Source organism: Euwallacea similis, chromosome 9 (assembly GCF_039881205.1).
Source record: "Euwallacea similis isolate ESF13 chromosome 9, ESF131.1, whole genome shotgun sequence".
NCBI lineage: Eukaryota > Metazoa > Arthropoda > Insecta > Coleoptera > Curculionidae > Euwallacea > Euwallacea similis.
Window position 1 is genome coordinate 5,799,472 of NC_089617.1, and position 72,089 is coordinate 5,871,560.

Below are 72,089 nucleotides of genomic sequence, written 5' to 3' on the forward strand. Positions count from 1 at the left end.
TTTTACAGGGCTTCGGCCAAAAAATCTGGAATGTATTACCGGAAGCCGTTCCGGAAAAATGTTTTCCCGCCGGCTGTTTGAAATCTCTAGGGAACCGAGAGGTCGCTCTGGTTCGCAGAGCACTGTCACTGATAGACGGATGACAATGTACCACGTTGTTGGCTTCGGCACAGTCTTCAATTGTCTTGTTTTCTGAATTTCTCCTTTTCAAGACTCTAAAATGTATTCATTACCGTTTAAAACCATACCATTCAATATCGGTAACGAACAGCAGCAAGAAATGCATCAACACCTACTGCTACAACAGCCGTTGCAGCAGGCCCCAGAAATATATCAGCTAAGGGCTTGTGGGATGCTACAAGGCAATCTAGTGGCATTTTCAACATCTACTTTAGTTGAAAAGTGATATGTATGATTTTGGGTGAAACTATCAGCCAAAATTTTAGAGTTGAAGTCTCAGTAAGTTTTTACTTTTTTTATGAGATCCAACAAATACTTATAAATATTATGCAGAAAACCATTTAATGTTCAACAACATGATGCATTATTAAGAAAATTTTTGTGCCTAAAGAGAAAATAATTATTTTCCTTTTTTAAAATACAGAACAGTTCGCTAACTTGTTTTTCTTAAGTTGAAAGCAGTAATCACTACTTAAATTTATTAGTAATCACAATAAGAAACCACCCAATGAACTTGAATGAAATTAACTTGGTCTTATACCCATTTTTGGTTGGTGTCAACTTTCAAGTGATTTATACCCAAGCAAATACATTAAATTTTATTGCATGCTGCTCCAAATATATTGTCCTTACAATACCCACTTTTCTGTCATTTCTTCTAATTTATTAATGTTGACAGTATCTTTAACTCTGTAGACCTTTGCTTTATATTTATTATTACGAAGGGCTATCTGTTACGTTGTCAGTTAAACCAAAATTTCTTACACACTAGTTTTGTATATTAGAGCTTTAGCTCTTCTTATCTATTATTAGCCTGGTATCAAAGCATAAGCCAATCTTATCCATCATTAGCATGAGGATAAAATAGTTACTTTGAAATCCTCTTGATAATGGATCCTATAAAATAAAAATATATTTTAACAAGGGCCATACTTCTTTTTTATCAGCTAAATATAAAGAACCTTTATTTTCCTAGTTTTTTTGAGACGACAATGATGTTTTTTTTCAGATTTAAGAGTAAGACATATCTCCGAGTTGCAAAAAATTATACAAGTACCATGTAACTTGCAAAAATGAATCACAGCCAGAATACTATCCATTGATGTTTGAAGGAGATGTGACAAATGGAAATGTTAAGACAGGTATTAAATAAGGGGAATGCTAATTTGAAGGGTGTGACAAATAGACATATTGTCAAGTGCTTGATCTCAGAATCTCAATTGTTTGTTTTCATTTTAAAAAATTAAAAAATGTTTTTAAAATTGGTAAGTTTTTTAATAATTTACAAAATTTAACAAAACTTTAAAAAATTAGTAAATTTTGAGAATTAAAAAAAAATTACAAAATTTAAAAAATCAAGTAAGTTTTCAAAAGTAAACTAAATTTTAAAAAATCAAACTTCAAAAATTGATAAAATATAAAAAATTAACTCAATACATATTTAAAAACTAACAACCTTTTCAGAAATTTACATAATTTTAAAAATTATTGGTATGTGTTGGGTTATATGAATGAAAAATGAAACACGCACTTCTTGTTTTATACTGTTATATATTGTATAACCGTCTATTTTCTTTTAGCAGTCCAAAAAATTAATAGGTTTTGTTAGTTTTGAACCTTGATTAATAATTCTTACTGGTCCAGACGAACATATACCTGACCCTCTGTTTATAATATTTTAAAGGGAGCAAACCAATATTATTGTTTATTGATTTATCAACCTTTGGAAAGTGAGAACTATAAATTTTGACTTATTAAGAAATGATTTATCAAACAGTATGTTAGCTGCAATTCCAAGACCAAAGGAGGAAGAATAAGCATTGCCCCAAATTTATCAGTAACCTATGAAAAAACCAGTAGCATCCTATCTGTTAATCAAAGTGAATTGAATGTTATTGTGTACAGGGTGTCCATTTAATAGCCCATTAGATCTTTATTAATTTATTATGATTTCTTAAAAAAATCAATTATGGGGATGTATACGAGACTAATGAAGATCAATTTTAAAATTAATGACAATCCTACAGGGTGTCTTAAAAAAGCGGGGCGTTGTAAAGTGTAATTTATTTTAAATGAGACCACCTCCATTTTTTTCATGTGATAGAATATTTTCTTGATTCTGTGTTCCTAGTTTTTATATACCTGGGGATGCAATGACTTCAAGCTATAACATTTTAAAAGAAATTTTAGGCATTCGCAGTGCTTCATAAAAAAGTTAATATCACAGTTAGTTTTAGTGAGATTTTGATAATATTAAGATGGATTCTCATATAAGATTCCCCTACCAGGAACAAATACTCATTTAGTCAAAAATACACACAGTGTGTTCACAATAACAACTTTAATTTTCACTTTTTCAACTTCAATTTTCTTAATTTTTTTTAAACAGGATGATGTGCTTTTTATGACGTAGAAGGAGAAAAAATTTTATTTTATTTATTTTGGTATAAAATAATGTCTTATTTATCTTAAATATTAATGGAATTATTCATTATTTTAGGAAAATCTGCATTCATGGCTAAGTGATTAGCATATGATGCCATGGTTTTCAATGTTGTTTGTTTCTATATTTTTAAAATGATGTCGATTTTCCAGATTTTGTCAAGTTCTAAAAAGCTTTGTTAATTTTGTTAAAATGTCAATTATGTGAATTTTTCAGATTTTGGAAATTTTTGAAAATTTCATTAATTTTGAAAATATTGACAAATTTGAAAATGTAAAATTAAAAAATGTTGTGTATTTTTGAAACTTGGGAATATGTATTTGAAAATTACAGAATTTTCAAAAATATAATTATTAAACATTTCGTTGATTTATGAAATTTTCAATAAAAGTTGACCGTAAAACTTTTCTTTAAAATGGTTAGCTTGATAGAGACATGAAACATTTATACTATTTTTGGTATACATATACAGTGAAACCTCTCTTTGCGGACATTCCTCACAAGCGGACACCTCCTATAACCAGACAATTTTCTTGAAACTGTAAGGTTAAAACCTTTTTTCTATGTAAAAGAATCTCCCATGAGTGGACGCTTCCATCGGACGCGTGCAATGACAAAAAACCTCCCACAACTGGACGTGAAACTCCGAAGACCGGCCAAAAATATATATTATTTTAGTTACGTTATTTGCGTAAAAATGAATGTCGGGGCTTTCCCTTTATTTGGTTCTTGGTAAACACGACTTTAGTTTTTATTGCGTAGTGTCGTAAGAAACGAAACACAACATGGCGCCTCTTAAAAAAAGATTTATAACTTTAAAAGAAAAAATAGAGCTTATAAATATTGCTGAAAAGGATAATTTATCTGTACGAAAGTTAGCAGAGAAGTAAGTTAGTAACAAAAACTTAGTTGAAATATTTTTTTGTCTATTTTTTTAAGGTTTAAAATAAGAAAATCCCAGGCAGCAGAAATTTTACAAAAAAAAGAGAAATTTCATAAAATGCGGCAATCTGGCGATAGTTTAGGGCAAAAACTTAATAGATTAAAAAATGTTCCACAGAAAATTGATAAAGAATGTCTGGATTGGTTCTCTCGAATAAGAAGCCAGAACGTTCTAATATCAGGACCACTGTTAAAAGCTAAAGCTAAAGAAATAGCCTGCAAGTTGAAATACGAACAATTCAGTGCTTCTAATGGTTGGCTAGAAAAATGGAGAAAAGGGCACAATATAAGTTTTAAATCTATATCTGGCGAATCGGCAGATGTTAACCCCCAAGATGTCAGTGAATTTTTACAAAAGTTGCCATCTTTTCTTCCGGGATACAGATCACAAAACATTTACAACGCAGATGAAAGTGGTTTATATTTCCGAGCATTACCAGACAGAACATTGGCACTTAAATCTGAAAAATGTGTCGATAACAAGATGTCAAAAGACAGGCTCACTATTTTATTCTGTGTTAGTATGGCTTGAGAAAAAGAAGTTATTGGTTATTAGAAAAGCTGCCCGTCCACGTGCACTTAAAAATATTCCTATCAAAGATTTGCCAGCTACATGGAAGTCAAATTCCGAAACATGGATGACCCGTGATATAATGAATGAATGGCTTTTAGATATGAACAGAAAAATGAGGATCCAGAATAGAAAAATACTTCTATTTTTGGATAATGCCGGTTCATATCCTCGGGACTTAATTTAGAAAACATAAAAATATGTTTTTTACCCCCCAATTGTACATCGATGTGTCAGCCTTTAGACCAAGGCATAATTAAAAATGTTAAATTCTTTTATCGAGACTTAATTTTAAAATATATTTTAACTAAAGTAGATGCTGCTTTATCTACTTCAGAATTGGCTAAATCTATAAATATTCTGGAAGCTTTGTATTTTGTACATAGGGCTTGGAATAATGTGTCCCAAGTCACCATCAAAAACTGTTTTGCTAAAGCTGGATTTAAGAAAAATGAAAGTTCTTTGCCTGCCTATGAAGAAGAACATGAACAAGAAGACTTCCTGCCTTTGTCACTTTTGGCGAGTCTCATAAGAAACTGCAAAGAAGTCTGTAGCACTGTGGGACCGTCAGAATACGTAAACATAGACGAAGCAATTTCTACAGAAGAACATTGCAACATTGATTACGAACTTTCAGAAGAGCGTGAGCAAGATATGCAAGAAAATGATGAGGAAGAAGTTATAATCACTGAAATTTCTTCGATAAAATCTTATAGTGAAGCCCTGAAAGTGATTGAAGACTTAAAAATATTTGCACAGGACGATTTTGTGGTATTTCAAAAACTTAAAAGTGTAGAATCCCATTTTCAAAGTTGTTTACTCAAGGAAAAACAAAAAACAATGAAACAATCAAAGATTTTAGATTTTTTTAACTCTTAAGTAACCTGGTATACTAAATTCGAATTTATTTTAATTTAGTTTTTTAAAACCATAAAAAACATGCAGTATTATTTTTGATTTTCATTTCCACCCTTCCCACAAGCGGACACCTCCCATTAGCGGTCTAAAAAGCTGGAACCAACGGTGTCCGCTTATGAGAGGTTTCACTGTAGTACATATTTACTGAGTCATAAAATATGACCATTGGCCGTTTATTTGTTGTTCTTGCTACATTATACAGGGTTTCATAAATATACCGACAGACTTTCAGGGGTTGTAGAGCTCATAAAAACAAATATTTAGAACAAATGAAGTTAGATCCGAAATCACTTCGTCTCCAAGATACAGGGTGTTTAATTCCTTTTTTTTTAATATTTCAAAAACAGTTTGAGATGCGGACATGAAATTCGGGACATGCTATGGCGGGATAAATGTGTATGTTTTGGAGTATGCAGACCATTTCCACCTACACCAGTGGCGTCCGTGTGGCCATTCAAAGGAATGTTTTTAATTAAAAAATGGCACGACACTGACTTTTTTTAATATAAATATTTTTTTCTTAATATTTCATCAATTCTTAACAAAAAAGGCCTCTTAGTATTTTGTTGTCCAAGTGGCCGTTTTCGAGATAAAAATAATTTCTCATTTATGTGCCTAGCAAAAAACCGGTGAAGGTTTCCAAGTGTGATTTTTTTTAAGGAGAAATTCATGTAATTTTTTTTTAATAGAGGTTGTAGACACGAAGACAAACATTTGTGAATCATGCCTTCCGGTGTACTACCTCTATTAAAAGAAAATTAAAATCTTAAAAAATCACACTTTGAAGAATATATCTATAATACATTTTAACATCTACTTATTCTAAATAATGTGTCAAATCAACAATTGAACAACTTGTACTGATTAAATAACTACGTGAACAAATTGATTACGCAAATGAACATCAAAATTTAAATGATACATACAGATTTTAAGAGTTTATTTCAAAAAACACGAAATGTATAAATAGTAATTTTGATTAATTGACGGTGTTTTTTTTTATTGAAATTTAAACATTTAGTTGATTTAGCAGTTGTTATGAACTAATAAATGTGAAGTTAAGTTATGAAGGTATATGAAATTATCAATTAATTATAAATATTAAGTAATTATTGTTCTTTACATTTTTTAATTAAGTTATACTGCAATAACTATTTTAAATTATTTATCTTAAATGAATAAAGTTAATATTTTGTTACGAAATTATTTGGTTCAATGTGAACGATTCATTCGTCAGCGATGATTGTAATAGAAACGGCGAAGCCAATAACAAAAATTGCTGCGATTGCCGAAGGTAAGATTTCCAAAAATCTAACATTTGAGAATTAGATTGCTAAGATATTCGTGTGACTAAAGACATAGTAGTTTTTATCATGTGTAACACAGTTGTATTTATGATGGATAGACACACAACTTTAAAAGACGCGAGTTATTCATCTCCCATCATAAGTATGGAGAATCTATTAAGGCTAGCGCCTAAATCATTGAAAAAAGTGCAACGATAGTTGAACATGTTATAGGGATATACAAGAAGGATGGTAGAATCGCAAGCAAAGAAAAAAGGCCAAGAATTATATTCACTAATGCTGATGAAAGGTAAATCGTGTGGAAAGTAAAATAAAATCCCAGATTAAGTTCTCCTAAAACTCGCTCTTAAAGTTGAGAAATATTTAAATAAGAAAGTGAATCCAGAAATGACAAGAATAGTTTTGCGAAAACACAATCTTTATGGTCGAATTATCAGGAAAAATCATTAATTAGTGGGAAGAATAAAAAATTAGAGTGGTGTTTGCAAAGGAACATTTGAACAAAGATGTGAAATTTTGGAATATTGTTTTATTTACTGATGAAAATAAATTTAATTTATTTGAGTCGGATGGGCGTGAATATACAGTGTGTTCACGATGAAAGGAACAAATTCATTAAAAATTCAGGAGTTTGTTTTTTGGAAAAATGCTCGGACACGTCGATTTTTACTTTTGACTGCGGTTTTTTTGATGGTAAATTCATGTATACAGGGTGACTCAAAAATAAGTTACGACCATCAGCTTCATTTTTTAAATGGAAATACAGTAGCCACTCGATTATATGAACTAATAAAAACCAGAGGTGTTCATTAAACCAAATTGTTCACATAATCAAATTTTTTATTTTAAGCTGTTACATTTTAACAAAATAATGCGTAATACATTTTTGAATTTTTTTTGCCGCTAAACTCTTATGTAGGGCTTTATCTCTACATTTTTAACACTAATAAATCATTTTTCGAAAATATTTTATTCGCTCCATGCAATTACTTTATTAAACGCATCTACAGCCTCTGAAGCACTAATTTGAATTTTTTTTTCGCGCACCATCATCCTCGCCTTCATTTATCAGCGAAATCGCATCATCACCTGTGTCACTTGTATCTTGCTCATTAATATCATTTTTATTCCAATTTTGAATATCATCCGTTGAAAGAGAAACCTGAAATATAAACTAAATATGCAACTAGGCTGCAAGAAAAAATGATCATATAAGATCTATTTTTTTAGTTTACCTGACTATTAATTTCAGTAAGCAAATTTTTAACTTCTTCAATTGTTTCCTCTGATTTGTTTTTATATCTTTCCTTGAGAAGACTAAGAGGAACATCATTTTCCGAATCCGAATCATCGTCATGTTCACGAAAATTTAAAATGTTTCACCAACATTTTCTTATTGTCTCAGCCTCAACTCTATTCCAAGCTATAGAAAGACTTATTATAGCATCTTTGATTGTTAACTCTTTCAAAACTTTTGATATGTCTTCACATTTAGAAGATACTATAGTTGACAGTAAGCTTGATCTATAGTACAGTTTTGTAAGGCGGATGACATTCTGATCCATTGGTTGAATCAAGGGGGTTACATTTGGTGGCGTATATTTTACAAAAATATTTCCATCTTTAGAACATAATTTTTCAGCAATCGGATGACTAGGAGCATTGTCTAACAAAAGCATGGCTCGTAAAGGTAATTTCTTTTCATCTAAATATTTTTCAACCTAAAAAATCGTGCATGCAAAGATGTAAGATAAAATACATATTCTATATACACTGCGTGACATAGAAAAGAGAACACCCCGTAAAAATGGTTTAATTTAAATAATTTTTGGTATGCATGTTTGTTTATATGTATAGCAGAAACGATCAAAATTTCACTCATATTTATCTACGTATTTACGAGTTATTCGGAATTTTAGGTTTTTTTTAAATATAAAAATTGCAATAAAATATGAACAATACAACTGGAAAATAACATTTATTGGAGTGTAGTGTGCTTAGAAACTGCGGAGAGATATGCCTAGAACCAGAATAGAGCGAAATTGTCATCAATTGAGCGAGTTTGAGAGGGGTCGAATAGTGGGTCTACGAGAGGCTGGTCTGTCATTTAGGGAAATCGCCACTAGATTGAACCGTAGTGTAAACACTATAGTGAGATGCTGTCAGGGATGGTTCGAAGAAAGGCAAACAGGCAGAAGAACAGGTACTGGACGACCTCGAAGAACTACAGAACGCCAAGATCGCCGACTCCGAATTATGGCCCTAAGAGATAGGTTCGTCTCGTCGAGGACGCTGGCGGATCAGTGGTTCGCTGAGTATGGAAGGCCCATTGGGATACGAACCATTTATCGCCGCATAAGAAGTTTTGGATTGATTTCCTACCGCCCCTATCTCGTGTTGCCCCTCACCTTAAATCATCGTCAAAATCGACTACAGTGGTGCCAAGAACGGATACATTGGACTCTGGAATGGGATAATATCGTGTTTAGTGACGAATCCAGATTCTGTTTCGGTATGCATGATGGTCGGGCAAGAATACGAAGGAGACGGGGTGAAAGATGGGATCCTCAGTTTGCAATACAGAGGCATGTCCATCAGACTGTTGGGGTAATGGTTTGGGATGCCATTGCATATGGTAGCAGGTCACCTTTAGTTTTCGTCAGAAGCAGTATGACAGCCCAGCGATACATCCAAGAAGTCCTGGAACCTCATCTTGTGCCTTATCTGGAAACTCTTGTTGATCCAGTTTTCCAACAAGACAATGCACGACCACATGTGGCTAGAGTGACTATGGACTTCTTCCAACAAAATGCAGTCAATTTGCTACCTTGGCCACCTCGATCTCCAGACCTCTCACCGATCGAACATGTATGGGATATTATAGGTAGAAGGTTGCATAATTTACCCCATCCCCCGCAAACCTTAGCGATGCTGTATCATGCTGTCCAGTTAGCCTGGAATGAGATCCCCCAAGAGGACATCAATCACCTCATTAGATCCATGCCTAGACGTGTACAGGAATGTATAAGACACCGCGGAGGACCGACAAATTATTAAATTTTTTCTAGTTTTTAACAATTAAATTTGTTCAACTTTTTAATGAAGTATTTGTTTTGGCGTAAACAACATGCATACCAAAAATTATTTAAATCAAATCATTTTTACGGGGTGTTCTCTTTTCTATGTCACGCAGTGTACATATCGTCTATATAGAATTATACTGTCGTAAGTGTCAAAATTTTGAAAACTGATATTTCTTTTTTTCTTGAAGAGTCTAACACTAAAGCTTCATAAAAAATATCGTATGTAATAAGTTTTTTCTTTGTTAATGTAAAAAATTTGGAATTACGTAGTCGTAAGTGTTAAAGAACGAGTCAGTTTAGAATAATATTGTCGTATGTATGTAAAAAATCTTGGTAAGTGAGCAAATCAAGTAAAAGCATCGAAGTTACATATGAGTAAGCAATTGTTTTCGTTGTCATGCATACCTCTAAACAGTGTAAATTATATGCAATCAAAATGGCTAATTGTATTAACAATAAGTTCATGGAAATGTCTTTTCTCGAACCTAATATGAAGAAACTTGTACCATACTCGAACTCCGAGCCAGAATTTGACAGTGAAGATGAAATTCCTATTTCTATTTTATTCAAATTGCCACGGTAAATACAAAAGACAAACATCCTATTATGTATGTTTGTTTTATATTTAAATTACAGGGACAAAACTAGTAACAAGTCGCAAGTGCCTGGAACGCGTAAGAGAAAAAAAGATCCGGAAAATTGGAAGTCAGCAATTAGAAAGCGCACACATGATGCCGGTCTTGAGTATTTATCGGTAAAAAACAAAGTAGTGCCTGCTAAAAGCGTCAAGACACTAAGAGATTGTAGTAAATGCAGATTTAAGTGTCAAAAGTTTATTTCTGAAGATGAAAGAAAAACAATTTTTCAACATTATTACACACTATCCGGATTGCTTCGGGCGCTTCGGTGCGGGCAGGACGTGCGTATCTAGCCGTAGCGGTATAAACAATCGTTTTTTCTCCAATTTATCGCTTTTTGCCGGAATATATTCAAATATCTGTTTCTACAACACATACGGTCAGCTCGTACCATACGGGGGCTGCCCCAAAAGTGGTATGTTCCTGGGGAGCTCGCAGGAGTCTGAGTCGGACCGGGCGTCCCAGGAGGATGAGTTCAAGAAACCCAAGTCCAAGAAGAGAGGCAGGAAACCCAAGGCCACCCCATCCACACCCACAACCCCTACTCCAAACTCCAAGAGACCCGCATTCGATACCAGCGCAACAGCTTCCTCAGCCAGACAGGACGAAGGAATAACATCAACAACAACGAACACACCTCCAAGACAACCAACATTCTCCTATACGTTTATGGTTCTGGCAGCTCCCTCAACGACCAGGGTCCAACTAGCACTAGAATGGGAAAAGGTAAATAACAAAAACAAAGACATCATCATTAAGCAAGACACAAGCTTCCTGGTCAAAACCAACGACGAGAGGAAAGCACATGAAGGACTCCAAACTCTAGTGCTACAGAAAGCTATAACCTCCTTTAAACTATTGAACACGCCCACCGCAACATCAAAACTAACAAGCACCACCCGTCACATTACACCTTCCTACTCAGTGGTTGCCACGGGGGTAGAGCTCGACATTACGGACGAGATGTTCTTGCGAAACCTCGAAAGGTTACAACTGAAAATACGGTTCTGCAAACGTATCATCTCCAGGCAGAGAGGAGTACCGACACTTATGATGCGGTTAATCACGGGCGACCTTAAGACGTACGAGCAACTGATTACGGATAGGATGGTTCACTTCCTCGGCCGTATCTACAGGATAGTGGAAAGCAAGCCCCCTGCGCCAATCCCCTCACCATGCGGCAAATGTAGTTCGTTTGAGCACCGCACTGAGGACTGCAAAAGGCCAATAAGCTGCAGCAAGTGCCAGGGTAATCATCCAACAACGGCATGCACATCACCGCTTCCCATCAGGTGTGCCACGTGCAACCCCGCGATCAACTTAAACAAACAATCACAAATACGGAACATTCAATCTAAAGCTAATATACGCCAACATTAATGGACTGTACCACAAAAAACACACTATATACAACTACATTGAACGGAACAAGACGGACTGTTGCATGTTCGTCGAAACCAAGACTAAACTTGGACAAACGCCAACTTACAGAGACTGGCAGTACATATGCAGACACGGTAACGCGAATTACAATGCTAGGGGCGGAGCAGCTGTACTACTCAAGCCCAACATAAAATTGGGGAAGGCAAACCCTCCTGCTTTGAACAATCTCTTAAATGATTGCCTTCACTTTACAATTCCCTACCTGAACGACCTTATCCATATATTCCTAGTATACATACATCCTCATTCCAGCATTGAACAAAACGTACTGACCAAAGCGTGCCTGTACAAGTACGCAATTATTATCGGTGATTTTAACCCTAACCGTAGCAAGACGGCACAGCTAAACAAATTTCTGGAAAATTCAGACTTTGTTAAACAACAGACGCCACCTACATTTTTGATGCCTGGAAACCCAGACTCAACGCCGGACTTATTACTGCACACAGCCAACCTCACTAATATCATAAATGACATCGACTTAACAAACGTATTGGGATCGGACCATTTGGCCATTACGTTTAACATAGACCTTGGACAGGCCCAACCTACGGCTATGTCGAAAGACACCCGGAAACTGGATCTACACAGAACCGACGTAGAAAAGGTAAAACAACACATACATGGCTACATTCAAGCACAGACAGGGACGTGTACTATAGGAAACTTTCAACAACAATTAACATCAGCTATAGAGAAATTTTCACCTTACGTAAAAAATACTTTCTTCCAACATACGCTGCCCAAATTCATACTGAGACTGATCAAAAGGAAAAGAGAACTGTACAGACTATATACACAAACACAAGATCCTGATGTTAAAAGAAAGCTAAATGAACTCAACAGGAACGTCAAGACACTGATATACCAGTACAAACAAGACAAATGGCTGGAAGCTTGCCAAGAAATCGAACGGGACAATGGGAAAACATACTGGCGGAAAGTCAAAAAACTTACACGATACAAGAAAAACAGTACGATCGGAACAATACATGAGGACGGAGCTGAACTGCACACTGACAAAGACGTTGCAGACGCATTTGCTAGACACTTCCAAAGAGCATTTTCCACATCGACAAATCCCAATTTTGAAGAACAAAATTGGACCTCCATAAATGACTGGTATGACAGATACTTTTCAAACAACAAAAACCACCCATACCAACTAATCACAGACGTTGAATACGAGGAAGCACTGACACGCAGCAAAAACACAGCTCCTGGAAAGGACAACATTAAAAGCAACATACTGAAAAACCTAACTAAACAGACGCACAAGCTCATACTGGAACTGCTCAATGACTGCATTAGAACGAACACGATACCGGAAAATTGGAAAACGGGAATAATAATACCTATTCCAAAAACAGTACTGGAAAACACACAAGCACAAGACTACAGACTTATAACACTGCTCCCAACGTTAAGCAAAATATTCGAAAGCATCATAAAAACGAGATTGCAAAATTTGATTGGACAACATATACCAACATATCAATTCGGCTTTAAAACCATGCACTCGACGATACACCCACTTTTTGTACTGACCAACAACGTACAAACTACACATCTGGACAACAACAAAACTGCCTGTCTCTTTATGGACATAAATAAAGCCTTTGACAGTGTCTAGCACAAAGGACTATTATACAAACTACACAAACTTAACACACCTAAATACTTAATACACACTATAAGAAATCTAATAGAAAACCGACAACTGCAGGTACGCATTAACAACATCCTCTCCTTCACCTTCTTCCCAGAACAAGGACTCCCACAGGGATCTCCGCTCGCGCCGTTTCTCTACAACATCTACTGCCACGACATCTACAACCACAACATACAGGACAAAAATCATTTTAACAAAACAGCATACATACTACAATACGCCGACGATACTGCACTAATTGCACATGACAGAACTACAACTAAGGCTGTTGCAAGACTGCAGACACTAACAAACAATACAATGACGTGGTTTTACAAATGGAGACTAACACCAAACGTCGCGAAAAATCAACTACTACTAACACATCATCGAATTAAAGATAACTCCCCGACAATAATAACAGACGGACAAAGAACAACACCAAAACAAGAAGTAAAATACCTCGGTATAATACTTGACCAAAAACTGAAATTTACAAAACACGTACAAAACGTAAGATCGGAGGTTATTAAAAGATCAAAGCACTTCAGAGGACTTACGTATAAGGACAAAGGAGTCAGTACTAAAACCGCAACCAACATATACAAAGCGATCTGCAGACCGTTACTAGACTACGGACACATATTGAGAACGAATGCTTCAGTCAAGACAAAAAAACACATACAGGTAACAGAACAAATTGCACTAAGACTAATAACAAAAATTAGACACCCTTAAAACCCCTTGCACAACCCTTTCAACGAACTCCTGTATGAACGCACACAACTGACTAAAATAACGGAAAGACTAACGCATCTAGAAGCGAAATGGAGGGACAACCATCACTATTGGACTTTACTGAACCTCTTTTGCCTAACAAGACAGACGAGACAACACCGATTCCTGTTCCCCTCTAAAACCCTGCTGGACTACTTCATGGAGTGAGTTTTTCATTTTTCCGGCTGTCTAATTGTTTGTTTTCTTCCCTTCTATTAGTTTTAATACCTTTAAGTTGTATTTCACGGGCAGAAAGACCACATTGGTCGATAGCCCATTTCTTAATTGAGAAATAAAGATTATATATATATATATATACACACTATCCGAACAAGGAAAAAATATGTATATAATTTCATCGACCGAGAAAATACAAGTTCAAAGACGAACGACACAGACACCAAATTATCGGCGACATTTTACCTATAATTATTACATGATATTAGGTAATTGTAAGATACAGGTTTGCAAGCAATGGTATTTGGGAACTTTATCTATTAGCGAGAGAAGAGTATTAACGGCACATCACAAAAAACAAACAGCTCTAATATTCCCTCTGTTTCTTTGCAAGGCAAACACCGAAAAAAAACTATTCCTGAAAGCGACATTGAATTTGTGAAGTCACATATTAGTTCATTTCCCTGTATAGCGTCACATTACTGTCGTACAACAACGATCAAGAAGTTTTTAGATTCTTCGTTGAATATTAAAAAAATGTATAGACTATACAGAGAGATGTGCCAAAAAGAAGATCGACCTTCTGTTAAAGAAACATTCTACAGACACATCTTTTGCACCCACTTTAATTTATCGTTTCATTCTTGGAGAAAAGATAAATGCGATTTATGCGAAGAAATTGAAGTTTTAAAAAGGAACAACGAAAAAAATGAAAAAGTTGAAGAGAAATATCGCGTTCACGGTGAAGAAAAGATCTATGCAAGAGAAGAACGGAATCGTGATAGAGCCGATAAATCTCTTTTTGTGTTGTGCTTTGATTTGGAAAACGTTCTAAGCTGTCCACGAGCCGAAATTAGCAATTTTTATTATAAATCAAAATACAGTGTTTATAATATGACAGCTCATTTATCAACCACAAAACAAGTGTACTGCGCAATTTGGGGTGAACACCTTATGGGAAGGAGTGGCAATGATATTGCCAGTGCTTTATTTAAGATTTTGGAAAATGTCATTGAAGATCATCCAGATTTGAGAAACCTAATATTATGGAGCGATAGTTGCGTTCCGCAGAACAAGAATTCCCTAATGTCCTATGCTATTATATACTTCCTATATAAATACCCGCAAGTCCAGTCAATAACAATGAAATTTTCAACAGCAGGTCATTCTTGTATTCAGGAAATTGACAATGTACACAGTTGCATTGAAAAATTATTATCGAAGGTAGAGTATTACTCGCCATTATCTCTAATGCATCTATTAAAAAAGGTTTCCATTAGGAAACCTTTTAAAATACTGAATATGACTGCGAAAAACTTTTTTAATTTAAAATCCTGTTGTGTTGTTTACAATTACAAAAGTATTCCATTTTCAAAAGTTAGCCAGTTAAATTTTTCATCTGCAAATATTTTTGACTTACGATATAAAAAATCACACAATCAAAACTGCCCGTGGGAGAGGGTTCAAATTAGAAATTATAATTCTACGAGACAACCTTTTAAAATAAAGATAAAAATTCCTAAAATGGCAGTAAAATCCAACCCATTAAATAAAAACAAAATAGCAGCCATTAAATCCATGCTCAAATGGATGCCCAAGTTATTCATTGATTTTATTTAACCTTTTTTTTGTAACAAAAATAAGTTTTGTAGTAAATAAATACAGTTAAATATTTGGACCTCATTGTTTCTGATACAGGTTAAATGTACATACGACAGTATAATTCTATATAGACGATATGTTATCTTTTTAGCTTACTTGAGGAACAAAACATTTATGAAACCGGTTCTCAAATATTGTATAAGTTATCCAGCCTTTTTTAGAGTAATCATAATCTACTGGCAACGAAAAATTTGTAAAACATCGTGGACGTTTTGCTTTCCCTATTACAAGGGGTTTAATTTTTTGATCTCCTGTAGCGTTTGTACAGGCAAGAAAAGTAAGTCTAACTTTTTCACTTTTTCTCCCAGGAGCAGTTTTTTCATCTCTCCTTACTAACGTTTTTTCGGGAAGCAACTTTCAAAAGAGACCAGCCTCATCTGCATTATAGATTTGTGCATCTGTAAGATTAAGTCTGGCTATAAGTGAGCGAAGATTTTCTTGAAATGGAGGTACAAGTTCAGGATTCGTTGATAGTTTTTCACCGGATATTTTCAAAAATCTAATGCCAAATCTACGTTTAAACTTTTGCAACCAGGCATCACTTGCATTAAAGTGTTCTTTTTTTTTTAAATCCCATGTAATGATTTTGCCTTGATCTTTAATAGCTCACTTGTTACCGGAAGGTTTCTGGATCTCTGTTTACAAAACCATTCATATAATTTTTTTTTTCCATTCTAGGCATTTCTCCAGTTTTTAAAGTTTTTATTTTACTCAAACCATAGCACTCGGATGAAGTATTCAAAATATTAATTCGATTCTTTTTTATAAGACAAACAGTGGATTTTGCAATACCATACTTTTTTGCGAGATTTGTGACACTTTCACCGCTTTCCAACTTCTTTATAATATCACTTTTGTTTCATAATGTCAATACTTTGCGCTTCATATTTTGACGACAGAATGCAACTCGGCGGATCAAATAAGCCTGTTATATTCTATAGCTTGCTGCGGAAACTATTATTAGTACATATTTTATACCATTATAATACATTATTAAACCTTTTCGGGGTTCCCGAAACCTCTGCGGTGAACTACCAGAAGTTCATATAATCGAGGTTGCCGTTGTTCATTCTATAGAACCTACTATATTAAAATTTTATTGTTCGTTATATTGGATAGTTCATATAATCGAGTATTCAGATAAACGTGCGCCTACTGTACCTATTTTTTTATTTCATTTTTGCATTCGGCGTCGAATTCTAAGTTTCTAAGTATTTTAAGTACGTTCATGATGAAAGGAATAAATTTGTTTAACAATTAATAATAACAATTTTATAATAAATGTTCAATGTTTTCTCCGTTTACTTCAATACATTTTTGTAGTCAAAGGAGTGTTTCCTATTGAACGTTTTCAATTACTTTTGGTGAAATAAGTCTTATTTTCTAGTGTATTCTCTACTTCAGACCATTAAGATTAGTTGTCTATTCACATAACTTCAGATTTCAAATAACCCCATAAGAAAAAATCTAATGAGTTTAAATCCGGTAACCTTGGTGGCCACTCAATAGGACTTCTGTGTCCAATCCATTTATTAGAGAAAGCTAAGTCAAGAAATTGTCGAACTGCAATTGCAAAGTGAGAAGGTGCCCCATCATGTTGGAACCATATTTCATCATGAGGAATATCTGGATTTTGTGGATTAGGAAACACAACAACTAAAGCGGGGATGAGCTCAAACTAAAGAAAGTCTAAGTAGCGTTTCCCATTTATATTTTCTTTAAAAAAATAAGGTCCAAGAATTCGATTTTCGACAATACCTGGCCAAATATTTATTTTTTGTCTATGCTGTATGTGACAGACTTGTGTCCAACGAGGATTTTCAGTTGTCCAATACCTGCAGTTTTATCTGTTCACGTGTCTATTTAAAACAAAAGCAGCATTATCAGAAAAAATAATCTTTTGGGTAAAATCTAAATTTTGATTATTAATTTCAATCAACTGCTCACAAAACTGCGTTCTTCTGTCAAAATCATCTTCTATTAGTTCATGTATCAATTGAACCTTATAAGGATGATTTTTTTTTTTCGGAGTATTTATGACAGATCCCTATGACAAATTACAATTCCTGGAGATTGTCCTAATTGCTACATGAGGAGTATTTACAGTTTCTAGTAAAACGTCTAGTTTAGATTCTTCTGATATTTTTGTTGTTATTCCTTTAAGTAAACCTCTAACGTGACCGTGCTCAGTAAATTTCAATTCAATTTTTCTGACATTAGATATAATAATTAAAACTTGATCAAGATGAATTGCATTAAATAAATTACATACTTCTTGTTGAGTACTCTGCCTTCAAAACCAATCATCATAAGTACTTTAATATGTTCTTTCTTAGATAAATGTATTTTTAAAATGAAACTTAAAACTAACAAAATGACACTGAAAAATTAAAAAGGAGAAAGTTTGATTTTTATTTCCACAAAATATCACATCAAAATGATCTATGGGTCAAGGAACTAAAATCGATGAATTCGAAGTGTTTTGTTGAAGATTAAATTTGCCATGCTAGGTAAACAATAAACACACAATTGAATGTTTTGCTTGATTTACAAAAAATCCTTAGAAATACGGTCTTAGTTATTAATATGTTCAATTTTAAATTTCTCGATAACTGTTGAGTTTAGGTATAGGATATGGTACATGAACGCACTTAGAATACTTATTGTAGAATACTTAGAACCTTAGAATTCAAAAATAAAATAAAAAAATAAGTACATATTTCCATTTGAAAAAATTAAATGGATGCTCGCAACTTATTTTTGGGACATCCTGTATGTATGAATTTACTATTAAAAAACCGCAGCCAAAAATAAAAATCGGCGTGTCCGAGCATTTTTCGAAAAAACAAACTCTTGAATTTTATGTCAATTTGTGCCTTTCATTGTGAACGCACTGTATGTGGAGAAAATCAGGTGAAGAACTTAAAGAACAAATTCTAAAGGCTGTTGTGAAACACAGCGGAGGGAGCGAGTTATAAACTTTATTGAATAAGTAAAGTTTTAAAAAAATTTAATAATTAAAATTTCTTAATCAACTACTTTAATGCAGAACAATCTAGGTTCAAGAATGGCGTCGAAAATCTATTCTACCAGTTTATATTCTCCTATAAATGCAATATAAGCATTAACAATTTATAAGGCGTAATTGGGTCCTATATCCTACTAGAACAAATTTCTTTTAGTTTACTGTTATCATATTTCTTAATATACGTAATATTTTATCATCTAACTAGCGTAATGGTAAGGAGGCGTATGTCTAGTGCTGGCACAGTAAAGCTCCACTTTATTGACGGAATAATGGACAAATACAAGTACAGTGAAAGCTCTCATAAGCGGGCAGTCACGGTTCCAACTTTTATGCCCGCTTAAGGGAAAACTTTATTAAATAGGAATTAGTTTTTTTATTGATAAATGCACATAGTATGATATGTACAATACATACATAATATGTGATATATAGCATATATGTATAATAAATAGTATGTAATATGGACATGCAAACACAAAAAAATGTAAAATTGTAAAAAAAAAAATTGAAAAAAAAAACAAGTTATTTAGGAGCAGCTTGAAAAATTTTTAAAATACTCGGCTGCTTAAACTTTCTTCGCTGTTCTTCTATACGGCACTTCTGATAATGACATTCCAAATTCTTGATCTGTTCAAAAGCCACATAGTCGCCCTTAGAAAAGTTTTTCAGTTCTCTAATGTAATTTAAAGCTTCATCGTAGCACTTTATTTTATTTTCTTCTTCTTCAACGTCCTCTATTTCGTCATATGTCTCGATGTTTTCATTATGTTGACTGAATGCTGTAACCTGATTTTCGAAATCATCATCTTCAGTCGGTGTGTTTTGATCGATGTTTATAAACTTTTCTAGATTCTTGTCATTGGTAAAATTCAACTCTTTAGTAGCTTTCATCATTATCACAAGTACAGATAACGGTAAGTCGTCTTCGGGGTCAAAATGGGGAAGTGTCGTATCCGATTTTCTGAATCCAGCTTTTATGTAACAGTTTTCTATTGTTGCTGGATCAACCTTTTGCCATGTCGTTTTTATGAAGTATACAGCCTCCAAAACATTAATTTTTTTTGAAAGTTCAGATAATGAATTTGCACAATCCATGTTTGATAAAATATGATTTAAAATCTGGTTTCGGTAATAAAACTTGAAGTTTTGAATGACACCTTGATCCAGTGGCTGACAAACACAGGTTGTATTGGGAGGCAAAAAAATAATTTTTACATTTCTTAGAGGTAATTCTCGAGGATGTGACGCAGCGTTGTCTAAAAACAACAAAATTTTCCTATTTTCAATGCCCATTTTTCGATCTAGCTCGATTAACCATTCACTCATTATGTCCCGAGTCATCCAAGCTTTTTTGTTTGACTTCCACATAACGGACAAATCTTTAATGTTTATGTTTTTCAATGCTCTAGGATGAGCCGATTTTTCAATCACCAATAGTTTTTCTTTCTGCCCAGTCATGCTTGCACAAAATAACACAGTTAGTCTTTCTTTAGTCAATTTTCCTCCTGAACACTTCAGATTTTAAGGCCAACGTTTTATCGGGGAACGCACGAAAAAAAAGGCTGCTTTCATCGGCGTTGTAAATATCTTCGCATTGATATCCGCGTAAAAAAGAAGGAAGTTTCTCCAAAAGTTCATCAACTGTCTCTTGATTTACATCAGCTGCTTCACCAGAAATGCATTTAAAACTAATGTTGTGTGTTTTTCCCGTATGGTTGTAAACGAGATGATATTAATTGTTCAATTAATTCACAATGTTTGTTAACACTATTTATTAATTAATAACAATAAATCTAAAATACGATATGTTCGAATAACTATAATGTAATATATCTAGAGTATTAGTGAGTGTAAATTAAGATGTTGTGAGTGACCGATCGCGATGTGTACCGTCCGAATGTTCGTGGAGAAGAGACCGAGAGTTGTCTCATCTTTTTTAACCCCGTCGATGAGAAGTTCGGAAGGGAGGTTTATTGGACTCGACATTGGAAATTTCGGTTGTAAATCAAATAAGGCGAACATCTTGTAATTAGACGCACATCTGTCCTCAGTCCATCTTCGCAACAATCGCGTGAATAAGACAACAATAGGTGCCTTCAAAAACTGTATGACGGCATGAAACTGGACGTGCTATTCATGGTCTTGAACATTCTACGATATCGTGGGAATCTCAATCGCTATCAATAAAACCTTGCCGAAACAGAGCTCACTGGATCGTAAACTAATTTAAAGCATATAACATTGTGTCTTTTGCGCCACTTTTGAAGCCATCCATCAGATGCACTAAAATTTTTGTAGCCAAATTTTTTCGCAATTTCTTTAGCTTTTTCTTTTACAAGCCCACCTAATATAGGAATCCTTCGATTTCTAGCATTTTTAAACCACTCGAAACATGCCTTATCAATGTTCCAGCCTTCAGTTTTGAAAAACCTATTTTTTTGGTGTTCATTTGCACCAGACTGCCACAAACGTCGAATATCCTCTTTATTTTTTGCTATCATTGTAGCTAGCGTCTTTCCTATGCGAAATCGTGATGCTATAGTCCGAGTTGATAGTTTTTCTTTGTCAATTACATTTACTATTTCCATCTTTTCTTTTAGTGTTAACATTCTTTTTTTCGGTGACATTATTATGTAATAAACGCAACGTTCGATTCTTTAGAACACAAAGGATAAAGAAGAACTCGTTTTAAAGTTAAACGGTAAATCCTCAAAAATTCAAGGGAAATCACTGATCACTGAACTTAAAAAATGTACGCGTCGATTCGTCTCGGACACAAGTTTAATTTTCCAGAAATCGTAATTGAATGTCCTACAAAATTTAGGTTGCAGGAATCACGCTGCCCGCAACCTTTGCTATCGGTTTCTCTGTTTTCATTATAATCATGAATCATTCACACTAGACCAAATATAATTCCGTATTAGAAATACCGGCGAACCACAAGACTACGAAGAACAACAAACAAGAATTATTTGCTAGACATAATACCTATTAATCAATTATAACATGAATGACAACTGCATTCGATGTAAACATTATAAATAAAATATGTCAAATAAAGAAATGGCCACAACAGGCAACAGCCAAGAGCATCCCCATAACGCATGTAACGTAATGGTACGTTAAAATCTAATTCGCCCGGCTATTGGAGCTTCGTGGCCGTTTATGGGAGATATTTTCTTAGTTTTGGGTATGAAGCATGTTGCCCGCGAGCGTTTATAGGAGTGCCCGTTTATGGGAATGTGCCTTATGTGTTAAAATATAGAACTAAAATCGGTTCCAAAAAATTTGGTTGTTTAAGGGAGATGGTCGCTTATTAGAGCTGCCCGTTACGGGAGCTTTCACTGTATTTATATTTTCAAAATCGTCATAAAATTCCCTTTTCAGCCATGTATTATATTTAATATTTTTCTCAGAAATTCTATGAGTTATAGCCATTAAAGTATTTTTTGATAAGTCGGCCATGATTTTGACTTATAGTAATGGTACACATTAAAGAAATGAATGCTGTGGAAACGTCAAAATTATTTAAAAGTTGCAAAACCTTAAATTTGTTTGACGTGTGCATAATAATAGCTCAAAATTGCTTTTCTAATGAAGAGAAATTTGACATGTTGTCGTGCTACATATTATGTCATAGAAATTGTGTAGATGCTGAACATATGTATTTTAATCAGTTCCCGGAAAGAAAGCAACCCGGAAAATCCATATTTAGAAGACTGATGTCTAATTTGAAAGAATATGGTTCGTTTAAACAACCTGTAAATGCTCGCAAAAAGAAGTTGACCGAAGATATACAATATGCTGTTTTACAATCTGTTATAGAAACTCCCGAAACATCATGTAGGTATATTGAGATACGTACTGGTGTTGCTAAGTCAACGGCCCATCGTGTTTTAAGAAAAAACAGATTTCGTCCTTATAAATTTAAAGTTTACCATGCTCTTGTACAAGGTGATGAAGTGAGGCGTACAAGTTTTTGCGAGTGGTATACAAGAAAATGTGAAGATAATATAAATTTTCCTTCTAAAATAATTTGGACAGATGAAAGCATGGTAACCAACAATGGAATTATTAACCGACACAATACTCATTATTGGTCACAACAGAATCCACGATTAAAAAAATCATCAAGACACCAACATCGCTTTGGGTTTAATATGTGGTGTGGATTCGACTGTGAAAAGAGCATACCTATGCCTGGAAAATAATGGTGGTTTATTTGAACTTTTGTTATAATTTGAGATTTCGATTCGATCCAAGTTTAGCTGCATTGTTGTTATTAAATACATAATTTGAAACAATTATTTTTTTAATTTTAGGCTGATACCAGTAATATATTTATACTTTTAAATAATTTTGACGTTTCCACAGCATTCATTTATTTAATGTGTACCATTACTATAAGTCAAAATCATGGCCGACTTATCAAAAAATGCTGTAATGGCTATAACTCATAGAGTTTCTGAGAAAAATATTAAATGTAATACATGACTGAAAAGGGAGTTTTATGACGATTTTGAAAATATAAATAATTGATATCACGCCCATATGAAAATCAAAAGTTTACTCATTTTTCTCCGAAAGTAAGGATGTAATAAGAAAACTGGCAACACTGCTAAACAGTTCGCAAAAAAGTGTTCTAATAATGTAAAACTTTTATTCCTCTAACTATAACCGTATAAGAGTTACAGTAGGCGCTCGATTATGTGAACTAATTCAAACCGAGGGTGTTCATAATATCAAATTGTTCATATAATCAAAAGTATTTTATTTTCATGTTATGTACTTATTACATTTTACTAAAGTATTGTGTAATATGTTTTTGGACTTTTTTTGCTGCCAAATTATTTTGCAGTGCTTTGTCTCGGCACTTTCGTAGCACCAACAAGTTGTTAACTTCGAATATGTTTCTTTCCGCCCAACGAATAACCGTATTAAATGCATCCAAAGCTTCTGATGAAGTTACGTCAGTTTTCTCTTGGTGAGCTTCATTTTGATCTTCATTGCTTTCCCAATCGTCATCATTAATGTCGCTTTGTGGCTCTTCCTCCAAATCCTCGATCCACCTTTGAATCTCATCTTTAGAATAAACTACTTGTTGGTCAAGTTCCTTCAGTAAACTTACGACTTCCAGCTCGGGCTCTTTAGTCTCACTTTTATATCGTTCCTTCAAAATACTAAGGGGAATATCCTCTTCAGAATATTCCTCGTTCTTACTTCCTTCAAAGTTGAGAATGTTTACAAAGCACTTTCTAATCGTATCAGCCTGAAGTCTACTCCATGCTCGAGAAAGATTTATAACAGCATCTTTAATTGTCAGTTCTTTGAGGAGTTTTGATAAGTTTTCAGATTTCGAAGAGACAATCGAAGATAGCAAACTTGACCTGTAGTATAGTTTAGTAATACGGATCACATTTTGGTCCATTGGTTGTATAAGTGGCGTTACATTTGGGGGCATATAAAATGCAAAAATATTTCCATCGTTTGATCGTAGATTCTCTGCCGGAGGATGACTGGGAGCGTTGTCCAATAGTAGAATTGCTTTTGCAGGAAGCCCTACTTGTTTCAAATATCTTCTGACCTCAGGCACAAATGTTCTGTGGAACCAGTTTTCAAAAATGGTCGAAGTCATCCAAGCCTTTGCGGAATAGTCATAATCAACTGAAAGCGTAAAGTTCTTGAAACATCTCGGATTCTTAGCTTTTCCTATTACGAGCGGTCGAATTTTATGTGCTCCAGTTGCATTCGTACAAGCAAGAAAAGTAAGCCTTGCTTTCTATGCCTTTCTTCCGGGAGCAGATTTTTCATCGCTTTTAACTAAAGTTTTATCAGGGAGTAATCTCCAGAAAAGGCCCGTTTCATCTGCATTGTAGATTTGTTCATTCACCAAATTTCCCTTTTCAATGATGGAACGCAGATCTTGTTTAAATGGTTCGATCATTTCAGGATTAGTCGACAATTTTTCACCAGAAATTTTTAGAAATCGAATACCATATCTGCGTTTATAATTTTGTAGCCACCCGTCACTGGCAAAAAACTTCTCCTTTTCTTTTAATTCCCCGTATAATGACTTAGCTTTGGTTTTTAACAGTTCGCTTGTAACTGGTAGATTTTTACACCTCTGTTTGCAAAACCATTCATAAAGTCTTTTCTCCATTCTAGGCATCTCACCTTTTTTCAACGTTCTTCTTTTAAATTTTTCACACGCACATTGCGATGTTACTTTCAATATGTTCAATTAATTATTTTTTATAGCACAAATTGTAGATTTTGCGACACCATACTTTTTTGATAAACTTGTAACACTCAAACCATTCTCTAAACTTTTTATAATACCGCTTTTTACTGATAAAGTTAACACTTTTCGCTTCATAATGATAAACTTTGCATAAACTTGTAATGTGCATCTGTCGTGGTATACGCAAGCCATACACTGATGAAATTAACCTTTCGTCCCTTTCGAGTCTTTCGACATTTTCGGGGAAGTCCCTATTAATGTGGGAAGGAAAATGTTACAGGTTACCACTTTAATAGTGCATATTGCCAACTAGTATTTTTGTTCACTTAATCGAGAGCAACGCTGTTCACTCTATAGAACCTGATGTTATTTGAAATAAGTGTTCATTGTAGCGGGTAGTTCACATAATAGGGTGTTCATATAACCGAGCACCTACTGTATTTGCAAAAAACGAAAACCGCCAAATTCGTTTTTTTCCGGATATCTTCGTAACCATTCGGAATTTCGCCGAGATAAAAACAGATTATTAATTTGCTTTAAATTGCCCAACTTTTTTCCAATTTAAACCATTTTGTATCTATATATATGTATAGGATGAACAGCATGGGGATCTCGGAAACGGTAATAGATGCAAAATGGTTTAAATTGGGAAAAAGTTGGGCAATTTAAAGCAAATTAATAATCTGTTTTTATACTGGCTAAATTCCGAATGGTTACGAAGATATCCGGAAAATAACGAATTTGGCGGTTTTCGTTTTTTGCAAATACACTCTTCGCCAGAAAGATAGCCCAGGTGTGCTATCTTTAATTTTTCACCAACGCATGTAAAGTTTTGAATTTGCAACGAATAATATCATACCTTATCAGCTCAGAATATGCGGTTCGTTGAGAATAATTAAAAATATTAAAAGATGTAGCGGGCAAAAAAAAATTTGTTTTAATTTGAAGTACGAAATGATAGCACATCTACAAGATAATATGTAGTAATCAACATAAATCTTAATTAATCATAATTTAATATATATATATATATATATATAATAATTCTTTAATAATGTGTACATCCCCCTTTGCTTTCTATAACTTCTATCATACGATTTGGTACCGATTTATATAATTTTTGGATATAATTTTGATTTAACGTATCCTATTCACGTAAAATCGCATTTTTTAATTCTTGTATGTTTTGATATTGCTTTCCATTGCTGTACATGTCACGGGCAAGTTCTGCCCAACAATTTTCAATTATATTAAGGTCCGGGGAGCGTGCAGGCCACGGTAAAACAGAAATATTATTTTCCTTAAAATAAGATTGAACGAATTTTGATGTATGTATAGCTGCATTATCCTGTTGAAAGATGTAATCAGGTCCAGAAATGCGTTCTGCATGATTATTTATTTGTTCTTTTATTAAATTTATGTATTGGACACAATTCATTCTCCCATTAATGAATTTGATACTTGTGTTGCCGAAATAACCGATGCCATCCCAAACCATTACACTGCCTCCTCCCATTTGTCGTCGAATTGCTGACAACTTCTCTTTTCTTAAGTCATGGAAATAGTATTGGAATCCATCAGGACCATCGAGATTAAATTTTTTTTCGTCCGAAAATAGTATTCCCCTCCATTCTTTTTTCCAATGCACTCTCTCTTTCGCAAAGCTTAAACGTTCTGCTTTGTGTTTCGTTGTCAATGGAGGTTTTTTTTTCAATTTTAGTCTCTTAATGTTTTTGCAGGATAGTAGAACTCGACGAACACTTGAAACACTAGCACTAACACCAGACTTTTCCATTATTTGCTTCGTTGTTAATTGCGAGTTAGAAGCTACACGCAAAATTACTCGTTTATCACAATCAGATAACGATGACGGCCGACCAGTACTTTTCTTTTTCCCATAGTCTTCAACATTTTTAAAAAAATTATGTATTACTTTACGACTTCGTTTTATTACTTTCGATATTTTCGATACTGATAAATTTTGTTGTTTTAATAATTCAAATATTTGCTTCTTTTCTGCCTCGTTTAATTTTTTTCCGCGTCCCATACTTATAAAGGGCATGTAAGGATTTGTACGCAAAACGTGCCCCAAGATATATCATGTTGAATTTTTTACCAAAGGTTCTGTGAGATTATGGGGTATAGAAATAAAAGAATCTAAGACAGATCGTTTCTGTTAGAACTCTAATTTCTTTATTACAGTCAGAAGGCACGTGTTAACGGTCAAAAGATCTGTAACGAACTAACTCCTAAAGACTCACACTTTTACCACCCATCAGTATTAAAAGGGTCAAATACTGCAACCATTCTCTTGATTTATTGTCCTGGTCATCTGGTCTTTACATGGGTGAAAATACTAACTTCAAGAAACAAAAGACTCAAAAACCCATACTTTCTTCTTTCTTCTGTTTTAAGAAAAGGAGTCATAAATTGAACAAACTTGACTCTTACAGACAATAAATTTGAGAACATAAAGACTATTGAATTTTGGACGTGAACACTTGTATCAGAAATCCAACAGGTTCCTATGTTTACGAAAACCTACCTGCCAAAATTTCAATCCCCTAGGCCTCACCGTTTGGGGTTGAGAAGGGGTTAAAAGCAAAAACTTCAAATTTCGATATCTCTGAAACCGCTTATCGTACAACGTGGATTAAAATATATGTTTCTAACATACCCTCTGTCCACGTTACCATTTTTCTTCAGATTTTTCAAGTAAGGGCAAAGGACTGAAAATTAAAAAAATAAAAGTTTTTTATTACTTTTGTCTACTTATTGGTCTGGTACACCAATCATAATTTTACACCGTGTAGAGGACATTTCGAAGCATCTACTCAATTTTTTTTAGATTTCTAAAAAGGGTACTTGGCACCTAAAACCGAGAAAACCCGCCAACGAACCCTTGCATTTGAGTTTGATAATTTTCATAACATTGTTAATTTTATTAAAGGAGTTATAAGTTCCTCCTACAATAGATATAATAATTATATAAGCATGTAAATGAAAATAATGACCGACACACCAGATTGAAATCAACCTATTTTCACTTCCGAGGGAAGTCAGCGACATTCGGTTTCTGAAAGTAGAGTATGAATGAAATTAAGTCGGATCCTAAGAAATTGTCGAAGACTTCAGTTATTCTATGTCACTGTCCTCTTGGACACCTACAAAACCATTACTCTTATACATTTTATTTAAAAATTCGGCAGGTTTGATAATTCTGGCTAAATATCGGCCATGTGATAAATAATATATAATCGCGGCTACATGGGAACAGCAACCGACAGTTCGTTTACCATTTGCACAATTACAGCAATATCTGCTTACCAGATACTTCATTTTGTTCTGGAATATACTCTATAAAACAAATGTATGACTTCCTATTGACATGTCGAGAATGACATTGCATTTTCAAAATATTGTTGCTTTCTTTTAAATAATGAATGTTGATTGAACCATCTTAATTTACTACTTCTGCTAGGTAAGACACAGCTTGTGATAACTGATAAGATCCAGTGAATAGAATTTTAAGTTCAGATTCTGTCAGCTGAGGGAAATTCTCTAAAACGTTCGAGGTTATCTGGACAAAAGGAACTTTTTTGCGAGCCCATCCCTCATTTTCAACTTCTATGGATAACGTATTTTCAGTATCCACAAGAGATTTCATCCTTATCATTATTGCTTCGCTTGTATCTATATCAGATGTTAAGTCTGTTAAGTCTGTTAAGTCAGTTTTCCAAACTGATTTTGCAAGAAAGAAGCAATTCTGAAGTAATCATCAATTTTGGGAATGATTTTATTATCTATCTTATGGTCCAGTAAATACTTTTGTTTTAAGATTTCGTGTACGGCTTCAACTATCCATTGACATTTAGTCACCAATCTGGATTGATTCGATTCGACACTGGTTAATTGCTTCTGTTTTCCTTTCAGAACTGGCATAGATACTACATAACCTTTGTTTTGGAAATATTCAACCACATCCCGAAATCCTCTGTCAAGTGTAAATATATCATCAACCCTCATTAATTGGGATAATCCAGCATTTTCGTTTTCCATGATCGTTTTTAGAATTAGTGCATCATTCTCATTAGCTGTATAAGGACCGAGCATATCGACAATGTATCCGTTGGTCGTACATACATATAGTAAAGGGCTTGCATAAAGGTACTTTCTTCTGCCCTGAAAACGATTTCCTTTGATACTCATTGTTCGTGCTTTTCTGATGTCGGGCGTAAGTCCCGTCATATATTAACATTAAAGCAGTGTCAGTCTCATATAATTGTCTAGCTAATGGGCTCGTTTCAAGCATGATTTTTTCTTTTGAGGTGTGTTTACATCCAAACTGTTTTGATATAATAGCCTGAATAAAAGCTTTCCTCACCGATTTTACATACTCGGATACAATCCACTTGTTTGATAATTGTAGAATGGATGCAACTAATTCTTGTGAATTGCCCGTTTTCAGTTTAAACAAAAACGTAACTATTGCCTGCGTCGTGGTTCTATTGCAAGAATTTTTCAGGGACGTTAACATTTCCTTTAATTTTATGACATTTTTCCAATTTAAGCTCGTAAACAGTTTTAATTGTTCTTCTGGCATCGAAAAATCCGCAACCTTATCAAGAAGAGCTGCGTCACAGTTAACTGTTAATTTTTCCATTAGTTGAAAAAGCTCATCGCATCTAAGCGCTGAAATACTGGAATACACTTGAATCCGATTTAGATCTTCTATAAAAAATAAGTCATTAATCAAGTGACTTGGACAACATCGGTTGCCCGATGGGATAAAAATTCTCCTTTTCACATAACATTGGAAACGAGCTCTCTCGGGAATTGTAACAAAATTATTTGTACATCCACAGATGATGCAATATCTGTGGGTTATCACAGTTCTACCTATTTCCATGCGTACTAATGGTTCGGCAGGAACATGCTGCTCATTAGTTGTAGAACATTTAGCTGTGACATCGCTGAAATCCTTAGGTGCGGAAGTACTTGAATCACTATCATAAATGGAAACATCTACCTCACTTAAAGGATTACTATCAGTGCTATCTTTAGCTACATCGTTTTGAATTTCCACAACGGCCTTTTTTTCTTATAAAAATAAATACGACATCTCCCGCAAACGATGTTTCCCTCTTGTACAGGAACACAAAATACTTTTACATATGATGACACATCTTCAGGATTGCTGATAACTTTTGATTTTCCTTTCACTTTATTCACTGAACGAGAACAAATTGGGCACTTTGCACTCCGAATGGATGTTGAAGTCGAAGGTAACAAATCCATAATTGAAAAAAAATTGAATTGTATTTAGTAGTTTTAACAGGAGATCTGTTTTCCGCCGAATACTTTCTCTGTCTGTTGTCGACCCAGGCTGTAAAATCTCCAAAAATCCCATATTTGCCAAGCTACACAAACAATTAAAAAAAAAGATGAACATTAATATACCTGTATATCCAAAGGTTTGAAATACCTATAAATAACATATGTACACCCATATTATTCTGAAAATATTTATTATTATTAATTCTATATCGTTTTTGTACAAATACAAGTTTTTTCATTTCAAAGTATTATGGGGGTAGACAATAATATTATTTATACCATACACAACAAAGCACCAAGGCTACTATTTTGGAAACGTATATTGACTGTAAATAAGGTTTGTTGGCGGGTTTTTTCGGTTTTAGGTGCCAAGTACCTTTTTTAGAAATATGAAAAAAATTGAGTAGGTGCTTCGAAATGTCCTCTACGCGGTGTAAAATTATGATTGGTGTACCAGACCAATAAGTAGACAAAAGTAAAAAAAACTTTTATTTTTTTAATTTTCAGTCCTTTGCCCTTACTTGAAAAATTGAAGAAAAATGGTAACGTGGACAGAGGGCATGTTAGAAACATATATTTGAATCCACGTTGTACGATAAGCGGTTTCAGAGATATCGCAATTTGAAGTTTTTGCTTTTAACCCCTTCTCAACCCCAAACGGTGAGGCCTAGGGGATTGAAATTTTGGCAGGTAGGTTTTCGTAAACATAGGAACCTTTGGTAAAAAATTCAACATGATATCTCTTGGGGCACATTTTGCGTACAAATCCTTACACCCCCTTTATGCAATTTCACAATGTATTCGTTACTCGTTGGCAGATAATGAAATACTGAGGAATTTCGAAATGTATTAACGGAACGTGCTATCATTTCGTACTTCAAATTAAAACAAAATTTTTTTTGCCCGTTACATCTCTTAATATTTTTAATTATTCTCAACGAACCGCATATTCTGAGCTGATAAGGTTTGATATTATTCGTCTCAAATTCAAAACTTTACATGCGTTGGTGAAAAATTAAAGATAGCACACCTGGGCTATCTTTCTGGCGAGGAGTGTAACTCTTATACGGTTATAGTTAGACGAATGAAAGTTTTACATTATTAAAGCACTTTTTTGAGAACTGTTTAGCAGTGTTGCCAGTTTTCTTATTAAATACTTACTTCGTACTAATGCTTTAATGGCTATAACTCATAAAATTTCTGAGAAAAATACTAAATGTAATACATGGCTGAAAAGGGAATTTTATGAGGATTTTGAAAATATAAATAATTGATATCACGCCCATATGAGAATCAAAAGTTTACTCATTTTTCTCCGAAGGTAAGGATTTAACTGGCAACACTGCTAAACAGTTCTCAAAAAAGTGCTTTAATAATGTAAAACTTTCATTCCTCTAACTATAACCGTATAAGAGTTACTTGCAAAAAACGAAAACCGCCAAATTCGTTTTTTTCCGGATATCTTCGTAACCATTCGGAATTTAGCGGGTATAAAAACAGATTATTAATTTGCTTTAAAATGCCGAGCTTTTTCCCAATTTAAATCATTTTATATCTATTACTGTTTCTGAGATCCCTATGCTGTTCATTCTTATCTGGGACAGACTATATATACAGGGTGGGGCACCAAGAGCGCCTCGGGGTATTACGTCCTTATTAATAATTTGATCGAATATTGTTTTTAGAGGTGTATGTAAGACCTTACAAGGTGCATTTTAAAAATATTTTCATTTATACAGGGTGTATAAAAAAAGATAAATCTCAAACATATGTTTTTTTTAATGGAACACCCTATATTTTATTACATATTTGGAATTATAAAAAGAAAATAGTACAAGTTTCTATAACACACATTGGGTCTAAAACAATCGCTTCTCGAGAAATTTTAGAAAATATAAAAATGCAAGAGATAAGAAATTTTTTTTTCTAGGTGAAATGAGGTACTTGGCTATTATTTTTTACTATTACTTCTTAAGTACAAACTAATCTTCAAATTAGAATGAATTATTTACTAAACTGATATACAGGGTAAGCAAAAAGTGGTCAAATTTTACTCCCTTATAATTTAGCATAACTTTCTTATTTCAAATGGAATATATATTTTTATGTATTAATTAGAATCACTAATTAATGCCCTTTCAATTGATACTATAGTGTTCTATACCTATCTTTTACCGTGTTCCCATAATAATAAATTTTATTTAATTTTTAATAATAACATTAAAGAATACAAATTATTGTCAGGTTATGCCTTGGATTGGTTGTTATGGTTATTAAAGAAAGCTAATTATAGAGGACGAATTTTAAAAGTATTTATTACAGTTTAACAGATTCTCAAAATAATTCCGTTATACCTATTGTTCGATAGATATTTCTATGGATGGGGTCTTTTGAGCTTAGCCACTTATTGTATATTTGTTGTTTTTCTTCTATACTTTCCTGCAATATGATATCCCAAGTTATTGATTGGTTTTTACGGTCTCCTTTCTCTCGCTTGTCAAGTGCTTCTATTGTTGCCTGATGTATGGCTGTAATTACCTGGTCGTATGCCTTTACTGCTTCCTGTTGTTTAATAATATTCTGTAGTTTTTGCGTTAATCTTGATTGGTAGAGATATTTGATGCTGCCATCTTGTAGGCTTTCTATGTTTTATTTATCTTCCTTCTTACTATTGACTGGTTGTTTATTTTGGTGTGTTTTAAGTATTGCATATCTTATGGGTATTTCAATTATTGACTTCAGCAAATAATGGTCTGATCCGCATTCATATCCTGTCATATTGTATTTCTTGGTTTTAACTTTGAGTTCTGTTGTATTATTACATAATCCATGATAGATTTTAGTGGGCAGGTCTTTGGGCGCTATGTATATTTGTGTATATCTTTGTGTTCGAAGAAGCCATTTATGACATTTAGCTCATTCATTTCATTGAGGTTTAGCAGTTTCTGTTAATTATCATTTATCACCTCTACATCAAATTGTTCAATAATTTTGTTGTTTTGCGCGCTCCCTGTTCTAGCATTCAGGTCTCCTAATATGATTATTTCTCTTTCGTTACCTGTTCTGTGTATAGCATGTATTGTAAGAGATTAAAGAACTAATCCTTGTTTAAGGATGTATTATCATTCGTGGGTGCATACACTCCTATTATGGTTAATCTTCGGCCTGCAATCTTTATGTTTACTGCTACCATCATCTCATTTATGGTCTCCCAGGAGGTTATGTTTTTCTTGAGAGATTTATGCGTATAGATACTCCCTTTTTAGCTCTTTCACGGTTCAGTATTCCACTATAGATGCTAATAAAATCGTCCACTTCTTCTACACTGTTACCTTTCCTCTTAATTTCTGAGATCACTGCTATATACATTTTTGCATTTCTTAGGGTTGCAACCACGTTATTTGTTTTTGTACTTAGTCCACGCACATTCCATGTACTGAAATTCTTAACATTAAATTGTCGCTTGGGTCGTCTCTGTCCGTCCAATCCATTCCGATGCTGATTCTTAGGTGTTTTAAAATGTTTACCTTTTTCCAAAGAACGGGTTGCTAACCTGCTGCCCCAACCCTCCTTCTTTATTTGGGCTTAGGACCCGCATCATATCCCTTCGAACAACTCGACCCACCCGATGACACATAATGGCGAAGTTACAGAAAATTATGACGAAGAATAATGTGATTCCAATGGGTAAAAGCGTTTTATCTTGTCTTTTCTTGCTGGGTCTTAATGGGCTCCACTTGTCCATAGCGCCAAGCATCGTTACATAGGATAATACAATTACATAATATGGAATGAAATGCAGATGACCATACAATAACACAGATGGCCCTATAACGACATCAATGGTTACATAACTCATATTGTTAAAATTGTTCAATTTTTTTCGGTTAAAATTTGTTTTAATATTAACTTGTCATACGTCATAAAATTTAGAAAAACACTTTCTATCAAGAAAATGTAAAAAATATATTTAAAATTTTCAAGTTGTACCTGAAGCAGAAAACAAATTAAAAAAACTTTGACGTCATTCCGTAGTCTGAACAATGTCATTTTATTTGCTTCTTAATTCATTAAAATCCCTTTATAAATACAGTGAAACCTCTTGTTAAAGACGCCTTTAATAGATGGACAACTCTCTTGAACGGACACTTTTTTTTGCCGATTTTGCTTTATTGATTTCTTATATATTTAGTTCTCTCTTGAGCGGATACTCTCTTGGATGGACGCGGTACCAAAATCCAGTCCCCTGAAACAGTAAAGCCCTCTCTTGAGCGGACGGAAAACAAAATTTCAATTTGCGCGCAGAAATAAACATTCGGGGCTTTTTAAGATTTAATGGGTAGTTTCCCGCCAGGGCGTGTGGACTTATTCGCAGAAACAATAATAATCATTTGTAATTTTGCCTGTGGTGTTCTAACAGTGCCGACATGTCGACGAAACGGAACGTTCTAACGCTTAAACAAAAAGTCCAAGTAATTGAAACATTCGATAAGGAAAAACTTAGTGTCCGTGATTTAGCAAAAAGCTTTGAAATAGGAAAAATACAGGCAGCTAATATCATTAAAAATAAAGAATATTTATTAAGTAAATTTCGCTCAAATATAAACGTATGTGAAAAACGAAGATTTTAAAAAAGAAGAAGGTAGAAATATCGATAGGTTCTGTTATGAGTGGTTTATTCGGGCTCGTAGTAAAGGTATTCCATTATCAGGTATGTTCATTATTTTAATTTAAAACGATTTAACGTAAATAAAATTTTAAATATACAGTGAACTCTCATAACGGACATCTCTCTAAAGCAGACACCCCTCCTGAACGGACACTTTGTCCTGTTCCCAAAAATTCATTAAACTACGTTAGATGAATTTTTATCTTCATTTTTTTAAATGTGCATTCATGTTTTTTTATTCTTTCAACAAAAAAATACTTCATTTAAATACATATGTACAGGGTGGCCACCGAGAGGTGACTCTGTACCTTATCTCAAAAACTGTAAGAGTTACAAAAAAACTTTAAATATAAAAGTTTCATAGTTTTGTTAATAGTTTTTAAGTACTTTATGTTTATGTATATAGTATGTCTCATTTTCGCGGAATGGAAACCAACTTTCTTATTTTGAATTAGACAGTATACGTTTTATTTTTTTATTTGATTCTACATAAAAATCTAAGCCTTTTTTGTATTTAGTCATATATACCTATCTCTCATAGTTTTTGAAATAATGAAGCTTTCATTTTTTTTTCAAAAAATCAACTAGCAAAGAAATGGTAATATTTACTTCAATATGCAAATCAAAACGATAATTTTTAAATAGCAAGTGAATGATGGTCTACTAACACTTGATATCTGGTCACTTTGCATTATTAATATACAGGGTGACGAAAAAATTTGATCAAAAAATTGAATTTTTGACGGGCAAAAAGTCAAATATTTTAAATGGGACACCCTATACATTAACTTATATTTTAAATAACTTGTATTTTCTCTATATTTTTTCATATATACAGGGTGTTTCTAAATTATGGTGCGAAATTGATATGGAAGGTAGATTACATCATTTTATGCCAGAAATTCTACATAAATATGTGTCCAAAAATGCTTAATAAAAAAAGATACAAGGCGTTTTATGATAGTTTGGAAAAACATATTTCTATTATTTTTTTCCAAAGGGCTTTTATGATTTTATTGAAAGTTGGTACACAAGATGTGGCCGATGGGTGCAACAACTATTGATGAGTACATTAATTTTAGTTGCTATGGTAACCAAATAACAGAGGTGGCCTTGAAATTTTTTCGATAATTTTTTTTTGTGCGTGGACAAAATGCATATTTAGTCAGTTTTTCTTAGAGCTTGTTTAAAAATACACAAAAAAGGTACTTTGATTTAAAACCGATAACGTACTCTGTTTTCGAGAAAAATGATTAAGTATGAGACACTGCAAACTGCTCATCTACCATTTCATTTAGGTTTCGGATATCTAGCTTGTCATGCTTTTTTATTATTTTCTGTTGTTAAAGTCAGTCTTTTAGATTCCTGTCATGTTGCTCGTTTCTAAAAATGTTGTAATTTTTTTTTAATAGCAATGGCTGAACGATACATTTTCCAAGAACTTATCGATATGCATTTAATTTTTGGTAAATGTGATAGTAATTCAAGGGCAGCAAGAAGATGTTATCAAGAGATATATCCTAATAGGAGAATTTCTTCAAGAAAACTGTTTGTTTCAATTGACCTTCGCCTTAGAGAGACAGGAAGTTTGAGAAACATTAACAAAAATGCTGGCAGACCGCGTACAACAAGAACTGTTGAAAATGAAGAGCGAATATTAAGGCATTTTGAGCAAGATAATACGTTAAGTACTAAAAGAATAGGCGCTATGCAAAATATACCGCATTTCGTAGTGTGGAGAGTAGCTAAAGAGCAACTCTTATATCCGTACCACCTATTACAAGTACAAGAACTGCTGCCAACGGATTTTGAAAAAAGGACAACGTTTTGTAATTGGGTTCTCCATAAAATAGAACGTGAATCAGATTTTGCGAAAAATATACTATTTACAGATGAGGCTTCATTTACAAAAGATGGAGTTTTCAATTCAAGAAATAACCATAAGTGGAGTGAAGAAAATCCCAGAGAAACAGTAGTTACTCAATCCCAAAATAAATTTCTGGGTGGACATTTTGGGAACTAAAATTTTGGGCCTTGTTGAATAACCTCAAAATTTAAATGGGGGCCATTATTTAAACTTCTTGACGCACCAACTTCCAGAAGTATTGGAACATATCGATTTGCAAACACGTCGAAAAATGTGGCTTATGCATGATGGTGCTCCTGCCCACTACTCCAGAAATGTCAGGAGACATTTAAATAATACTTTTCCTACTAAGTGGATTGGTTGTGGACATGATGCTCCACAAAAATGGCTACCAAGAAGCCCCGATCTAAATCCTTTAGATTTTTTTCTATGGGGTAATGTAAAGGAGAAAGTGTATAGTAGGCCAATCCCGAATGAAAACTTTTTAAGGCAAAGAATTAAGGATGTATTTGCGGAGATAAAACAAAGCGAAAGAAGTATAGAAAAAGTACAATTTAACTTCCTCAAAAGAGTCAAAGCTTGTATTCGTAGTGGTGGAAGACATTTCGAACAATTTGTAAATTGACACTTGTTAAGTATGTTTTGTTGTTATTAGTTTCCTTATTTATAATTTTTTTAATTTAAACCACTGACTTTGTCAACAGAAAATAATAAATAAAATGAGCAGATTGCAGTGTCTCATACTTAATCATTTTTCTCGAAAACAGAGTACGTTATCGGTTTTAAATCAAAGTACCTTTTTTGTGTATTTTTAAACAAGCTCTAAGAAAAACTGACTAAATATGCATTTTGTCCACGCACAAAAAAAAATTATCGAAAAAATTTCAAGGCCACCTCTGTTATTTGGTTACCATAGCAACTAAAATTAATGTACTCATCAATAGTTGTTGCACCCATCGGCCACATCTTGTGTACCAACTTTCAATAAAATCACAAAAGCCCTTCGGAAAAAAATAATAGAAATATGTTTTTCCAAACTATCATAAAACGCCTTGTATCTTTTTTTATTAAGCATTTTTGGACACATATTTATATAGAATTTCTGGCATAAAATGATGTAATCTACCTTCCATATCAATTTGGCACCATAATTTAGAAACACCCTGTATATATGAAAAAATATAAAGAAAATATAAGTTAATATATAGGGTGTCCCATTTAAAATATTTGACTTTTTGCCTGTCAAAAATTCAATTTTTTGATCAAATTTTTTCGTCACCCTGTATATTAATAATGCAAAGTGACCAGATATCAAGTGTTAGTAGACCATCATTCACTTGCTATTTAAAAATTATCGTTTTGATTTGCATATTGAAGTAAATATTACCATTTCTTTGCTAGTTGATTTTTTGAAAAAAAAATGAAAGCTTCATTATTTCAAAAACTATGAGAGATAGGTGTATATGACTAAATACAAAAAAGGCTTAGATTTTTATGTAGAATCAAATAAAAAAATAAAACGTATACTGTCTAATTCAAAATAAGAAAGTTGGTTTCCATTCCGCGAAAATGAGACATGCTATATACATAAACATAAAGTACTTAAAAACTATTAACAAAACTATGAAACTTTTATATTTAAAGTTTTTTTGTAACTCTTACAGTTTTTGAGATAAGGTGCAGGGTCACCTCTCGGTGGCCACTCTGTACATGTTTTCTTGATGATTTTATATGATAAAAAAATCTGTTATGCCTGAATTTTTTTCCCTTTGAGCGGACAAAATTTATGGTACCGTCAGTGTCCTCTTAATAGGGATTTTACTGTGTATGTATGTTTTCAGGTGTATTACTAAAAACAAAAACCAAAGAAATCGCTGATGGATTAAGTTATAATAATTTTAGTGCTTCAAAAGGTTGGCTGGAAAAGTTTCGTATCCGACACAATATCGCTTTCAGAGTCATATCTAGGGAGGTTGCGAGTGTGTAAATCCCAATGATGTTATGACATTTTTAGCCAAAATTCATTCAATTATAAACATATATTCTCCAGAAAATATTTATAACGCAGATGAAACCGGGCTATTTTTTCGTGTATTTATCAACAAAACATTATATCTAAAATGTGAAAGATGCACTAGAGGCAAACTTTCAAAAGAAAGACTTACAATATTGTTTTGTGTAAATATGTCTGACAAAAAAGAAAAACCGTTAGTAATAGGAAAAATAGCAAAATAAAGGTCTTTAAAACATATTAATCTAAATGATTTGACAGTTATTTGGAAATGGAATAAAAAATCATAGATGACTGGTGAACTAATGACAGAATGGTTGGTGCAGTTTGATCGAAGGATGAAACATGTGAAATGAAATATTCTGTTATTTCTTGACAATGCGTGTTCTCATCTAAGAGACATAAAGTTGGAAAATATTGAACTGATTTTTTTCTCTCTTAACTGCACTTCTGTATCTAGTATTCTTTAGATCAGGGCATTATTAAAAGTTTCAAATCTTTTTACAGAACATTTATTGTGAAAAAACTTTTAATAGCCATTAATATTGCTGAATTAGCTCAAGAATTATCAAAGAATATACACGTTTTAGATACAATTTATCTTATTAAGCATGCATGGGACGAAGTAACAGAATGTACAATTTACAATTGTTTCTACAAATCTGGACTTACCCACTCTACTAACCGTGAAATTGCATCACATAATTTAGAAAATTCAGATACTGAAAATGACCTTCTATTATCACTTTTAGTTCAAATATTGAAACGTAAAAATGATTTTGGAATTAAAAATGATAGTGATTTAGGGGACTTTTACACCGTGGACGATAATATCTTATTCGAAGAAATAGATGATTCTGCATGCCTGGAAGTTCGCTTGCAAGAAAGAGAGACCGATGATTTAGATGATGAGCATACAGCAGAAAAAGAGGGTATTAAATATATCAACAGGCAATTGATTTGACACAGCAACTAAAACGCTTTGTTGAGGTACATGGTGATTTATCAGCTCTAAATTTAATGTCTAAGCTAGAGCTCCACCTCCAGGATACTTTAATCATCAAGAAAACTCGACAAACGGCTCTGCAGGAATGTTTTAGAATTAATTAAAAATATTAAAATATGTAAATAGTTTAGGTTTCTTTTTAAATTATATAATGTATGTGTCCTTGTGTGGTTAAAAGATGTTGATGATCGCGAATGTAGTAAAGCACTGTTTTTATTTAATCTTGACAACTACTTAAATAAACTAATTTGACAAAAAGCAACTATTCACAAATACTCTAAAAAATAATAATAATTGGTGGTTTGCCAGACCTACCTATGACAACAACCAGATTATAATACACCTATAAATAAATTAATTATTAAGAAAGTAAAACAGGTACTCACAATTAGCACCTGACCTAAATTACGTGCACCACATATGTAATATTTTTTTACACGTTATACCATTTTCTATGTACATACTACATATTATTTTTAGTTATTAATAAGTAATATAATGTTTTGCTATATTCGCTTTTTCGTCACATCTTTCTTTTAGACGGACAACTCTTTTAAACGGACACTTTGCCGGGGTACTGGACTATCACTTGTGGGGACGAGCAAAAGAATTGGTCTCTGCGGTACCGATTTTTACTCGGGAACAATTAGTGGAAAGAATCGACGCAGTATTTATACAAATGAAGCAAAATATTTCATTAGGAATTACTCCAACTCAAATGCGAACACGAGCACGCAAATGTATAAGAAATAGAGGGTCACATTTTGAAAACGAAAGATAATTAATTATACTATTCTCTATGATCAGCTTTCTTATTAAGTTCATAATTGTAAAGTTGATACTCATAATTATTTCTTTTTTACATTGTAGTTTTAAATTAGTTTTTAAAATAATTAAAATAAATATTTAGTTTTTGAATCCTCTGGTATTTTAATAAGTCATGTATTTTCTAAAGATTTGCGTTTTTAGCAAATATCTTCATTTTTAATATCATTTTTAGTAGATAACGTTTTGGTGAATGCGCTGCTCGGGTACATAAAAAGTTAATTTCTCTCATTTTTTAAATGTTTCTTAAGAATCTTTTCAGCATGACTGAAAGACTATTGCCTAAGGAAGTTTTTAAGAAATTTGAGTAAACCTACACCTAAGCGTTTAAATTAAATCCATGTTTGAATTTGACTCCTCGCTTTATTACAAGCTGGGAAGATCATGTTTATGTAGTTCTAAGTAGGTAACAAAGCCATTTTAGATTTTATACTTTAAATAATTTAAACAATCTATCTATAGACAATAAAAAAGTTTAGTACATTTTTGTGATTAAAAGGCTTGGTATTCTTCTACCCTCCAACAATTGTGAAAGAGCACGGTTAAATTAAAAAATTTTAAAAACTGAATTATCAGGAAAACTGTAACACTTGGTATATAGGTATGTTTGGTTAAATCGATTCAGAATCACGTAATCTATCACCCCTTAAAATTATTGTATCGACTTGCCGGACACCCTGTATATACTCGACAGGCGATAGACTAACTCTAGATTTTAAAACTACTCTTATCACTAAGCCAGAAAAGGGGAAAAAACACTAACCTAAGCAGTAATCATGTTTAGGCCGATCGTTTTTTTAGGCATTGATAGCATTGTGTCATATATCCATGAATAGGAATGCGCTTTATTCGTTGTTTTGGACTGGATATTCCAACAATTCTTATGAATATTTCAATTTATTTTTTAAAATTTTATTGGAATTACAAACATGGTTAAGTGTTAATTTTATGTTCACAGAGACGAGCTCTTCTTTTATTCACGAACAAGAAGAATTCAGCCAGTATAGTGATTGATATGAAAGACGATGAATTTCTTCAAGATTGCAAGTTGCAATACTCAATTAAATGAATTCTATACTTATATTACATTGATAAATTGCGAATAAAGGAGTAGTATCTGCTGATTGTTTTATTGGTTAATATCCTATTTTTAAAGGAGTTATGGGGAAGGGTATTTTATTTTATGTAAATTAGCAAGTGCCGAAAAAATTAGCAGTGTGTCTAGTTGTTCCACAGGTAGCTCACACTAACTCAAACGTACTCGATTCCAGGATTGAACAATTGTAAATAATCATCAGTTAAAGAGAACGGAGATTGGTATTGGTGTCATTCCACAAGTGTCAATGGAATGCGAGGTGAACTGAGTAGCTTTGCGGAAGTTGACACTCGGAGTGAACGAAGAAATATCTTAAACTTGAAGTTAGCGAAACATTTTACCTGGATAAAGCAATAAAATTTATACGTACGGTGCATATTGCATTTCCATGTGGCAGGTACCTATGAAATTCACGTTGGTTTTTCTGAAGAAGAAGTTGATCTACCTTAAGACAAGATGAACTCGTCAACTTCAAAGGAAGTGAAAACATCTCGTAAAATCTCTAAGGTGTTAGGACTTGCGACGTATCGTTTTATCACGGATTATTGTTTAGTTATTTATTAGTTTAAATGTTCGAAGTGAGTAAGAAACTGATGTTACGCCCATGGACAACCCCAGCCATTGGGTAATACTGTTGGAATTCCCAGCGCTTAACACCCATCTTCGGCTGAGGGAAGTTATTTTATGATTGGGATTTCCAGCACTATTCTTTGTCGGACTAATATTGCGAATTTAAATTAAAGGTACCGCCAAACGAATACAATGGCTGGGCTCCAATAAAAGCCCAGCGATCGTGCCTCTAAGTGCTACGCTTTAACGTAACAAGGTAGCCTAGAAGCCGCTAATGGGGCCCTATCGGGGGTACGTCTATGGGCGTTACACCTCCGTATCAATACTTAAGGAGGGTGCGAAACTGAAGAAGCTCTCTTTTCTCGCCACTTCATCACGGACTCGTACGCGTTAAACTCTCGTCAACATTCTTTAAATACCGCATTTCTCGATATTGTATAAATAACGCATTTCTCGATATTGTATAGTTGTTAATGTTACCAATAAACCTTTGTTAAGTTAAGAAGGTTTAGTTTCTTTTATACGCGAAAACAGTGTCTCTGAGACTGCGAACTCAGGGTGGTCCTTCATAATCGATCAATCCAGTCCACGATCTACGTAGTTCACGGTTATCGTATCGAAAGGGGTGAATCGACCCAACCACGTACACGCGCCAAATTTGGACCTAACATTTTTGGTCCTTCGAGCCGGATTTGACTGGATTGGAACAGTGCCTACGAAATATAGTTCATAAGTGGAACGAGAAAGTGCATCACAAGTCAAGAAAAGTAACCGGTGAGTCAGTTCCTTTTAGCAAGATTTTCCTCTTGAGTTTACCCAGCCTCGTAATAATCCCGTCTACCATCTCCTGCTTTAGAATAGTCGTTTGTAGTGTGAGATTGACGCCATTATTGTCTCGATTTTGTCATATCTTAAGAAGGTGAAATAGGTGAAACCTCAAGTTGATAACGTTGAATAACCTAACTCGTATCTAATTAAATCTCGAATCGATTTTATTGGTTTAATCCCAGTTATTAATATTAGGTAAAAATGTCTCTCAGAGGAAGAAAAGGAAAAACGTCACAAAATTCCGAAAAAGAGATTCATTTAACGGATATTTCCACCAAAAACTGTGAATTTCGAGAACTATTGCATAAACGTGAAGTCTTGATAGGAAACTTATCTTATTTTGAACGATATATTCTGGAAAACAAAAATACTAATGAGATATTCCAGTTAAAAGTCCGTCTCGGGAGCGTGGAGGAGGACTTTAGCCAATTCAAAATTGTCCAAGAACGCTTGGAATTTTTAAACGAGAATGAAAACGAAAACCGACACGAAACGCAGTCGGCCTATTATAGTTTGATAGCAGAAGCACAACAATTAATAGACACTATAAAAAAGAATCAAGATAGTAAGAATTCTCAACCAGGACATTCAAGACCGTTGAAAGAACTAGGAAAATTACCAGATCTAGGTTTGCCTTCATTCTTTGGTAATTATGAGACGTGGTTCAGCTTCAAAAGTATTTTTGAGTCGTTAGTACATGATAGAACCGATTTAAGCGAGACAGAAAAACTGCTATACTTGAAATTATGTTGCAAGGGCGATGCATTGAAAATAATAGACTCGTTTGAAATAACGCCCGGAAATTATACAGTCGCTTTAAATCTATTAAAAAAACGTTATGAGAATAAAAAAGCAGTCGTAAATTATCACGTGAGAAACATTCTGTTTAATTTGCCAAGCGCGATTAAAGACTCTGCGACAAATGTAAGGAAACTTATAGACACGGTCCAACAACATAAAGCCGCGTTGGAAAAGCTAAAATTGCCCGTAGATAAGTGGGATGCATTATTGAACCCAATAATCTTAAGCAAACTGGACGAACGTACGAACCATGATTGGGAACGGAAACAGTGCCACACTGAGTCACCCACGGTTAATCAATTACTCGATTTTTTAACCGATAAATGCTTCGCATTGGAATCTTCTCGCGGTTTCTCGAGACCTCAGTCACATAGACCCGATAAAGACAGGAACGAGAACAGAGGTCAGGAAAGAGGAAATGGATCGATTTCGTCTAAGAATTATTCGTATTCTTTAACGCAAAGGGTTGGCAGAGAATGTCATATCTGCAACGAAAACCATTTTGTTTATCAATGTCCTCGGTTTACTCAACTGTCGGTGTCTGAAAAGTACAACGAAATTCGGAAGCATAAATTGTGTAGCAATTGTCTACGAGTAGGGCACCGAAATCAAGAATGCAAGTCCAGCGGGTGTAAAAAGTGCGCTAAAAGGCACAATACGGCGCTTCATTACGAAAAACGTGAAGTAGGTGAAGGCGTTCAAAACCCAAAAAGCGACGGCAATAGTGCACCTCCATTATTGCCCATAGACAAACAAACCATGAACAAGGGGAAGTACTCGGAATCCGAACAATCTACAAGGTTACCAAACAGCCAGGACCAGGATGACGCACGTCATAGGGTTGATTATTCATTAACCTTAGCATCAGCCAGCCTAGAGAGAGATCAAGTATTGCTGTCAACCGCCAATATCTTAATCGCCGATGAAAAGGGAGAATGGCAGAAGTGCAACGCCTTACTTGATTCGGGGAGTCAATCAAACTTAATGAGCGAAAGGCTTTGTAGAAAGTTAAATTTAAGTTTCAAAAGAATCAACATGCCTCTGTACGGCATCAGTCAGCTCGTCACGGAAATTAATAGACAGACCCAAGCCAAAATAAAGTCTAGATTCAACAGTTTTGAGGCCAATCTGACATTTTTGGTTTTGCCAACGCTTACCGAAAATCTACCCTTATTTAAGTTCTCTAGAGCAGCGCTTAAGATCCCAGGCCAGATCAATTTAGCAGACGAACATTTCAACGAGCCAAAGAATATCGATATTCTGTTAGGGGTAGATATATTTTATGATCTACTGGGCTCGGGAAAAATAAAATTAGGGGAGAAGTTACCCGTGCTTCAGGAAACATCTCTAGGCTGGGTGATATCAGGAAACTTAGCAGGGTTTGGATCGCGGAATCAGAAAACAGTTTGCAACCTATCGACGAACATATCTAACAAAATGTTAAATGATTCGTTAACTAAATTCTGGCACGTTGAAGAATTTGAGCATTCCAAATTCCTGTCTAAGGAGGAATCCTATTGCGAAGAGTACTTTACTCAAACCACGACCCGGGATAAGGATAATAGTTTCATAGTAAAGTACCCCTTTAAAATCGAAAAAAACTTGGAGCTTGGAGAATCGAAACCGATAGCGCTGAGTCGATTAAAAAATCTAGAGAGGAAACTAGAAAAGAATGAGGAGCTTAAAAGGCAATATGTGGATTTCATGAACGAATATGAAACCTTAGGCCACATGACGCGCCTAGGGCCAATCGAAAATGACGACTCTATGCCAAATAGCAGCTATTTTCTACCTCACAGGGCAGTAGTAAAGGACTCGATTACTACAAAATGTCGCGTCGTGTTTGATGCAAGTTGCAAAACTAGTTCAGGCGTGTCGCTGAACGATACCTTGATGGTAGGTCTGGTAGTCCAAGACGAATTATATGCAATTCTACTACGGCTACGGCTCCGAAAAATAGTGCTGAGCGCAGATATCAAGATGATGTATAGATACATAAAAATTCAAGACAGCGAGCGAGATTATCAAAAAATACTGTGGCGAGCGAATTCTAGGGACCCGGTTAGCGTTTACCGGCTGAACACGGTGACGTATGGTACGTCGAGTGCACCCTTTCAAGCCACTCGCTGTCTAGTAGAATTGGCGAAGCAAAATGAGAATACATACCCTCGGACATCGGAAATAATGAAACACTCCTTTTATATGGACGATTTACTCGTTAGTTTGAATTCGGAAGAAGAGGCCTTGACTGTCTACAAAGAACTAGACAAAATAATAGAACAAGCCAACTTTAAATTAAGAAAATGGGCATCTAATAGTGGAACAGTATTAAGGAACATTTTAGAGTCCAACGACAACGAAAACTCTGACAGTTTCACGCTCCCGCATAATAAGCAATTGAAAATGTTGGGAATTTCTTGGGACCCCGAATTAGACACCTTGAAATATGCAGTCAATGTTAGGTTCGACTCGACTCACGCAACAAAGAGGACGATTCTGGCGACAATTTCTCAGATATTCGATCCTCTAGGATTAATTGGCCCAGCATTGATTAAAGCTAAACTAATCATTCAGGAATTATGGAGATTGCAACTCGATTGGGACCAAGAGGTTCCTAATGACCTCAGACAGCGGTGGGAGGAATTCGCGACACAATTGATCTACCTGAATGAATGCAAAGTAGCCAGACACGTGATCTTGGGCAATGCTATTCGAATTGCACTATATGGATTCAGTGACAGCTCGGAAAAGGCTTACGGGGCCTGTATCTATGTAGGATCGGTAGACGACCTCGGCAATCACGGAGTTCGGCTGTTAACTGCAAAATCAAGAGTGGCCCCTGTTAAGAAGCTAACGTTACCTCGGCTTGAACTGTCAGCGGCTCATTTGTTGGCCAAATTAATGCACGCGATGAAGGAAACCTTGGATATACCGATCTCGCACGTAAAATATTTCACGGATTCGAGCATTGTTCTTGCATGGATAAAAATTGAGCCGTCTAACCTAAAAACCTTTGTCGCTAATCGGGTGGCAAAGATAACAGAATTATCGAAAGAAGAGGATTGGGCCCATGTACCTAGCAAGGACAATCCGGCAGATGTGATCTCGAGAGGGCTAAGTCCAAGGGAGCTGCTACAATGCAACCTCTGGTTTCACGGCCCTAATTTCCTGCGCGGAATCGAAGCAGAGGTGAAGGTAGAATCGAATAGCGAAATCCCGTTGAACCAGTTACTCGAACTAAAAGCTGCCCCCTCTGTGGAAAACACATGCATTACCCATGTTAGCATTGATAAACCCGATTTTAATATCTTTAATAGGCTCTCCAATCTATTCAACCTTTGTCGGGTTCTTGGCGAATCTTGTCTAGCATACGAAGAAATGCACACCTTGTTGACAAAAATCGAGGCTTGTTTGAATTCACGACCTTTAATGCCAATCTCTAACGATGCAAACGACTATTTACCCTTGACCCCAGCTCATTTCCTAATTGGCGACTCGCTGGTAAATCTGCCCCAACCCGAAGTTAGAGACGTCACTATATCACGGCTATCCTGCTACGAACGGTTACTGCAATTGCAGCAGCAATTTTGGAACCGCTGGAGCCGAGACTATTTGACCAATCTTCAAACTAGAAGCAGGTGGAAGAAGCCGAAAGACAAGTCTATAGCCATTGGATCCTTGGTTCTACTAGCTGAGGACAACCTACCTCCCCTGCGATGGTCTTTGGCCCGAGTTGTCCAACTTCACGAAGGGAAAGACAAGGTGGTACGCGTAGTGACAGTGCGTTTACCAAACGGGAATACTTCGAAAAGGACTTTATCAAAGGTCTGCCCGTTGCCTATTAACGATGATTAGTGTTTGTTTTTAAAAAGTTAGGACTTTTTAACGGGGCCGGCATGTTAGGACTTGCGACGTATCGTTTTATCACGGATTATTGTTTAGTTATTTATTAGTTTAAATGTTCGAAGTGAGTAAGAAACTGATGTTACGCCCATGGACAACCCCAGCCATTGGGTAATACTGTTGGAATTCCCAGCGCTTAACACCCATCTTCGGCTGAGGGAAGTTATTTTATGATTGGGATTTCCAGCACTATTCTTTGTCGGACTAATATTGCGAATTTAAATTAAAGGTACCGCCAAACGAATACAATGGCTGGGCTCCAATAAAAGCCCAGCGATCGTGCCTCTAAGTGCTACGCTTTAACGTAACAAGGTAGCCTAGAAGCCGCTAATGGGGCCCTATCGGGGGTACGTCTATGGGCGTTACACCTCCGTATCAATACTTAAGGAGGGTGCGAAACTGAAGAAGCTCTCTTTTCTCGCCACTTCATCACGGACTCGTACGCGTTAAACTCTCGTCAACATTCTTTAAATACCGCATTTCTCGATATTGTATAAATAACGCATTTCTCGATATTGTATAGTTGTTAATGTTACCAATAAACCTTTGTTAAGTTAAGAAGGTTTAGTTTCTTTTATACGCGAAAACAGTGTCTCTGAGACTGCGAACTCAGGGTGGTCCTTCATAATCGATCAATCCAGTCCACGATCTACGTAGTTCACGGTTATCGTATCGAAAGGGGTGAATCGACCCAACCACGTACACGCGCCAAATTTGGACCTAACATAAGGAATCAAATAAATGGAAAAAAGAGAATATATTTTATACTTTACCACAAGATGAAGAGCAGCCCCGTTTTGAGGAAATTGAAAATAAAGTTGGAGTGAAAACTCCCTACGAAGTTTTCTTTATGTGTTTCAATAACGAAATCTGGGAAATGATTTGTAGATTTTCAATTAAATATGAAAATGATCACAACAGACATTCATTCCAACTAAATAAAGGGAACCTTAAATGTTTTTTTGGGATATTAATATTTTCTGGATATCATAGATTACCAGCTACCAAAATGTATTTGTCTAAAGATGAAGATAAGGGTATTCCACTAGTGAGAAGCTACATAACTTAATTATCTCGATCGAAGAAATACTTTTTTAAAAACAAAATATCTTTATTGTCTGCTACATTTGAATACTTAGAATTAACAATTGTGAATCTCCATGCTAGTCTCTGGTTTTCCTTTTTGTTCCCGCTTTTTATCTGGTCAGCTTTCTTTTATGTCCACGCTGCACTTAGAAACACCACCTAGATGTCCCTTTTTAAAATGAGCTACCCTGACTGCGGGGTAGGTCAAGGCATGAGTTGAGGATTTCTTGTTTGCTCTCTTCCCTTGGCTTTCGGATTGTAGATAATCGTTTATAGAGCAGATATACTATAGGCAAGATAATTAACAAGTATATTAAAATTGTTCACAAACTAGGAAAAGTTGAAATTTTATTATAGAACAATTGAGATTGACTTTCTTGAATTTTGTTCTTTAATTTATGAAGTTCGTCGAATTTTATTTCTTAAAGTTGAAAGCTCAAATTTAGATGCAAGATATTTGGTAGTTGATTGTTTAAACCCGGAAATATTATTGGCTTGTCAGTCTCGCTTATTACTTGATCATTGGTAATCAATTCATCGTCGCTTTCATCTCGGCAGTCCTGAAGTACAGTTGTGAGAAAGCTCTCTGATATCTTTTTGTTTTCTACATTTTAAGTTGATTGTTTTGTCGGTAGGAACTGTCAAAATTCATTTGTCGGATGCGTCCAGTTGATTGGGTATTGGGTGCGTAATAGTGATGTTTATTTGTTGGCAATGCGTGTTAACTTCTAGTAAACTCAGTAGATGAATTTCACAGGGACTGTTAAGGACTTTAGATTATTGTTTTTTGGTGTGGTCTGCTTAGTTAATTTATTTTGTACTTTCATCCATTAAGTGACGCCCATGTGTATCGATACTTATTTGGAGGATTCCATCTGGGCGCCAGACAATCGTACCTATCAGGCCATATCGAAGGGTTCTATGGCTGGGAAATATGCTACTCGTCAAAGGAAGGTTTCTAAATTGGACCATTGCCGCGATCTGCAATACTTCAATAAAAGCGACTTGTATAGGTATTCACGCGATGGCGGCGATTTATGACCTTAGGCGCAACCATAGCCCGTAAGGGCTTCTGGTATTGGTGCACCCTTGGTTGGAGCACCTCAGGTTTAGTACTTACGGGATGATTGCAGTAACTTTGCTCTCTTTGACCAGTGCTCGCTCTAAACATGTGATCGTAAACATTCCCAACTAAGCAAACTTCCACTTCATACTTAGACCAATACTTTGTCATTATTTAAATAAGTGAAAATTAATACAGTCCACTTTCGTAAACCAAATTGTTGTTTTCGTGGTTTCGTTTATGGAAGGAACCTCAACAGAGACTATTCGCTCTAATGTCCTTTATGTTTCCAAGGTCATGGATGAATAATTTAGGTGACATCTTCTTGCATGGCATTCCCGAATAAGTATAGTACATTTAATTTATAATTAAATATTTACCGGGGGGGATGTTAATCTTGAATTAACTATGTTTCCTGATGGAACCGAATCCATCGAATAACGATAATAATAATAGAAATTGTTAGGATTTGTTATTGGGATATTCAGCAAATAAGTAATTTTATTGTTTAAGATAAAACTTTCGCTTTTTGTCACTTTCTCATATCCAAAAATATTTTCTAGGTTTACTTGTAAAGGAAGATTATTGGGTGTGATTTTATTTCAAGGCTTTTTAGTTTGGAGAATAAGTTTGTAGTTTCCATTATGCTGGAATGGAAAGTTTCCAATTTTACGAATGTAATGGAATTTTCGACATTTTCAACCGATTGTTTCGTATAAGTTAATGATTTGATTCAAGATGTCTTTGATAAAATACGCATTTTCTTTGTTCATTGTTTTTTCTACAAGATATCCAATTTGCTTAATTCGGTCCTCTAACGTTTTCATATTTTTAGCTATTTGATAAATCATCAAATTAAAATTATTAATCACATTTAAAGAGATTTAATTTTGGCTATGAAATTTAATTGCTACAGCATTTTGATTTCGTTGTAGCTCGTTAATAAGTTTTTCGTATCGCAATCCATCACCGGCGTCTAAATTTCCTGTGATAGCTTTAAAAACAGAGCCGACTATATTTATTAAGCCTCTCTTGATTCTTTGAGGATGAGGTAAAATTTGTTTGATTTTATCTTCCACTTGTTTTTGTGTCAGAATTAGTATTTTAAGATAATTAGTATAATCATCGTGGTATTCAATATGTAGCGTCAATGAATTTGAAATGTTTTGTGACCTATAATGTAAACTATTGACTTCTTTTATGATGGGATTTAGGTCATAATAATGTATGAGTTTGTGGGTTTTTGTAGTAAATTTTACTTATCCTAGTTTAAATGGCAAGATTCCTGTGTTATTTTTCAACTGTCTGACAGTTATGCGGTCGTTGTTCTTGATAACGGCTGTCGTAAGGCTGAAATATAATACTCTGATTTAATCAAAACTATATTTATTTCGAAGGGGGCGTTTTAAGTTGTCTATATAAATTTTCAGATTGGATTTAATTTCAATTGTTTTCCTATTTTTATTAATATTTCTTATTTTAATTGGGCCATTAAATTTGTTAGCCAATTTTTTGTCTAACGTGTTTTCTTGGATAAACTTCTTGATGCTTTTTGAATAGGTCAGGACTATCGCGTTTTTATTAATTTTTAATATAAATTTTTCTTTATTACTCGAGACTTTTTGATTTATGTCTGAGTAAAGTAATCGGGCCTTTTTCTTGTGTGCATTAATACATATTATTTCTTTGCTCTCGAGAGGCGTTTGTACTGTGCCTGGGCAGTATGATGCATCCACTCGAGGGATGGCGATACGACGGCTACGCGTTTTTAAACTTGATATGTTTGTTTTAAATACGCATTAAGATATTCTTATCCGAATATCTTTCTAGATCAGGCTTGATCTGTAGTTTTAGTGACAGTCTGAGCTAGTATTAGCCTGAAACAAAAGTTTTGCAAGCGACAATAAGAGTATAAAAGTTTTTGAGCCCTACAAATATGGATACAGATCAGATCAGTTTAAGTGCAGACGAATCCAATTTGTGGTTTTTGGATGAACAAAATATACAGTGCAACGTCATTAATGCGAATGAATTCGAGGAGAGGGTGTTCGGATTATCGGGGTTTATCAAAGAATTTAAAAATCTGAATGTTTACTACAAAAAAAACATAAATTTATTATTGAAACGTTTAACAAAAAATATATAACTAACATCATTAAACAACAAACAACTTAAACAAAAATTAATTAAAAATATATGACAGTAAAAAAACTATTGAAAATATTCTTTAATGGTGTGTTGTTTCACTTTATTAAGCCGTAGGACTGCTTGTTCTCGCAATTTCGAAAGAACCAATTGATCGCTAGAAGACCTTTGATTTTCAACAACCCATTGCAACACTTTATTGACACAATTTATAGCTTCCTGATAAGAACCAGAAGATGGTGACAGATCTTCGGAATCAGTTTGCACATCGTCATTTTTGCTTTCTCTGATAACATCAATCAAATCTTCGTCGGAGAAAAAGATCTCGTTATTTTTCTCTTTGTTTACAGGTCATTCCTTTACTTCGTTTTGTGATAATTTTTCGCCCTTTGATAGGGTATTCATTAGGATTCCCATTTGCTCAATTTCATTTGTTGTCATCTTAAGTTTTAACTGTGATAAAGGAATGGTGTCTTCTTCGTTCCATTTCCCTGAAAGTGAATTTTTTATCTCCAGCGATAAATTTCGCCATGATGTCTTAATAAAATCGATTTTCACATTTGTCCGGGCTTTGTCAAGAGAAAACACTACGTCTCGCTAATTTATATTTTTTAAAGCCTTTAATATCCAAATTCTGTGCGACCAATCGGAAAACCAAATCTTTTCGGGAGGATAATTTATTTGCCTACATAACATTTTTGAGGCATAATAATTGCATTTTTTACTTTGTACTCCAAGACCGGCCTAGCCTATTGAGAGAAAAATACAGAATTACTTCTTTTAAACTAAAATATAAAAAAATTCTATCTTGTGATACGTCGTTGTAAAGGAGTTATTAAGAACTTTTAAAAATCGCCGAAACATGCACAGGTCCGTATTTCAAAAACTCAAGTTGTTGTCATTATCTCAAAAGCTAAGGAATACTTAAAATTTTGAAATTTACTGGTTTGTAGACATAAGAAAACTATGAAGTTTTTGTATCAAACGTTTTGATTAAAAAATCTTTAATTGTCGATTTATTTAGAAAATTAAATTCGACGTAATTTTAGTTTTTTCATAGTAACTCAGAAACTAAAAATCATTCGGCAACATTGTTTTCGGTTCTTACAAGAATATTAAATTTGGCACATTTTTTCCAATTTAACCGACCCTGTAACTCTTCCCGTTTAAGAGATAGCAATAATAGCACATCCAATTTGGAACACCCTGTAGAACACAGTCGACGTCTCACAGACTTTTCGCTCAACTCGAGATGAAATTCTTTCCAGAAGTAATAATATAAACAAAAAAACGTCCCCAAATTTAAGTCAGTGATAAAGTTACCTTAATTGAAAAAAGACAATGTGATTACGTACCGTAATATTCGACTCACGACTAATTTTGGAAACATTACACCTATGTTCGTACAAAAGCACTATATTATTTTTTTTATCATTGCTCAGATTCGGAGCCATTGCGCCTTAACCTTTCAGCAAGCGCGCCTCTGAAATTACCACGACCAGGCGCGGGGGGTCAGATTGGCCCCACAAGGTTTTTTCTTTACGTTCTATGTACTGGATTAAATTTTGATACTTTAAATTGTTATGTAAGGCATTATATGATTACGTAAGATTTCCAATAAAGTTTAAAGTAAAAACCATTCATTTTAAAACAATTTAATACTAAAAAAAACAAATATAAACTTTAATTGTATATGGGTAAGCAAATATGAATAAATATAAATAAAATTCAACTATTTTACATTGTCTCTATAATATGTTAACGTCACACAAAAACAATGTTACATAAATATAACATAAAAACACAGAAACATTTGGTATATTATAAAAACGAAACAAACATTTTTAGGTAACAGTTATTGAGCACTGAAGGCAGACTAGTTTCTTCATTTCTTTGGAATGTTCTTTGTAAACATTATTATTGCAGATATCACATGATTTTCTTGCAGTCTTATCCTTTTTTCTGTCACAGTAAAGACATCTTTTCGATGTTGCTAGCTGTTTTGAAGGAGGCTCATATAATGTCGTCGAACGATTTCCATATTTAAAAAAAAATTCCTTTGTTATTGTCGGTAGCAATGGCATTAGTGATCGTGTTTGTAAGTGTGCTTTCATGAGCCCAAATAACATTTTTTTTTTAAATTCGTCTTTTTGGTACATTTCCACTATTTACATAACTAAATAATACTCTTCCATTCATCCCTAAAATATTCATCATCATAAAAAATATGATAAAAGGCCAACGTTTTATAGTCCCACGCACGGAATAAGCGGCGCACATTTTGTCTAGGGTATCCACTCCTCCTTTGGTTGCGTTATAATCTAGCACAATAAATGGCTTCCCCGATACAATTTTTATTTCGGAGTCATCGTGCATCGTTGACAAAAGGATAACTGATTTATTTTTTCTAGGAACGTATGAAACTAATATACATTTTTTTTTGAAAACCAAATATAGATTATTTTACTTCTTTGTTCTTGTGTGGTAAAAATTCAGGAGGAATTTGTTTTTTGTTTTTTCTCATAATCCCCAGCAATGTAATTTTTTTGTGAAGCAAATACTCTGCCAATTCTTGAGATGTGTACCAGTTGTCTGTAGTAATATTGCGGTTTGAATTTTCTGTTGGAATCACCAAGTGTTTCACAATATCGAGGGGTCTGTTTGATACATGATACGGACCAGGAGGCTGATTTCCAACATACACTTCCAATTTACTAGTATATCAAGTTTTTGCATCACACATCGCGAACACCTTGATCCCATATTTCGCCGGTTTACTAGGAATGTACTGGATCCGAGAACATCTCCCGTGAAAAGGATGGAGCATTTCGTCTATTGTCACATATTCGCTCATGCTGTAACAATTTATGCAATTTGTAACAAAGGAATAAAAATTTTGACAAATGGGAGCTAACTTGTCCATATCTCTACGTTCCTGTCTCGTTTGAAAGTCGTCGAAGCATACAAAGAAATAGGAATCGTTTGTAACTCATCAAGGCCCTCAACATCTCCATCCCAGTTCCGTCAGAGTTCCACAGCTCTATAATATTCACACGACCACCCTTATAAGTCCCAATTAAAAACATAGCCCCGAGAAATGTCGTTAGTTCCTCCCTAGTTGTCGATTTGCAGTCTCTTGCCCTCACATAGTTTATGGAAGAGCCCGAAATATACATATTGGTGTATTTTATAATATTGTCAATCATGTTCATGTCGAAAAATTTGAAAAACGCGTTCAATTCTGATGAAATATTACGAGCATGAGATTTAGGCCCGGGTAAAATTTTGACGATATTCTTCTTTTTTGTTTTGGACTCCTTGAGGGATGATTTTTTCCAACAACTGACGTTATTTTTTCCGATATAAAAATTACTGTCTCTGTTGTCACTGGATTCATCATCACCATCACCGATTTCTTGCTCTGATTGTGAACAGTGGTCACTGGAAATAATCTCTTCTTCACTGAGGTCATGATCGTATTCTGGAAATTCGTCGTCGAATTCATTATCAGATTCTTCTGATATTTTGGCCAAAATTTTAGGAATATCCTCGATGTTTTTTATCGTCTCCTTTCTATTTATATTCCTTTTCTTTACATTATCTCCTTGGTATTTCTTCCTAATCATAAAAAAAATATATAAACACAAAACAAAATAGAAGTAAAAAAGAAATGAAGAAAATGTAACAAAAAATTATTTTGTAAATCTTACATGACTAGGCGCGCTAGGTCAAGGTGGCACCAAAAATGAAGTGACAACTTTCACACCAAATAGTGTACTGGCAGCGAGAAGAAGGTTCCGGATTATCTCTACTAACCTAAGTCCGAACTTTAAGAGGGAAATTGATGCAACAACATGTATGAATATTCCATAAACTTTCATGATTATCCTGCGTATCGAAAGATTTTACCTATAAGTGAAAAGAAGTTTAAAGTTTTAAATAAGTTATGCCAAACTGATATAATCGATAATGTGTATAAACTGCTTTACTTGAAGCAAAAGCACATAGGGGTAATGAAGGATCTGCTTCTACTGACTGATGGAATACTGCTCTCTGTCATTAAAGAGAAAATGAGAAAAAGAAAACGGATTTAATTTCACTTTTTATGCTATTATTTTAAGTTGACATATTTAGAAAGTGCGGTTCGATACTAATTATAATTTTAAGTACTAAATTGATAATAATAATAAAAATGTCATAAGATATACACAGATATTTTTCCCTTTACTCAGCAAATAAATTATCAAGACTGTCGATCAAAATCTTAAAATTTCTAGTAAAAACTGAAAATACTAACCAAATCTTTTTTACAGCAAAACTAGAAAAATGGTGCATCCGCCTTTCTAATACAGGGTCATTCACGGTGAGTGTCCTATTAAAAGTTTACGGGGTTGTAATATAGCTAGAGATCTGAAATTTTGGATACCAATGTAATGGAGTTTGATCTATTAAATTAAAATGTTGGTATCATTGCGACGTTGCCAGATGTATGTGTAATTGAAGACATCTTTGTTATTTTAAATGGCACAGTCAGTATTTTATTAGATTTTCGAATTTCTCAGAAGATTTAAACCTCAGTTTATGCACCATATGTCATAACTATGATGAATCGTTTTCAAAATAAACATTTTTTTTGGCTGATTTGGCAACAAATAGCTCTAAATTGAAAAGCATATATCTTTTTAACTATCATATCTAGAACACTGAAATTTGAGCCACAAACTCTTATTAGTTATCTTTATTTTGTAGCATTATTTATATTAGTTAAAAAGATATATGCTTTTCAATTTAGAGCTATTTGTTGCCAAATCAGCCAAAAAAAAATGTTTATTTTGAAAACGGTTCATCATAGCTATGACATATGGTGCATAAACTGAGGTTTAAATCTTCTGAGAAATTCGAAAATCTAATAAAATACTGACTGTGCCATTTAAAATAACAAAGATGTGTTCAATTACACATACATCTGGCAACGTCGCAATGATACCAACATTTTAATTTAATAGATCAAACTCCATTACATTGGTATCCAAAATTTCATATCTCTAGCTATATTACAACCCCGTAAACTTTTAATAGGGCACTCACCGTGAATGACCCTGTATATTACTCTCAATAAGTTTTTTTGGCTCAAATATGCAATAATGAAATTTTCACCTACTTACTTACCCTGAAAGTGTACAGTAGTTACTAACATTACTAATAGGCGGCGATCGGCCAAATTCTTCTCCGAAACAAACTTAAATAATTAATACACAATAAACTACAAAACTCTCACTGATTACCTTTCGAATATTAGGTATGCTTCATGTGCTGTAGTTTGAATTGCTTCATTAGGAAAATGGACTGCTATAAACCTTTCTTCTGATAAGGTAAATCTTATCGTTGTGTTCTGCGGGGTAATTTCTAATATTTCACGTAACAAGAAATGACATGTTACTGATGTAGTAGGATTATAAATTTTTATGCATCGTTCCCCCCCTGACTCAATAAAGGACAAATTGCCTTAGAAACGAGATCCACTGAAAGAAAACGTGACCGTGCACGAGTAACTATTAGCCATATTTTATTTGTATTTTTGATATTCTTTCCACTTTTGTAGAACATTCTTAACTGAAAATTAAAAAATAATTAGACTTTAAAAGCACTAAAAAAAGTTAAACATATATGTACATATAATCTATTGTAATTTTTTTCTTTTGCCTGTGGTTGTGTGCGAAATAAACATTCATAAACTAGTCAAACCGAATTAAGGACCACTCTTTAATATGTTTGGAATTTTTTACCTTTATAAGAATTTCCCTTAAATTCTATTTAGGTGCTTATATCTTATCAATATCAAAGTTAGAGAATGATAAAAAACAAATTTTTGTTTGCATTTTTTACTAAAAAGGAGATAAATTCCTATTTTATAAAATATGAAAAATAACACTTAGTCGCTGTTTCAAACTATTCATTGCAGTAAAGCGTATTAACAGATATTTCGATTAATTTTTACTCTTTAACCTTAGATTACCGGCCACTCAAAAATTTTACGACGCGCGTTTCAAATCGACGATGTTTGGATATTTTCGGCCAATTCAGCAAAACGATATTTTCAGTACCCTCTTAATTAGTGTTTACCTAGACAGTGATGTGTGCGAATGCGCTTTGTTTTACGCAGTGACGGATTTTTTGCTAAATTATCGTAATTTTGACGATAGTCCGGTATTAATGTATGATGATTTCCAAATCAGCTGTACACATTTAGAATTTTGTGGTAAGGTAAAATATTGTCTTAGGTTGTGTTTTTTTATAATATTTTTTTAGCAAAACGGCATCGCGAAAATCATTGACTAAAGTGCAATTGACGGAGGAGATAAAGCGAATTATGAATGGAGAAGACAGTGATCCAAATCCCTATGAGGAAAGTGGAAGTGACTGGGAGGAAGACAATTTAGAGCTGGAGGCACCTAACTCGGATGCGTCAGATGATGAATTTGATGTAGCAGTTGTTTCATTACAACCCAATTCACCAAATACTTTACAAAAAACTGTCAAAAAGAAGATGAAGAAGTTATGATTGAGACCAGTTCAAATCAATCGCAACCTGCAAAGTCTGGAATAAACAGCTACATAATTAAACCCAAGAAAATGAAGTTGCTTGGAAAGAATGGTCATAGGTGGTCAGCAAAATTGCCGGTCAGAGGATGAAGGACAACATCTAGAAACATTATACATTTTTATCAGGTCCTAAAGGCCAAGCAAGGCAGTATAATAATGAAGAAGACTGTTTTTTACATCTTTTTTCTGAAAACATAATTGAAATTGTTGTTAAACACACCAATAAAGAAATCTCTAGGCAGGCGAAACACTATAAATGTCATTCTAATGTATCTAAAATTACAAAAGAAGAACTAAAAGGCTTGTTTTCAATTTTGATCCTTTCCGCTGCGAAGAAGGATTGATTTGTCTGCCAAACATATGTTTGACTCCAATATTTCCGGTAGATTTTATCGAGCCTGCATGAGTTGTGATTGCTTCAACTTTCTAGTGAATTGTCTTAGATTCGATTCCAAGGAAACAAGACAAGAAAGGAAAACTCTTGATCTTTTCGCGCATATTCGGGAAATATGGGATATGTTTATGGAGACTTGCAGAACTTTATATATGCCATCATCCTATTTAACAATTGACGAACAGCTTTTAGGATTTCGTGGACGTTGCCCATTCAAGATGTACATCCCCAACAAGCCGGCCAAATATGGCATCAAAATTGTGATTCATCAACAAAATATATGGTAGATGCAAGTCCTTATCTAGGAAAAAAAACACCGACTAATGGATTACCGCTTGCTGAATATTATGTAAAGAAGCTCACAAAGTCGGTCCATGGTAGCAATAGAAATGTTATCATGGACAACTGGTTTACTTTAGTTAGTTTAGCTGATCAATTGTTGAAGGATCCGTATAAAATAACAATTATAGGAACACTACGTAAGAACAAAAGAGAAATTCCTCCAGAATTGTTGGACCTAGAGAATTGTAACACAAACACTTCAATGTTCTGTTTCGATCAACAAAAAACTCTGCTGTCTTACATGCCAAAAAAAAAAGTAGTTTTGTTACTTTCAACTATGCATCAGGGTGCAGAAATCATAGAAGGAACACACAAACCAGCAATTATACCAAATTACAACGAGACAAAAGCCGGAGTAGATACATTTGACCAAATGTGTTCCAACATCAATTGTAACAGAAAAACCAAAAGATGGCCTTTATGTGTGTTTTATGGGATGTTAAATATGGCCTCTATTAACTCATATGTTCTGTATTGTTCCAATATGTTGAAGAAAGGCCAAAAACCAGTTTCACGCTACCCAGTTCATGGCAGATTTGAGTTACATCCTTGCTGAACCATGGATGAAACAAAGAATTAGTATCAAAACTTTGCGTCGCGATATTCGTGCAGATATTAGCGCCATTCTTAATATTCCTGCAATTTCTGTGGAGCCTGAACTGGGTAAGCCTCAACAAAAAAAAAGGAAAATGTGTTTTTACTGTTCAAGCAAAAGGCGACGTATGATGACCGTTTACTGCAATACATGTAGTCAACCAATTTGTGGTGAACACCGAGGGAATGTTTGCAGAAATTGTGCTGCAAATTAACATAAAATTTGTTTATATGAAATAAAGAGAGTTTTTTGAGTTTTATAGATTTTTTTTGAATAAAGATTTAGGCCATATCACAGTTTTTGTTTAAGATCGTAAAATTTACGACAGTCCGGTAATCACGTTTGGTGACAACACTCCGGTATTCTAGGGTTAAGAAGGCCTATTGCCTAAAGAAAATTTTTGAATCGATATGAAGTGGTCAGAGCAATTACTTTGTTTCAAGAAGATTACTCTGTTTCGAGCATTGATCAAATACTTCAAAGAAGCCATTAGGTAATTTCTAAACTTCTTAGCCGGAAGACCTTATCTTGCTAGACAAAAGATAACAACACCTCGTGAAGACCGCAATTTAGTAAAATCAGCATTTCAAAATACAGCGCGAATAGCAAGAAATATTGCTAATATACATTTTGGCACTACGGGAAGGCGAGTATCCACTCAAACTGTAAGAAACAGGCTTCATGATGTGAATTTACGATCCAGAATAAGAGCTGTAAGGCCCCAGTTAACCCGTGAGCATCACAGAGCGCGATTAAATTTTGCCGGAAACCATATTGCTTGGGACATGGAACAATGGAGACATGTTCTCTTTATAAATGAGTCAAGATATTGACTTAGCTATAATGATGCACGTGTACGAGTATGGAGACGTAAAGGTGAGCGATATTTACCATCAAATGTGAGAGAAACTGTCCATTTCGGAGGGGGCTCCATTATGGTCTGGGGAGGCATTTCCTTAACAGGACGCACCGTCTTGCATATCTTTCAGGATGGAATAGTTAATGCTCGTCGGTACTTGGAGGACATTGTACAACCGTACATCGTCCCATTTGCGGCAGAAGAAGGTTCAGACTTTGTCCTTCAACAAGATAATGCAAGACCCCACACCGCCCGACTAGTGACACAATACTTTCACGAATAGAATATTGAGGTTTTAGAGTGGTCAGCCAATTCCCCAGACTTAAATCCCATAAAACATTTTTGGAATGTTCTTCAGAGAAGGTTAAGAGGTCGTCCGGCTGCTGAAAATTTAGATGACCTGACAAACATGCTCTAAGCAGAATGGAATAACATTCCGAGAGAAATGATTGAAAACTTAGTGAAATCTATGCTCAGACGATGTCAAGAAGTTCGATTAGCCCGAGGCGGACACACTCAATATTAATTTTTTGTTTGTTTACTGTTTGTTTTTTATTTTGTTAAATTTCTGCGAAGAATACACTTTCTTAAAAATGTAATACTCTTAGTTATTCATTAATAAATCATTATCTATCTGTTCAATTTTTAAGAACTAAATGTTATGATAAAGCTTGATACTTTCCAAAGAAATCTGACATTTGTTACATTAAAAAAATAATACAATTAATTTTATGAACATTTTTAGAAGTGGTCCTTAATTTGTTTTGACTAGTTTATTAGGTTAGGAGAGCTCAGTGTGTGGTAGATTACCCACTCGAGTATCGTTTACTCTGAGAACTTACACCGACAAGTGACACTGTCACATTCGTCTCATTTGACTGGTGACAGGAGCTGGAAGACCCTTAGGGCTGACTAGTCCTATAAAAAGGAAAACAATCCCCTGAAATGCCTCTTTGGTCTTAATTTCTCTCGAGGTAAAATACACCCTTAATATCCTTAACATTAAACATACAAAGCTGTAATAGTGTAAAATTTAAACCTAAACATAAATAAAGTGGTCTTGTAACAAGAGACGCACATCATTTTCAAGGATGAAATTCTTTGCCGGGTTGGAATGCCGATCCCGCAGCGTGTTCACACAGGGACAGGAACGGTCGCCTAAACCGTCTATCTCATATACACGCTGCACTATTGTCGACGCCGTGTCGACATCCTGAAAACCCTATAAACGCGACAATTTGTGTGAGTGTCACTTGTCAGTGCAGCTTCCTGGCATTAACAGCTCTCGAAAGAGTAATGCACCATAATACCAAAATAAGCAAATGCTCATGCTTTTGCTCTTGAGCAAATACTTCAAAGGCCGTGTATGGTTAAGGGGTCAATTCGGCCCCCACGGGCGATCGATCTGAAATTTTTACCAATTGTCCCTACCACTCAAAGGACTTACCACATAAAATTTCAACTTTCTAAGTCTCACCATTTAAGGGTAGGACGGGGTTGAGGGTGAAAACTTTAAAACGCCATATCTCGGAAACTATTCATCGTACAGCGTGGGGCAAAATGGTGTGTCCTTCAGTAAACACCTTCTTATTTTCGTATACTTATAGATTTATCGGTTGATGCCAAAGGGCCGAAATCTAAAAAAAAAAAAAAAATTTTGGTGATTTTAGAGGAGTTGGCACTTTGGTACACTAACCATTTTTGCATACTGTATAGAAGGCCTCTAAAAGTATCTACTCACGTTGAATCAAATTTGTACAAAATTCAGTATTTGAGATATAGCGATTCAAAGTATACGTAGACCACGATGCAAAAAAACAGTATTTATCGCAATAAATTATTTTTTCTCACTTATGGCCTTAGTATACCTGTACACATAGCAATAAACTATCGTGCCTAGTGGTGTATATATTTACTTGGCAATTTTCGATTCGTTTTTCGCAGTTTTTTAAAAGGCCGTGTAAGTTTAAGGGGTCAATTCGGCCCCCACGGGCGATCGATCTGAAATTTTTACCAATTGTCCCTACCACTCAAAGGACTTACCACATAAAATTTCAACTTCCTAAGTCTCACCATTCAAGGGTAGGACGGGGTTGAGGGTAAAAACTTTAAAACGCCATATCTCGAGAACTATTCATCGTACAGCGTGGGGCAAAATGGTGCGTCCTTCAGTAACCACCTTCTTATTTTCATATACTTGTAGATTTATCGGTTGATGTCAAAGGGCTGAAATCTCAAAAAAAAAAACTTAGGTGATTTTAGAGGAGTTCGCACTTTGGTACACTAACCATTTTTGCACACTGTGTAGAGGGCCTCTCGAAGTATCTACCCACGTTGAATCAGAGTTGTATCAAAATCAGTATTTGGGATATAACGATTGAAAATATAGATATATAAATATCAATAACTTATAAGTCTAAATCCATATAATTCATATAACTAACGCGGCAGAAAACAGCATCAACACCAAATGACTTCGTTATACAATATATACGGCATAGAGCCCCTAGAGCTGCCCTCTAAAGTGATGGGCAAGTAAGTATAATTATGTACCCAGAAAGAAGGGAAGAAATTCAATGTTTTTGAGAAGACTAGTTATTAATCAGGTAGGGTGGTGACGTCAGCGTCTTCATCCGTATCACTGTCTTCTTGGACACCTACGAAACCAGTGTTCTTAAACATGTTGGTTAAAATCTCGGCCGGGTTGATAATTCGGGCTAAGTAACGAGCATGTGATAAATAATAAATAATTGCAGCCACATGAGAACAACAACCGACAGTACGCTTTCCATTCGCGCAATCACAGCAATAGCGACATATACCTGCTACATCATTTCGTTTTAGCGTATAATCGATGAAAGAGGTGTAGGTTTTCCGATTACTATGCCTAGAACGAGATTGTGTTCTCAAAATAGTTGCATTCTCTTAATTGACGAAAATAGTTCTAACCAGGTTGCGACATACATAGGCGTCCTATAGGGGCAACATCAACCCTCTCAAAACTCTTTCATCATAAACTAGCAGGCCTAACCTAATTAATAATATTAGCACTATCACTATATACAACTCAAAGATTTCCTGATCGTACCTCGACTTTGTCGTAAAAATAGAGAAGTTTTTACATATATGCAAAAGGGTTAGATCTATTTGACCTTAGAATCCCACATGAAAAATAATTTAAAAAACTGTAAAAAACTAATCGAAAATTGCCAAGTAAATATACACACCACTAGGTACAATAGTTTATTGCTATGTGTACACGTATACTAAGGCCATAAGTGAGAAATTTTTTAAAAATATTTATTGCGATAAATACTGTTTTTTTGCATCGTGGTCTACGTATACTTTGAATCGCTATATCTCAAATACTGAATTTTGTACAAATTTGATTCAAGGTGAGTAGATACTTTGAGAGGCCTTCTATACAGTGTGCAAAAATGGTTAGTGTACCAAAGTGCCAACTCCTCTAAAATCACCAATATTTTTTTTTTTTTTTTGAGATTTCGGCCCTTTGGCATCAACCGATAAATCTATAAGTATACGAAAATAAGAAGGTGTTTACTGAAGGACACACCATTTTGCCCCACGCTGTACGATGAATAGTTTCCGAGATATGGCGTTTTAAAGTTTTCACCCTCAACCCCGTCCTACCCTTAAATGGTGAGACTTAGGAAGTTGAAATTTTATGTGGTAAGTCCTTTGAGTGGTAGGGACAATTGGTAAAAATTTCAGATCGATCGCCCGTGGGGGTCGAATTGACCCCTTAACCATACATGGCCTTTAAGTGCGAACTTAACGATTATTTCAAATAATTAATTAAATGAAAAAATTCCGTTCCCAACCGGGAGCCGAACCCAGTCCCTTCCGATTACCAATATAAGTCGGTCGGTCACCAACCCTCAAGGCTAAGGATATTCTTTAGAATAGTACATACACTAAAAAATTCCTACGTCTAATATTGGATTTTCTACATATTTAAAATAAATGAAAAAATCCAGGAACCAAACCGAGGTACGAACCCGTTTCCGCCCTTTGCCAAGCGGTTTGATAACCACTAGACTACGAATATGTCTATAGTAAACGTATTAAATCCTGCTCATATGCTACACTGGTGAGGTTTTTTTTAAAATAGTGAATTTAAAAGCTTTCCACCAGTCAACAATGAACAGAATTTCAACAAAAGCCCTATTATTAATAATTAAAGCGGAAATTAATCCTTACATGCAAGCTATATTCATATAATGACTTACCGCTTTTTTCCTTGGTTCTTTGCATAATTCTGGAAATCCTGCTCCTGGTGGCCGTTCCCTAGGGTTTGTAGTGCCTTCCAGAAGGTAGAATTGTCCTCTTAAGCGTCCGGAAAACCCGGAAAAGTTCCAAAATTGTCTTTGCGTTTAACGGGTAAGAACGAAAACTCCCCTTTTATTCTTCCGCCGGCAGCTCGTGTGATCTATTAGCGGCGGCTCGTGAGATCTATTAGCGGCGGCTAGTATGATCTAAAATAGCACAAGAATTTCCCTAAATATTAAGGAAACTCCAATGTTTATGCACTTTCCGACACTGGGTGATTGTAGGGGGTGGTACTACCCCCAACTGAGTTTTCGATTCGTGATCCTGCGAACACTAGAACCAGTTTTTCCGATTTTTCCCGGAAAATTCACAGTTTTTTCGGCTTTTATTTTTCACCACACTGTTCCTTTCGATTTTCCGCGCCGTTTCAGACCCGGCTCGATATTTTCCGTGGATGTTTACCGTCAATTTCGACCGTTTTCTTCGGAGCACAAAACACTTGCGATGTTCACTCTTTCGTTATCGGTTTGAAACTGAAAAATCAGACGATTTGAGCAAATTCCGTGATGAAACGATGGTTTCTGACCGATTTCGCTCGTTTCTGCATATTTTATCATTTTGGCACGTTTTCATCAATTTGGTTCAATTTGAAGCCAAAATAAACAGATTTGGCCGAAATTCGTCAAAATCGGACGATTTGAGCAAATTCCGTGATGAAACGATGGTTTCTGACCGAATTCGCTCGTTTCTGCATATTTTATCAATTTGGCACGTTTTCATCAATTTGGTTCAATTTGAAGCCAAAATAGACAGATTTGGCCGAAATCGACCCAAATCGGACGATTTGAGCAAATTCCGTGATGAAACGATGGATTCTGACCGAATTCGCTCGTTTCTGCCTATTTTATCATTTTGGCACGTTTTCATCAATTTGGTTCAATTTGAATCCAGTTTTACCAGAATTGGCCGAAATTCGTCAAAATCGGACGATTTGAGCAAATTCCGTGATGAAACGATGGATTCTGACCGAATTCGCTCGTTTTTGCCTGTTTTATCATTTTGGCACGTTTTCATCAATTTGGTGCATTTTGAAGTGAAAATAGACAGATTTGGCCGAAATAAGCCAAAACGACCGATTTGAGCAAATTCCTTGATGAAACGATCGTTTCTGACCGATTTCGCTCGTTTCTGCCTGTTTTAGTCATTTTGGCACGTTTTCATCAATTTGGTGCATTTTGAAGTGAAAATAGACAGATTTGGCCGAAATAAGCCAAAACGACCGATTTGAGCAAATCCCTTGATGAAACGATCGTTTCTGCCTGTTTTAGTCATTTTGGCACGTTATCATCATTTTGGTGTTATTTCAACCCAAAACAGACAGATTTGGTCGAAATAAGCCAAAACGACCGATTTGAGCAAATTCCTTGAAGAAACAATCGTTTCTGCCTGTTTTAGTCATTTTGGCACGTTTTCATCATTTTGGTGCTATTTCAACCCAAAACAGACAGATTTGGCCGAAATAAGCCAAAACGACCGATTTGAGCAAATTCCTTGATGAAACGATCGTTTCTGACCGAATTCGCTCGTTTTTGCCAATTTTATCATTTTGGCACGTTTTCATCAATTTGGTTCAATTTGAAACCAGTTTTACCAGATTTGGCTAAAATTCGTCAAAATCGGACGATTTGAGCAAATTCCGTGATGAAAAGATGGTTTCTGACCGAATTCGCTCGTTTCTGCCCATTTTACCATTTTGGCACGTTTTCATCAATTTGGTGCAATTTCAAGCCAAAACAGACAGATTTGGCCGAAATAAGCCAAAACGACCGATTTGAGCAAATTCCTTGATGAAACGATCGTTTCTGACCGATTTCGCTCGATTCTGCCTGTTTTAGTCATTTTGGCACGTTTTCATCAATTTGGTGCAATTTCAAGCCAAAACAGACAGATTTGGCCGAAATAAGCCAAAACTACCGATTTGAGCAAATTCCTTGAAGAAACGATCGTTTCCGACCGATTTCGGTCGTTTCTGCCTGTTTTAGTGATTTTGGCACGTTTTCATCAATTTGGTGCATTTTGAAGTGAAAATAGACAGATTTGGCCGAAATTAGCCAAAACGACCGATTTGAGCAAATCCCTTGAAGAAACGATAGTTTCTGACCGATTTCGCTCGTTTCTGCCTGTTTTAGTCATTTTGGCACGTTTTCATCAATTTGTTGCATTTTGAAGTGAAAATAGACAGATTTGGCCGAAATAAGCCAAAACGACCGATTTGAGCAAATTCCTTGATGAAACGATCGTTTCTGACCGATTTCGGTCGTTTCTGCCTGTTTTAGTGATTTTGGCACGTTTTCATCAATTTGGTGCATTTTGAAGTGAAAATAGACAGATTTGGCCGAAATTAGCCAAAACGACCGATTTGAGCAAATCCCTTGATGAAACGATCGTTTCTGCCTGTTTTATTCATTTTGGCACGTTTTCATCAATTTGGTGCAATTTCAAGCCAAAATAGACAGATTTGGCCGAAATAAGCCAAAACGACCGATTTAAGCAAATTCAGAGATGAAACAATCGCTTCTGACCGATTTCGCTCGTTTCTGCCTGTTTTAGTCATTTTGGCACGTTTTCATCAATTTGGTGCAATTTCAAGCCAAAACAGACAGATTTGGCCGAAATAAGCCAAAACGACCGATTTGAGCAAATTCCTTGAAGAAACGATCGTTTCTGACCGATTTCGCTCGTTTCTGCCTGTTTTATTCATTTTGGCACGTTTTCATCAATTTGGTGCAATTTCAAGCCAAAACAGACAGATTTGGCCGAAATAAGCCAAAACGACCGATTTGAGCAAATTCCTTGAAGAAACGATCGTTTCTGACCGATTTCGCTCGTTTCTGCCTGTTTTATTCATTTTGGCACGTTTTCATCAATTTGGTGCAATTTCAAGCCAAAACAGACAGATTTGGCCGAAATAAGCCAAAACGACCGATTTGAGCAAATTCCTTGATGAAACGATCGTTTCTGACCGATTTCGGTCGTTTCTGCCTGTTTTAGTCATTTTGGCACGTTTTCATCCATTTGGTTCTGTTTCCATCCAAAATAGACAGATTTGGTCGAAATAAGCCAAATCGGTCGATTTGAGCATATTCCTTGATTAAACGATCGTTTCTGACCGATTTCGCTCGTTTCTGCCTGTTTTAGTCATTTTGGCACGTTTTCATCCATTTGGTTCTGTTTCCATCCAAAATAGACAGATTTGGTCGAAATAAGCCAAATCGGTCGATTTGAGCATATTCCTTGATTAAACGATCGTTTCTGACCGATTTCGCTCGTTTCTGCCTGTTTTAGTCATTTTGGCACGTTTTCATCCATTTGGTTCTGTTTCCATCCAAAATAGACAGATTTGGCCGAAATAAGCCAAATCGGTCGATTTGAGCAAATTTAGACATGAAACGATCGTTTCTGACCGATTTCGCTCGTTTCTGCCTGTTTTAGTCATTTTGGCACGTTTTTATCCATTTGGTTCTGTTTCCATCCAAAATAGACAGATTTGGCCGAAATAAGCCAAAACGATCGATTTGAGAAAATTCCTTGATGAAACGATCGTTTCTGACCGATTTCGCTCGTTTTCTGCCTGTTTTAGTCATTTTGGCACATTTTCATCAATTTGGTGCATTTTGAAGTGAAAATAGACAGATTTGGCCGAAATAAGCCAAAACGACCGATTTGAGCAAATTCCTTGAAGAAACGATCGTTTCTGACCGATTTCGCTCGTTTCTGCCTGTTTTAGTCATTTTGGCACGTTTTCATCAATTTGGTGCAATTTCAAGCCAAAACAGACAGATTTGGCCGAAATAAGCCAAAACGACCGATTTGAGCAAATTCCTTGAAGAAACGATCGTTTCTGACCGATTTCGCTCGTTTCTGCCTGTTTTAGTCATTTTGGCACGTTTTCATCAATTTGTTGCATTTTGAAGTGAAAATAGACAGATTTGGCCGAAATAAGCCAAAACGACCGATTTGAGCAAATTCCTTGATGAAACGATCGTTTCTGACCGATTTCGGTCGTTTCTGCCTGTTTTAGTGATTTTGGCACGTTTTCATCAATTTGGTGCATTTTGAAGTGAAAAATAGACAGATTTGGCCGAAATTAGCCAAAACGACCGATTTGAGCAAATCCCTTGATGAAACGATCGTTTCTGCCTGTTTTATTCATTTTGGCACGTTTTCATCAATTTGGTGCAATTTCAAGCCAAAATAGACAGATTTGGCCGAAATAAGCCAAAACGACCGATTTAAGCAAATTCAGAGATGAAACAATCGCTTCTGACCGATTTCGCTCGTTTCTGCCTGTTTTAGTCATTTTGGCACGTTTTCATCAATTTGGTGCAATTTCAAGCCAAAACAGACAGATTTGGCCGAAATAAGCCAAAACGACCGATTTGAGCAAATTCCTTGAAGAAACGATCGTTTCTGACCGATTTCGCTCGTTTCTGCCTGTTTTAGTCATTTTGGCACGTTTTCATCAATTTGTTGCATTTTGAAGTGAAAATAGACAGATTTGGCCGAAATAAGCCAAAGCGACCGATTTGAGCAAATTCCTTGATGAAACGATCGTTTCTGACAGATTTCGCTCGTTTCTGCCTGTTTTAGTCATTTTGGCACGTTTTCATCAATTTGTTGCATTTTGAAGTGAAAATAGACAGATTTGGCCGAAATAAGCCAAAACGACCGATTTGAGCAAATCCCTTGATGAAACGATCGTTTCTTCCTGTTTTATTCATTTTGGCACGTTTTCATCAATTTGGTGCAATTTCAAGCCAAAACAGACAGATTTGGCCGAAATAAGCCAAAACGACCGATTTGAGCAAATTCCTTGAAGAAACGATCGTTTCTGACACATTTCGCTCGTTTCTGCCTGTTTTAGTCATTTTGGCACGTTTTCATCAATTTGTTGCATTTTGAAGTGAAAATAGACAGATTTGGCCGAAATAAGCCAAAACGACCGATTTGAGCAAATTCCTTGAAGAAACGATCGTTTCTGACCGATTTCGCTCGTTTCTGCCTGTTTTATTCATTTTGGCACGTTTTCATCAATTTGGTGCAATTTCAAGCCAAAACAGACAGATTTGGCCGAAATAAGCCAAAACGACCGATTTGAGCAAATTCCTTGAAGAAACGATCGTTTCTGACCGATTTCGCTCGTTTCTGCCTGTTTTATTCATTTTGGCACGTTTTCATCAATTTGGTGCAATTTCAAGCCAAAACAGACAGATTTGGCCGAAATAAGCCAAAACGACCGATTTGAGCAAATTCCTTGATGAAACGATCGTTTCTGACCGATTTCGCTCGTTTCTGTCTGTTTTAGTCATTTTGGCACGTTTTCATCCATTTGGTTCTGTTTCCGTCCAAAATAGACAGATTTGGCCGAAATAAGCCAAATCGGTCGATTTGAGCAAATTCAGAGATGAAACAATGGTTTCCGACCGATTTCGCTCGTTTCTGCCTGTTTTAGTCATTTTGGCACGTTTTCATCCATTTGGTTCTGTTTCCATCCAAAATAGACAGATTTGGTCGAAATAAGCCAAATCGGTCGATTTGAGCATATTCCTTGATTAAACGATCGTTTCTGACCGATTTCGCTCGTTTCTGCCTGTTTTAGTCATTTTGGCACGTTTTCATCCATTTGGTTCTGTTTCCATCCAAAATAGACAGATTTGGTCGAAATAAGCCAAATCGGTCGATTTGAGCATATTCCTTGATTAAACGATCGTTTCTGACCGATTTCGCTCGTTTCTGCCTGTTTTAGTCATTTTGGCACGTTTTCATCCATTTGGTTCTGTTTCCATCCAAAATAGACAGATTTGGCCGAAATAAGCCAAATCGGTCGATTTGAGCAAATTTAGACATGAAACGATCGTTTCTGACCGATTTCGCTCGTTTCTGCCTGTTTTAGTCATTTTGGCACGTTTTTATCCATTTGGTTCTGTTTCCATCCAAAATAGACAGATTTGGCCGAAATAAGCCAAAACGATCGATTTGAGAAAATTCCTTGATGAAACGATCGTTTCTGACCGATTTCGCTCGTTTCTGCCTGTTTTAGTCATTTTGGCACATTTTCATCAATTTGGTGCATTTTGAAGTGAAAATAGACAGATTTGGCCGAAATAAGCCAAAACGACCGATTTGAGCAAATTCCTTGAAGAAACGATCGTTTCTGACCGATTTCGCTCGTTTCTGCCTGTTTTATTCATTTTGGCACGTTTTCATCAATTTGGTGCAATTTCAAGCCAAAACAGACAGATTTGGCCGAAATAAGCCAAAACGACCGATTTGAGCAAATTCCTTGATGAAACGATCGTTTCTGACCGATTTCGGTCGTTTCTGCCTGTTTTAGTCATTTTGGCACGTTTTCATCCATTTGGTTCTGTTTCCATCCAAAATAGACAGATTTGGTCGAAATAAGCCAAATCGGTCGATTTGAGCATATTCCTTGATTAAACGATCGTTTCTGACCGATTTCGCTCGTTTCTGCCTGTTTTAGTCATTTGGCACGTTTTCATCCATTTGGTTCTGTTTCCATCCAAAATAGACAGATTTGGTCGAAATAAGCCAAATCGGTCGATTTGAGCATATTCCTTGATTAAACGATCGTTTCTGACCGATTTCGCTCGTTTCTGCCTGTTTTAGTCATTTTGGCACGTTTTCATCCATTTGGTTCCTGTTTCCATCCAAAATAGA

At 35.0% G+C, this 72,089-nt stretch overlaps 6 protein-coding genes and 1 pseudogene across 6 annotated transcripts; 2 read left to right on the plus strand and 5 right to left on the minus strand.

The window, feature by feature from the left end:
• Positions 1-19,342: 19,342 nt before the first annotated feature.
• LOC136411066 (tigger transposable element-derived protein 6-like) lies at positions 19,343-20,278 on the minus strand. The gene has a single exon (XM_066393469.1). The coding sequence runs from the start codon at positions 20,276-20,278 to the stop codon at positions 19,343-19,345; it is 936 nt and encodes a 311-aa protein (XP_066249566.1).
• A 31-nt stretch (positions 20,279-20,309) lies between these two features.
• LOC136411067 (tigger transposable element-derived protein 6-like) lies at positions 20,310-21,972 on the minus strand. Its single transcript, XM_066393470.1, has 2 exons — positions 21,068-21,972; positions 20,310-20,520 (listed from the first exon to the last, which is right to left on the minus strand). Exons 1-2 carry the CDS (start codon positions 21,445-21,447, stop codon positions 20,310-20,312), a joined length of 591 nt encoding a protein of 196 aa, XP_066249567.1. The 5' UTR covers positions 21,448-21,972.
• Positions 21,973-23,612: 1,640 nt separating this feature from the next.
• Positions 23,613-24,455, minus strand: LOC136411068 (jerky protein homolog-like). The gene has a single exon (XM_066393471.1). The coding sequence runs from the start codon at positions 24,453-24,455 to the stop codon at positions 23,613-23,615; it is 843 nt and encodes a 280-aa protein (XP_066249568.1).
• Positions 24,456-24,599: 144 nt separating this feature from the next.
• LOC136411069 (jerky protein homolog-like) lies at positions 24,600-24,989 on the minus strand. Its single transcript, XM_066393472.1, has one exon. The coding sequence runs from the start codon at positions 24,987-24,989 to the stop codon at positions 24,600-24,602; it is 390 nt and encodes a 129-aa protein (XP_066249569.1).
• Positions 24,990-34,825: 9,836 nt separating this feature from the next.
• LOC136411070 (tigger transposable element-derived protein 6-like) lies at positions 34,826-39,909 on the plus strand (annotated as a pseudogene).
• Positions 39,910-43,471: 3,562 nt separating this feature from the next.
• Positions 43,472-47,926, plus strand: LOC136411071 (uncharacterized). Its single transcript, XM_066393474.1, has one exon. The coding sequence runs from the start codon at positions 43,472-43,474 to the stop codon at positions 47,924-47,926; it is 4,455 nt and encodes a 1,484-aa protein (XP_066249571.1).
• A 7,064-nt stretch (positions 47,927-54,990) lies between these two features.
• On the minus strand, positions 54,991-56,149 carry LOC136411072 (piggyBac transposable element-derived protein 4-like). The gene is made up of 3 exons (XM_066393475.1): positions 56,085-56,149; positions 55,200-55,886; positions 54,991-55,123 (listed from the first exon to the last, which is right to left on the minus strand). Exons 1-3 carry the CDS (start codon positions 56,147-56,149, stop codon positions 54,991-54,993), a joined length of 885 nt encoding a protein of 294 aa, XP_066249572.1.
• Positions 56,150-72,089: the final 15,940 nt, after the last annotated feature.

Excerpts from the sequence above, each read along its gene's own strand:
- LOC136411066 (XM_066393469.1), bottom strand. The coding sequence starts at position 20,278 with ATGACTGGGCAGAAAGAAAAACTATTGGTGATTGAAAAATCGGCTCAT.
- LOC136411067 (XM_066393470.1), bottom strand. The coding sequence starts at position 21,447 with ATGTCACCGAAAAAAAGAATGTTAACACTAAAAGAAAAGATGGAAATA. Across the intron at positions 20,521-21,067 it reads CTTCAAAAGTGGCGCAAAAG|ACACAACATTAGTTTTAAAT; the intron begins ACACAATGTTAT and ends TACGGGAAAAAC.
- LOC136411068 (XM_066393471.1), bottom strand. The coding sequence starts at position 24,455 with ATGACTTCGACCATTTTTGAAAACTGGTTCCACAGAACATTTGTGCCT.
- LOC136411069 (XM_066393472.1), bottom strand. The coding sequence starts at position 24,989 with ATGCCTAGAATGGAGAAAAGACTTTATGAATGGTTTTGCAAACAGAGG.
- LOC136411071 (XM_066393474.1), top strand. The coding sequence starts at position 43,472 with ATGTCTCTCAGAGGAAGAAAAGGAAAAACGTCACAAAATTCCGAAAAA.
- LOC136411072 (XM_066393475.1), bottom strand. The coding sequence starts at position 56,149 with ATGAAAGTTTATGGAATATTCATACATGTTGTTGCATCAATTTCCCTC. Across the intron at positions 55,887-56,084 it reads CTCTTAAAGTTCGGACTTAG|GAAGAAATACCAAGGAGATA; the intron begins GTTAGTAGAGAT and ends TTTTATGATTAG. Across the intron at positions 55,124-55,199 it reads CTTTCAAACGAGACAGGAAC|CATGAGCGAATATGTGACAA; the intron begins GTAGAGATATGG and ends AAATTGTTACAG.